The 72089-nt window shown below is 37.1% G+C and overlaps 2 protein-coding genes and 2 long non-coding RNA genes across 4 annotated transcripts; all 4 read left to right on the plus strand.

The window, feature by feature from the left end:
* The first annotated feature begins 3582 nt into the window (after positions 1–3582).
* On the plus strand, positions 3583–4501 carry LOC126380866 (uncharacterized). The gene is made up of 4 exons (XR_007568573.1): positions 3583–3949; positions 4056–4137; positions 4229–4311; positions 4404–4501. It is a non-coding gene; the product is annotated as an uncharacterized LOC126380866 (long non-coding RNA).
* A 6460-nt stretch (positions 4502–10961) lies between these two features.
* LOC126380864 (uncharacterized) lies at positions 10962–12036 on the plus strand. The gene is made up of 2 exons (XR_007568571.1): positions 10962–11383; positions 11595–12036. It is a non-coding gene; the product is annotated as an uncharacterized LOC126380864 (long non-coding RNA).
* An 18180-nt stretch (positions 12037–30216) lies between these two features.
* Positions 30217–42827, plus strand: LOC126380871 (uncharacterized). The gene is made up of 4 exons (XM_050030452.1): positions 30217–30266; positions 39731–40043; positions 40999–41365; positions 42640–42827. Exons 1-4 carry the CDS (start codon positions 30238–30240, stop codon positions 42825–42827), a joined length of 897 nt encoding a protein of 298 aa, XP_049886409.1. The 5' UTR covers positions 30217–30237.
* A 22650-nt stretch (positions 42828–65477) lies between these two features.
* Positions 65478–69623, plus strand: LOC126380872 (uncharacterized). Its single transcript, XM_050030454.1, has 2 exons — positions 65478–66042; positions 68980–69623. The coding sequence occupies exons 1-2, from the start codon at positions 65478–65480 to the stop codon at positions 69621–69623; spliced, it is 1209 nt and encodes a 402-aa protein (XP_049886411.1).
* Positions 69624–72089: the final 2466 nt, after the last annotated feature.

Here is a 72089-nt window from a genome sequence, read left to right on the forward strand (position 1 = left end):
ACATGGAATGCAATAAATAATTTAATTGAATTGAATTGAAAACATCTATCTTACGCGGTTTCGATTTTTTCATACAAATGTTTTTTTCCCGCTAACTCCCGTTTCCGTGGGAATTTTGCAATATCCTGTTGCAACTAAGGTTTAAGTTAACTAAAGTACCTGCATGCCAAATTTCAAGCGTCTAACTTAAGCGGTTTAGATTTTTCATACAAAAGGATTTTCCCGCTAATTTCCGTTCCCGTGGGAATTCCGGGAATTCCTTTCTTAGTGCACCTCTACGGTACCTAAGCTATGTCCCTTCCAAATTTCAAATGCCTACATTTAGCCGTTCAGGCTATGCGTTGATATGTCAGTCACTGAGTCAGTCAGTTTCTCCTTTTATTTAGATTTGATTTTTTCATACAAATGTTTTTTTCCCGCTAACTACCGTTCCCGTGGGAATTTTGTAATATCCTGTTGCAACTAAGCTTTAAGTTTACTAAAGTACCTGCATGCCAAATTTCAAACGTCTAACTTGAGTGGTTTAGATTTTTCATACAAAAGGATTTTCCCGCTAATTCCCGTTCCCGTGGGAATTTCGGGAATTCCTTTCTTAGTACACCTCTACGGTGTCTAAGGTACCTGCGTGCCAAATTTTAAACATCTTACTTGAATGGTTTAGATTTTTCATACAAAAGGATTTTCCCGTCAATTCCCGTTCCCGTGGGAATTTCGGGAATTCCTTTCTTAGTGCACCTCCAAGGTACCTAAGGTACCTGCATGACAAATTTCAAACGTCTAACTTGAGTGGTTTAGATTTTTCATACAAAAGGATTTTCCCGCTAATTCCCGTTCTCGTGAGAATTTCGGGAATTCCTTTCTTAGTGCACCTCCACGGTACCTAAGGTATCTGCATGCTAAATTTCAAATGTCTAACTTGAGTGGTTTAGATTTTTCATACAAAAGGTATTTCCCGCTAATTCCCGTTCCTGTGAGAATTTTGGGAATTCCTTTCTTAGTGCACCTCTACGGTACCTATGGTACCTGCATGCCAAATTTCAAACGTCTAACTTGAGTGGTTTAGATTTTTCATACAAAAGGATTTTCCCGCTAATTCCCGTTCCCGTGGGAATTTCGGGAATTCCTTTCTTAGTACACCTCTACGGTATCTAAGGTAACTGCATGACAAATTTCAAACATCTAACTTGAATGGTTTAGATTTTTCATACAAAAATATTTTTCCGCTAATTCCCGTTCCCGTGGGAATTTCGGGAATTCCTTTCTTAGTGCTCCTCTACGTTATCTAAGGTACCTGCATGTCAAATTTCAAAAGTCTAACTTGAGTGGTTTAGATTTTTCATACAAAAGGATTTTCCCGCTAATTCCCGTTCCCGTAGGAATTTCGGGAATTCCTTTCTTAGTGCACCTCTACGGTATCTAAGGTACCTGCATGCCAAATTTCAAATGTCTAACTTGAGTGGTTTAGGTTTTTCATACAAAAGGATTTCCCTTCACTACTCTGCTCCTATTGATTGTAGCGTGATGAAAAGTATACTATGACCTGTCCAGGAGTGTGAAGAATAATTGTACCAAGTTTCATTAAAATCCGTCCAGTAGTTTTTGTTTCTATAAGGAACATACAGACAGACAGACAGACAGACAGACAGACAGACAGACAAAAATTTTACTGATTGCATTTTTGGCATCAGTATCGATCACTTATCACCCTCTGATAGTTATTTTGAAAAAATATTTAATGTACAGAATTGACCTCTCTACAGATTTATTATAAGTATAGATGTACTTACAATAGATGTTGTGAATACTGCCCACTGCAAGATGATGTTTAACACAATGTAAACATGATAAAAGTGTAAGTAATCGTGATAAACAGAATTTTAACTTCGCTAAATCTTTGAATAAGAATCGAATCTGCGTTTGTAATCAAAGTGATCAAAGTAACTAATCAAAGTGATTCAATGTTAATTTGAAGTACTTAAGTATCAGAAAATTTTTATTTACGAGTTTACGAGTGTGTAAGTATTGATGTTAGGCGTAATTAAAGAAAATAAGGTAGGTAAGGCGTAATGCTTTTATTTGTTCAATCGTGTTCAATCTACATGTTTGTCAGAGTAAAATCGTGGTTCATCTTCAAAGTTTTTGTCAATTCGTGTAACTAGCTTCTGTAACAACTTCCACTCATCGCTGTCATCCGGAGTCTGCAGCTTGATTCGTAGAAGAGCCTTGCGCCAGACTTCTCTTGAATCAGTGTTGTTCACGTCGTTGGCATGGTATATCTTCAAGTCCACCACGTATTCGCCATCCAAGCTAGTTGTACGCCGCTCTGACCCGTTCGCCACCTTGTTCACGAAGTACGATACGATCCTCTTGTCGCTTCCTTCATTGCCGACCGTGCGCCCGTGAGTTAGCCCGAAGATGTCGTGTGTCTTTGCTTTCTTCCTATAATAAAAAGAAAATATATTTTAGAGTTACAAAGTAATAAAAACCAACTTGCTGTCATATTTGATAATAAATATAAATAGTTAAAACATTGGTGAATGTATGGAATGTAGGGAATGTATACTTGTTCGAGAGATAACGATAACATAAATAAAAACAAAGTGATTCTTGTGATACGTCCCCACAGGGATTCGAACCCGGGGCCTCCGGATCGTGAGCCCAACGCTCAACCACTGGACCACGGAGGCCATAAACAGCAGGAACAGCAGGAGCCTTTAAACTGAGGGATACGGACCGTTCTCGAACGTAAAGTAATGAACCGGATCGTAAATTGACTCGACAGGGAATCGAACCCGTGACTTCTGTTGAAGAAATCAAGGTATCAAGCCAATGCACCACCTGCTGAAAAAAATATTGACATGTCACATGGTTAATTATACTCACTTTGTATTCTCCTGGTCAATCGACGAAATCGACGGAGGGGCTCGCGAACACTTCATTTGGCGTGCAACAGGAGTCTTCTTTGTAGATCCCTGCTTCGGAATAACTTCAAATTCTGAATCGGACCTGAAACAAAATAAATCAAATCAAATCAATGTAATGTACTGCACTGTAACTGTAGAAATTCTTTGGGTGATGTGTACTCCCCACACTAATAGGTGAAGCAGAACTTCTAAGTTAAACCTCCAAAATTATGTGATGGAGAACTTACATAGTGCTCAGAAGTGGAACTTGTTTTAGCTTGAAGTGTTCACTTGCACAGCGCCGGGGTCGACTCAGGGCTGGTAAGCGGTGGCTGGTGTCGCTCAGGGCTCAACTCTCTTCACTGAGGAGCGGGGTTACTCAACTCTTTTCGGCGAGGAGGTTCTTGATCTGCTTCTGATAATTTTTACCAAAGACTTCGCTGTTTTATACCCCAAAACTAAAATTAAGCAAAAATGTTACATCGTAATTTAAAAAGCCTTAAAGCCTATTTAATTCGTTGACATACGTCCTTTTCGAAAATATTTCATTTGGGATACCATGTTACAGCTCACGAAAACCTGCAACGTAAATTGAATAAAGCACTGAAAACCATTTAACATGAACTCTACCTATTATAAAAACTGCACGCAAAAGCAACCTAATTCAATTACTGGTCGACCCACACGAGCGTTCGTGCTATACGTTAGAAAAACGATATGGTTCGCGGTCTGAGCGCCGCGTTTGCGTCAAATGTACGTTCGCGGAGTGCAAACGTTCACGAAACGCCCGTGTGAGGTTGACGTAATGATGAGCATTGACAAAAAATATTTAAAGTCATCTTTTTTCGATGAACAAATAGCTCACGGAATATTGCAACATCAATTCAAAAAAGCAATACCAGCATACCTACTTAATACGTAATACTTTTAATTACACGTGTCTAATACTTACTCAGAATTAGGTACCATACATATTTCGTCCGTTGAAGCCCTCGTACGTTTGAACCTCAAGATATATTTCAGAATTACTGTGATTTACCAAAAAGGTGAGTTTGAATTAAAATAAGTTTACCTAAGTACTGTAATTCAGTTATTTTTTTCATAAATCAATAATTATGAACTTATGAGCTAATAACTTTAAATTTCTTACAGCCTACTTATTAAAAATTAAGTAGAAGATCCACGATCTGCACCGATACACAGAGGAAGTTATTTCAACAACTTACAACAAAAAGTGAGTAAGAACAAAATTATACTTAAGTAAATACTTATTTAAACTATAAAAAAATGGTTAGTGAACTAATAAAATTACGAAATATTTACAGGTCAAAAAGGGAATCGCTCTCTTGCTGCGATTCATGAGTGAAAATTCAAGAAAGTACTATTAAAGTCAACGATCACTCTCGAGGTAAGAGTGCACAATATTTATTTTCATACGCACCTAATCTAGCTCAAAAAACCGGTAAACGATGAAGATATTGATTTAATTCTAACTTTCAGATACGAGGTGACTACCATTCTTTATCGACTTGAAGCTAGCCAGATGACGAGTTGATGTAGACCCTTAAATGGTAAGTCTGAATAGTGTCATAATTAAAGTTAGTTTAGGTTATCGACATTTGCCTATTTATTAATATTAATATATAAATGCATGTTTCACAGATTATACTCGGGTTGAACTTATAATCATCTTTAAGGACTGTCCACATCGACGCTACTCGCGCAGTCGAAGAGCTCCTGATTTCCTGCTTCAAATAATTGTATGTAACTACTTTTAATTTATCTCTCTCTCTGTCTGATTAAGAGAAAGCCTGTGCCCAGCAGTTTATGTTAAGTTATAATATTAATTAGTATTTAGATCGCCTTATAGTCTATAGGTTTTACTCAATTCGTCTCATAATTAAAACAATATCACAAAAGTGTCTTTATAGATTTTGGTAGGAAGGTTCTTTTTTTTTTGAACCATTTTCGATTTTATTTAAAATGGGTTACTGCTCTGTGTGTAATGTTAATGTTAATGGAAGACAGTGGACTGGACATTTCCGTAGCAGTAAGCACAAAAATAATTGTACTGCTCCGCTTTATGATAACGTAGAGATCATAACATCCGCTTTTAAAGGACGTATAGTAAGTTATCGAATTATTGCATCTAATGAAGAAGCAAAAAACTTACCTTCTTTATTTTTAAACAACATTCGTAAACAAATTAGATCTCTTGTAAATCACGCCTTACAAGTTCACACTTCTGTTAAAATTAACTTCGAATTTTTTTTTATCTTTTCTTTTGTCTAAAACTGACGTACAAGAAGTAAAGTCGTTTGCTACAAAGAACTTTACAATTCACTTAAATTTTGACTTTGATAATCTTTATAACGAAGTTGTTTCTTTTCTGTTGAATAAAGTAGGGGAATTTGAAGAAAGAGACAGTGGTTGGACATTTTTAAGCAATTCACACCTTGAAGTAAATATAAATAAATATCAGCCTTTAAGCGGTTCCAGCTTTATCTCTTTGCCTAAATATATAAGAAACAAAAAAGCATGCCTCAATATACAAAACAAGGATGACTTTTGTTTCTTATGGTGTGTAACCGCTGCTCTGTATCCTTCAAAAAAGCACCCAGAGCGGGTATCATCGTATCCCCATTTTCAACAAGTACTAAACATTAAAGACTTAAATTTTCCGATCACTTTCTCAGATATTTCTATATTTGAAAAAAATAACCCTAGTTTGAGTATTTTTGTTTATGGATTAAAAAATGGTAAAGAAATAACAGGTCCGTTATACAAATCAGAGTCGACCATAAAGAACGATAAAAGTAAAGTTGTACATCTTTTGTTCCTAGAAAACGATACATCGTCTCATTTTTGTCTAATCAAAGACTTGACTCGTCTTGTTAGAAACCAAATTACTAAACATCACGAAAAAGTTTATTACTGTGAAAACTGTTTGTTATTTTTCCACTCAGTTGAACGCATCAATAGTCATTTATGCGAAGGAACTGTTACTGTTTTACCAGAAGAGGGTTCATTTATTACATTTAAAAATTACAACAGAAAACAAGACATTCCGTTTGTTATCTATGCCGATTTCGAAACAATTCTGCGACCTATTCAAGACAATGACTGTGATACTGCTAACACAACAAAATTGCAATGTCACGTGCCCGCGGCGTTTGCGTATAATATTGTGTCTTCCATTGATCCTAATTTTAACCAATTTAGAATTTATCGTGGTAGAGATTGTGTTAATAAATTCATAAATATGCTTTTGGATGATGCTAAGGAAATTAATACTTTATTGAATACGAATCGAGGAATGAAATTTACTGAAAGTGATGCTCGTGATTTCGAAAAATCTTTATATTGCCACATTTGTAATAATTTTTTATGGGGGAAAAAAGTTAGAGATCATTGTCATATTACTGGAAAGTATCGCGGAGCAGCCCATCGTCATTGTAATTTACAATTTAAAGTTCCTAAATGTATCCCGATCTTTTTCCATAATTTATCTGGCTACGATTGCCATTTATTTATTAAGCAGTTAGGAGAGGTTCCTGGAAAAATAACAATAATACCTAAAACGAAGGAAAAGTACACCTCGTTTTCTAAATTTGTTCCTATCAACGAAAAAGAGTACATACATTTACGTTTCGTAGATTCTTTTAATTTCTTAGGAACGAGTTTAGACAAACTAACCAAAACAATGAAAACTGAGGATTTTGTTTATCTTCGGCGTCATTTTCCTGAAGAGGAAAAATTCAAATTATTGACTCGTAAGGGAGTGTATCCGTATGATTATATGTCAAGTTGGGATAATTACGAAGAAACCGCACTGCCATCGAAGTCTTGTTTTTTTAATTCATTAAATAATGATCCAATTTCCGATGATGATTACAATCACGCGATGTCTGTATGGTCGCGATTTAGTTTGACTAGTTTAGGAGAGTATACTGACTTGTATCTCAAATCGGATGTTCTTCTGTTAACTGATATATTTCAGAATTTCCGTAAGACCTGTAAGCGACATTACACTCTCGACCCTGCCTTTTACATCTCAGCGCCAAGCCTATCGTTTGACGCTATGTTATTAATAACAGGAATCAAACTTGAACTTATATCTGACATAGAAATTACCCGAATGATTCAAGACGGAATTCGAGGTGGATTATGTATGTGTTCGCATCGCTATGCTAAAGCTAACAATAAATATATTAATGAATACGATGAATCACAACCCGAGTCTTATATCGTTTATGTGGATTGTAATAATCTTTATGGTTTCAGTATGTGTCAATATTTACCATACGCGAATTTCAGGTTTTTGCTTGAAAGCGAATTAAATGATTTTAACGTTTCAAGTATACCCGACAACAATGCCTGGGGTTACATACTTGAAGTAGATCTGTTATATCCTGACCATTTACATCAATACCACAACGATCTTCCATTTTGTGCAGAAAAGTGCATTCCTCCTGGTGGTAAAACTAAAAAACTCGTTCCAAACTTATATAATAAATACAAATATGTGATTCATTACGTACACCTAAAAAAGTGTATAGAGCATGGTTTAATATTACGTAAAATCCATCGAGTTATTACCTTTAGACAGAGCGCATACTTAAAACAATATATTGATTTAAATACCGAGTTACGCAAAAAAGCAACAAGCGTATTTGAGCAGGACCTATTTAAATTATTTAATAATAGTACATTTGGAAAAACGTTAGAAAATACCGAAAATAGAGTGAATGTCCAATTAGTTAATAGTTGGAAGGATGAAAACAATATAACAAAAAAGTCTACCCAAGCGGAGCGATTGATAGCTAGTCCTTATTTTCATAGTGTTTCAGTGTTCACGGAGAACTTAGTTGCTATACAAATGAAGCCCGACCAGATTGTTTTAGATAAACCAATATACATAGGGTTTACAGTGTTAGAGTTATCAAAATCCCATATGTTTCACTTTCACTATAATGTCATCAAGCCCTTTTATAAAGATAGAGTACAATTGTGCTATATGGATACCGACTCGTTTTTGTATTTAATACATACAAAAGATTTTTATCTGGACATAAAAAGTACTTTTCATAGTTATTTCGATACAAGTAATTACGACGAGCAAAACCAATGGTGCCTTCCTATTAAAAACAAAAAAGTTCCTGGTCTTTTTAAAGATGAGATGGGAGGAAAGATTATTACTGACTTTGTCGGTTTACGCTCAAAACTTTATTGCGTGAAAAATTGTGATCAAGTTATCAAAAAGGCTAAAGGCGTAAAGTCCTCAGTAGTACGTGACTTAACCATTACAGACTATGAAAAAGTTCTCTTTGATAATGAAATAATTAAAAGAAAAAATATTTTGTTCAAGTCGATAAAACATCAAATATTCACACAAAGCGTAAATAAAGTTGCATTATCTAACAGCGATGACAAACGATCGATATGTACCGATAAAATTAGAACCCGAGCTTGGGGAAACGCTTTAACTTTTAAAAACCTAGATTATGAGTAAAACCTAAAGACCATCTCAAATAATCATAAGTAGTAATATAATAAATTATTACTTACTTAATATTAACTTAAATTTGTATAAAATTGGTTACGAATAATTGTACATTGTACTTATTTCCTAACATAGTTTAAGTTTACTAACAAAATTTACTATACTTATTTAATGTTTTATAAGTACTTTCTAATTTTTTTATACAATAAAATATTATATTCAATATAAATGTTTTTTTTATTTTATCACTAGCTTTTGCCCGCGACTTCGTCCGCGTGGCGTGTTATATAAGAGAGAGATCTTTGTGTGTGTGGGAGTGCATATCAAATTTCAAGCATCTAACTTATGCAGTTTAGATTTTTTCATACAATTTTTTTCCCAATAACTCTCATTTTTCAAAATACAGCCAAAAATAAACTTTATATTTACTAAGGTATGCATGCATGCTAGATTGAATCAATTGATTGAATTGATTTTTTTTTAATTGATTGTTCATTGAGTTTTAATTTTAATACACACTTCCTCTCTTCCCTTCAACGTTGCTGTGCCCTACAGGGTCCATGTTTTAGTTCCTATGCCTATGTAACACCCCATTGTACTACATGGAATGCAATAAATAATTTAATTGAATTGAATTGAAAACATCTATCTTACGCGGTTTCGATTTTTTCATACAAATGTTTTTTTCCCGCTAACTCCCGTTTCCGTGGGAATTTTGCAATATCCTGTTGCAACTAAGGTTTAAGTTAACTAAAGTACCTGCATGCCAAATTTCAAGCGTCTAACTTAAGCGGTTTAGATTTTTCATACAAAAGGATTTTCCCGCTAATTTCCGTTCCCGTGGGAATTCCGGGAATTCCTTTCTTAGTGCACCTCTACGGTACCTAAGCTATGTCCCTTCCAAATTTCAAATGCCTACATTTAGCCGTTCAGGCTATGCGTTGATATGTCAGTCACTGAGTCAGTCAGTTTCTCCTTTTATTTAGATTTGATTTTTTCATACAAATGTTTTTTCCCGCTAACTACCGTTCCCGTGGGAATTTTGTAATATCCTGTTGCAACTAAGCTTTAAGTTTACTAAAGTACCTGCATGCCAAATTTCAAACGTCTAACTTGAGTGGTTTAGATTTTTCATACAAAAGGATTTTCCCGCTAATTCCCGTTCCCGTGGGAATTTCGGGAATTCCTTTCTTAGTACACCTCTACGGTGTCTAAGGTACCTGCGTGCCAAATTTTAAACATCTTACTTGAATGGTTTAGATTTTTCATACAAAAGGATTTTCCCGTCAATTCCCGTTCCCGTGGGAATTTCGGGAATTCCTTTCTTAGTGCACCTCCAAGGTACCTAAGGTACCTGCATGACAAATTTCAAACGTCTAACTTGAGTGGTTTAGATTTTTCATACAAAAGGATTTTCCCGCTAATTCCCGTTCTCGTGAGAATTTCGGGAATTCCTTTCTTAGTGCACCTCCACGGTACCTAAGGTATCTGCATGCTAAATTTCAAATGTCTAACTTGAGTGGTTTAGATTTTTCATACAAAAGGTATTTCCCGCTAATTCCCGTTCCTGTGAGAATTTTGGGAATTCCTTTCTTAGTGCACCTCTACGGTACCTATGGTACCTGCATGCCAAATTTCAAACGTCTAACTTGAGTGGTTTAGATTTTTCATACAAAAGGATTTTCCCGCTAATTCCCGTTCCCGTGGGAATTTCGGGAATTCCTTTCTTAGTACACCTCTACGGTATCTAAGGTAACTGCATGACAAATTTCAAACATCTAACTTGAATGGTTTAGATTTTTCATACAAAAATATTTTTCCGCTAATTCCCGTTCCCGTGGGAATTTCGGGAATTCCTTTCTTAGTGCTCCTCTACGTTATCTAAGGTACCTGCATGTCAAATTTCAAAAGTCTAACTTGAGTGGTTTAGATTTTTCATACAAAAGGATTTTCCCGCTAATTCCCGTTCCCGTAGGAATTTCGGGAATTCCTTTCTTAGTGCACCTCTACGGTATCTAAGGTACCTGCATGCCAAATTTCAAATGTCTAACTTGAGTGGTTTAGGTTTTTCATACAAAAGGATTTCCCTTCACTACTCTGCTCCTATTGATTGTAGCGTGATGAAAAGTATACTATGACCTGTCCAGGAGTGTGAAGAATAATTGTACCAAGTTTCATTAAAATCCGTCCAGTAGTTTTTGTTTCTATAAGGAACATACAGACAGACAGACAGACAGACAGACAGACAGACAGACAAAAATTTTACTGATTGCATTTTTGGCATCAGTATCGATCACTTATCACCCTCTGATAGTTATTTTGAAAAAATATTTAATGTACAGAATTGACCTCTCTACAGATTTATTATAAGTATAGATAAGAAATTTTACCTCCTTACCTATGAAAGTTGTCTCAAGGATACGAGTAATCTCATGACTAATTTCACGAGTGACAAGCAACTAGTGTCTCTGCCTACTCTATTAGGGATTACGAGCGTGATCGTGAGTTTATGGTTGTTGATTACTTGACCTACATTGATGTCATCATTCATCAAGTCAGCGAATTTATAAGAATGTAGCAACTGCTAGCATCAGTGATGTGCCGTTCTCGGGAATGTTCCCAAAGTGGGAATGTTTCCGTTGCAAAAACTTTTTAGTAGTAAAATAATGGCTGTTTTTCTTTTTCAAATTGTTCTTTTTTGTGCTCTATAATGTTATCTGCGTAAAGGTTAGGTAATAAAGCTCTTTTTATCATAAATTTTCCGTCTTTTACTGCTGGGTACATTCCCTAAGTGGGAAAATTCTCGGGAACGACACATCACTGGTAAGCACAATACGTCATTCTAGCAAATTTTGCAAAAATCGTGCATTTTGTGTATTTTGCATTTTATTTGCAATCTACACTTTAATACCTTCAAGGTGCGTCATTCATTTTTAAAACTCGAAGAGGTTAGACACGACACGAGTGCATCTACTTGGTAAGTCAATATTATTATTTTATTTTTTATTATATTACTTGTATTTTTTATGTATTGTGACGTTAATTCTAAATTATAAGTCTGCAGACCCTGTAAAAACGGAATAACGCTAGGAAGATATACAGATAGTTCTAAATTGTGTTTATTTTAGAAAAACTTTATTTTCTTTTGTATTTATATGTCTTTCTTATCTTATGTTTTTGTTTAACAGATCAACATGACGACGTCATCTGAAGACATCACGTACATGTTCGAACAACATGCGCAAGACCCGCTGGCAAACTTTGATGAAGATTATCCAGAGTTGGCCAGACTCCACCGCGAACCAAAGAAGAGGAAGCCTGCCAAGCGAAATGTTAGCGTGCAGTGCGTCTCAAAAAAAATACGTCATAAGGACACATCATCCTTCGTGCTACAAAACCACCACACCCCGGGCACTCGACTAATTAGAGTCCAAGTTGTCGATCTAGAGAACAGTCCTCAAGTTACTCATGACAACGGGGACCCTGAAGAAAACATTTTAATGAGCGCCCAGTACGTGGTACATAAGGATTCCTATGATGAAGTGTTAACGCAGACAGAAGCACTTATCGCAAACATATCAAAAAAGTTGTGTAATTATCATTTCTAGTGCAATAAATATTTTATATTTATTCTGGTGTTTTTATTTATTTTTCTTCTAAAGCAATTTATTAAAGGTAAAAATAAAACTATTTTTTCATTCATTACACAATAAATTTATTATTTTCTATACACCATTTTTTAATACACAATACATTTTTCAAAGCACATGATTTAGAATGGTTTATACAGTTATATTTTTTTTCATTTTTCGTATATCTATACTTATAATAAATCTGTAGAGAGGTCAATTCTGTACATTAAATATTTTTTCAAAATAACTATCAGGGGGTGATAAGTGATCGATACTGATGCCAAAAATGCAATCAGTAAAATTTTTGTCTGTCTGTCTGTCTGTCTGTCTGTCTGTCTGTCTGTCTGTATGTTCCTTATAGAAACAAAAACTACTGGACGGATTTTAATGAAACTTGGTACAATTATTCTTCACACTCCTGGACAGGTCATAGTATACTATTCATCACGCTACAATCAAAAGGAGCAGAGTAGTGAAGGGAAATCCTTTTGTATGAAAAACCTAAACCACTCAAGTTAGACGTTTGAAATTTGGCATGCAGGTACCTTAGATACCGTAGAGGTGCACTAAGAAAGGAATTCCCGAAATTCCTACGGGAACGGGAATTAGCGGGAAAATCCTTTTGTATGAAAAATCTAAACCACTCAAGTTAGACTTTTGAAATTTGGCATGCAGGTACCTTAGATAACGTAGAGGAGCACTAAGAAAGGAATTCCCGAAATTCCCACGGGAACGGGAATTAGCGGAAAAATATTTTTGTATGAAAAATCTAAACCATTCAAGTTAGATGTTTGAAATTTGTCATGCAGGTACCTTAGATACCGTAGAGGTGTACTAAGAAAGGAATTCCCGAAATTCCCACGGGAACGGGAATTAGCGGGAAAATCCTTTTGTATGAAAAATCTAAACCACTCAAGTTAGACGTTTGAAATTTGGCATGCAGGTACTTTAGTAAACTTAAAGCTTAGTTGCAACAGGATATTACAAAATTCCCACGGGAACGGTAGTTAGCGGGAAAAAAACATTTGTATGAAAAAATCAAATCTAAATAAAAGGAGAAACTGACTGACTCAGTGACTGACATATCAACGCATAGCCTGAACGGCTAAATGTAGGCATTTGAAATTTGGAAGGGACATAGCTTAGGTACCGTAGAGGTGCACTAAGAAAGGAATTCCCGGAATTCCCACGGGAACGGAAATTAGCGGGAAAATCCTTTTGTATGAAAAATCTAAACCGCTTAAGTTAGACGCTTGAAATTTGGCATGCAGGTACCTTAGTTAACTTAAACCTTAGTTGCAACAGGATATTGCAAAATTCCCACGGAAACGGGAGTTAACGGGAAAAAAACATTTGTATGAAAAAATCGAAACCGCGTAAGATAGATGTTTTCAATTCAATTCAATTAAATTATTTATTGCATTCCATGTAGTACAATGGGGTGTTACATAGGCATAGGAACTAAAACATGGACCCTGTAGGGCACAGCAACGTTGAAGGGAAGAGAGGAAGTGTGTATTAAAATTAAAACTCAATGAACAATCAATTAAAAAAAAATCAATTCAATCAATTGATTCAATCTAGCATGCATGCATACCTTAGTAAATATAAAGTTTATTTTTGGCTGTATTTTGAAAAATGGGAGTTATTGGGAAAAAAATTGTATGAAAAAATCTAAACTGCATAAGTTAAATGCTTGAAATTTGATATGCACTCCCACACACACAAAGATCTCTCTCTTATATAACACGCCACGCGGACGAAGTCGCGGGCAAAAGCTAGTTTATCATATAATTTAGAAAGGTTAGGACATTCTTTTTCACTCAAATCGGTCACTTCGCAATTAGAGCCTAATTCTTTTATCCACTTTACTTTTTCTAATCCTTTAGTAAGAATGTTTTTATTTGCTAAATAAGGCTGTATAATACGTTTGAATTCTCGATGATCTATAAATCCTTCACTCCAATATATTTTACGATTTTTTTCGAGCCATGTAACTTGTTTTTTTTCTTCCTTTGTTAGAGTATTATACGAGTATGGAGGTTTAATCAAAAAAGTTTGCGTATAATCACTGGTTGCTATAGCGAGCTCCTTTATTATGAAGTTATTTCTAAGATCCTTAAAACCTTGAACATCAACGATTATTGTTTGCGAATTCATGATATTTTTTTAACCACCCCACAGAGCGGTTTATATTCAACTATGCAATCGTTCAAAATTAAGCAATATGCCGAAGTTAGATCTGGTATTTCGGTATTGGTTTCTATTTCCACTCGCACATTTACTACAGGTCCAGACTTCAAATTATCAACCTGTCTCGAACAATCTATCACAAATAACGGAGCTATTTCTTTAAATTCTTTTGCACTTAGTAATGGTTCTGTTCGGCGTCCATAATAAGACTGTTGAAACCTCGCGTATTGTTCGTATAATGAAGCTATATTATTGTTTGAAAAATTGACATTTAAATTTTCATAAGGGAAATAAGTGGAATTTAGGTATACTTTAACATCACGTAAATTGCAATGGTCGAATCGAGACATGTCTGCGTCACCATTATTTTTTCTATTAGTTTGCAAACCAATTATGACGTATCTAGGTTTTTCGATTTGTGATGAAGTTTTAATTGACCACGTATGTTTTGTAGTTTTTGGTAAAGTAGGATATTCATAAAGGTCCCAATTTCTAAAAGCTAATTGGACTGGTCTATCCCTTTCTAAATGTTTCAATAAATTAATTTTTTCTTTATCGGAAACTTTCACGTGTGGCACACGCCATACTATTTTATTTATCTGAATATCGTTAACAATCTCTCCAGTATTTAATTTTAATGCATTAAGATTAGTATTACTACGTAACAAAATAAGTTCGTGTCTGCAATTAATGATAATTTTCTTATAGTCCTCTGCAAACCCTAGTATATTACAGAGGGGAATAGAAGCAGAAAAAATACCTGAATTTATATTTTTTGTGCCATTAATATCCCACCCCCACACTTTAGACATTTTTGATTCACACTCATTCATAGATAATAAAGATTTTATAGTAGTGGTTACGCCAGCATTTTTTATTCTATCTATTTCGATACCATTCAGTTCATATCGAATATCTTGAAAAAAGTAAAGTAATGGATTGTTTGTAAACTGAACAGACGAAGCTATTTCTTTCGAATCTCTCTTGCCGACGAGCACTTTTCCTTCTAGATATAGAGTGCTGGCTGATGGTAAAACATATAAATCTTGCTGGTTGATCGGGATGCGTATTTCATCGTTCCTGTTGAAACTTGTCACATACGGTTTATAAGAATGAAATTCAATACCGTCAATGCTGTTGTCGTAAGTAGGTGTAGATGATATATCTAAAATATTCATTTTTTCAAACCAATTTGTTTGAGGAAATTTATATTTTCAGCAGATAAATTATTACACTTCTTAGATGTTCTTTTGTTGATGCCTCGAGAATAACTGGTATTTTTAATTGAAGGAGTCGTCATTTTATTATAGACTAGCTTTTGCCCGCGACTTCGTCCGCGTGGCGTGTTATATAAGAGAGAGATCTTTGTGTGTGTGGGAGTGCATATCAAATTTCAAGCATCTAACTTATGCAGTTTAGATTTTTTCATACAATTTTTTTCCCAATAACTCTCATTTTTCAAAATACAGCCAAAAATAAACTTTATATTTACTAAGGTATGCATGCATGCTAGATTGAATCAATTGATTGAATTGATTTTTTTTTAATTGATTGTTCATTGAGTTTTAATTTTAATACACACTTCCTCTCTTCCCTTCAACGTTGCTGTGCCCTACAGGGTCCATGTTTTAGTTCCTATGCCTATGTAACACCCCATTGTACTACATGGAATGCAATAAATAATTTAATTGAATTGAATTGAAAACATCTATCTTACGCGGTTTCGATTTTTTCATACAAATGTTTTTTTCCCGCTAACTCCCGTTTCCGTGGGAATTTTGCAATATCCTGTTGCAACTAAGGTTTAAGTTAACTAAGGTACCTGCATGCCAAATTTCAAGCGTCTAACTTAAGCGGTTTAGATTTTTCATACAAAAGGATTTTCCCGCTAATTTCCGTTCCCGTGGGAATTCCGGGAATTCCTTTCTTAGTGCACCTCTACGGTACCTAAGCTATGTCCCTTCCAAATTTCAAATGCCTACATTTAGCCGTTCAGGCTATGCGTTGATATGTCAGTCACTGAGTCAGTCAGTTTCTCCTTTTATTTAGATTTGATTTTTTCATACAAATGTTTTTTCCCGCTAACTACCGTTCCCGTGGGAATTTTGTAATATCCTGTTGCAACTAAGCTTTAAGTTTACTAAAGTACCTGCATGCCAAATTTCAAACGTCTAACTTGAGTGGTTTAGATTTTTCATACAAAAGGATTTTCCCGCTAATTCCCGTTCCCGTGGGAATTTCGGGAATTCCTTTCTTAGTACACCTCTACGGTGTCTAAGGTACCTGCGTGCCAAATTTTAAACATCTTACTTGAATGGTTTAGATTTTTCATACAAAAGGATTTTCCCGTCAATTCCCGTTCCCGTGGGAATTTCGGGAATTCCTTTCTTAGTGCACCTCCAAGGTACCTAAGGTACCTGCATGACAAATTTCAAACGTCTAACTTGAGTGGTTTAGATTTTTCATACAAAAGGATTTTCCCGCTAATTCCCGTTCTCGTGAGAATTTCGGGAATTCCTTTCTTAGTGCACCTCCACGGTACCTAAGGTATCTGCATGCTAAATTTCAAATGTCTAACTTGAGTGGTTTAGATTTTTCATACAAAAGGTATTTCCCGCTAATTCCCGTTCCTGTGAGAATTTTGGGAATTCCTTTCTTAGTGCACCTCTACGGTACCTATGGTACCTGCATGCCAAATTTCAAACGTCTAACTTGAGTGGTTTAGATTTTTCAAACAAAAGGATTTTCCCGCTAATTCCCGTTCCCGTGGGAATTTCGGGAATTCCTTTCTTAGTACACCTCTACGGTATCTAAGGTAACTGCATGACAAATTTCAAACATCTAACTTGAATGGTTTAGATTTTTCATACAAAAATATTTTTCCGCTAATTCCCGTTCCCGTGGGAATTTCGGGAATTCCTTTCTTAGTGCTCCTCTACGTTATCTAAGGTACCTGCATGCCAAATTTCAAAAGTCTAACTTGAGTGGTTTAGATTTTTCATACAAAAGGATTTTCCCGCTAATTCCCGTTCCCGTAGGAATTTCGGGAATTCCTTTCTTAGTGCACCTCTACGGTATCTAAGGTACCTGCATGCCAAATTTCAAACGTCTAACTTGAGTGGTTTAGGTTTTTCATACAAAAGGATTTCCCTTCACTACTCTGCTCCTTTTGATTGTAGCGTGATGAAAAGTATACTAAGACCTGTCCAGGAGTGTGAAGAATAATTGTACCAAGTTTCATTAAAATCCGTCCAGTAGTTTTTGTTTCTATAAGGAACATACAGACAGACAGACAGACAGACAGACAGACAGACAGACAAAAATTTTACTGATTGCATTTTTGGCATCAGTATCGATCACTTATCACCCTCTGATAGTTATTTTGAAAAAATATTTAATGTACAGAATTGACCTCTCTACAGATTTATTATAAGTATAGATTATCATGTTTTCTTTAGATGGAAATATAGTTGTACTTCTTCCCCACGTAAATTAATTAAATTGTTGTATGCGTCTAATAATCTTATGTGAATACAACTTATATTACTTTGATTTACTGGAAAGTAAATTATTTTTGTAGGGCTTTCTATAATTCTGTAACCAGGTGGTGCGTTAGGAGCAAATTCATAAATAATATGGCTTGGTTTTCCATTTATAAATGATCCGCTCACTATATCACATTCAACCCTCACCACAGTCGTCGGTAAAATGTTAACGGGAAGGTGAGACGTGTGTAATATATTTCCCTCTAGAACCTGATTAGAAAATCCCAATAAATGGCCTAAAGAATCATGTTTTTCAAAATTAATATCTTTAGAACAAAATAACGATGTTGTCATTGTATTATTGTTGCATGACAGATTGAATGGTACGTCAATTTTGGTTCTTATATAATCATTTATATCTTGAAGTTCATAGGTACCTTCAGGTATTTCGATGACTTTGTTTTCACCGTAGTATAATTTATTGTTTCTTTTATCAATATTTGGAATAGAATTAAATGTTGCTAAATACAATAGTGCACATTCGTACTCGCCTTCTAATTGTAAAGTTGGTGTATAATATGTAGATAGAAGAGCGGAGTTCCCAGTTATTGATAGTGTAAAAGACATGGTGCAAATGATAAAATAAAAAAATGTTTCCTTACTTTATACATAATTTATTTAAACCAAAAGTTAATTAAGAATTCTAAACACAAATGGCCACATTTAACAGAATTGAATTCTTGAAACCTTGTATAGTTATAAAATAATTCACAGTTCTGAACATAGTATAAAAATTCCAACGGGGGTTTTAAATCCCCATAACTATCAAAGTATTCGCAATAATTGTTTACTTTGACATAAGCTACCCAATGTGTTCCGTTATTTTCAGAGTTATCCAAATTTATAATACCACATTCAATAAGATTAGATTTTGTAGGTAATTGATCTTTCATATACACACCTCGAAAATAAGGTATATGTATGGCGAGTTTTAGAATATCCACATTACTAAGTGCACGATTAGGTAGCTTACTAATTAGTTTTTTGCATGATTAATGTATAATCCATTGCCTTTTTTGTACGGCCTAACAAATAAACCTTTCCCTATTTTTCTCATTTCCATTGCCCTATTGTGACGTTCCGTTTCTCGTAAACTCTGTTGGCTAGCTTTGTATTCATTAAGAGTTTTAGCAATACCCGCTGCACCCCCGGCTAAAGTGCCTAGTGCCGATAATCCAGCAAAAATTGGAACTAGTGGTAAAATTCCTCCTGTCTTCGGCAAAGGCAAAACGCGAGGCACTCTAATTTTATGATTTTTAGAGACAAGTTTCTTCGCAGCGAGATAAGCACATCTAATCATAGTCTTGTTATCTTTTGGGTTACTGTTTTTTACGTGTTTACGAATCTTGGAAACCAGAGAACCAAATTTTTTTAATCCACTTCCAGTTTTTAATTTAGCCTTCATAACTTTGCTAACCAACCATGAAGCAAGTTTTTCACCTTTGCTTGATTTTTTTGATTTCAGTTGATGTTTAGCCATGTTAAGTAATTGTAAATCTGCCTTATGTCGATTTTTCAAATCAGAATATTTTGAATATGATATGTCGTGAGCCTTACAAGCTTCGTCTAATCCATTTACTCCTTTATCACCACGCAGTAAACGTTTTTCTAACTTGGTTCCTGGACCGCAGTAATTATATCCAGGTAAATGTAACTCGAACGGTAAATTGTTTATTAAATTATTGAGAAGTCCACTGCCTTGCATTGCTTGTTTTATAATGTTATGGATTTAAATTGAAAATCATATTTATATAAAGTGATTTATTGCACAATAGCCTTATTGTTAATCCAGCTATTATAACTATCACTAAGTCCTAACCATTTTACATACAATTTATTACCTTGTTTCTTAATTACTTTTTCTATAAGATACACATCAGGGTAACATGTTTTCTGAAGTTCTTGTTGATAAAAAGCCCCAGATATTGGTATTTCTCTTTGGTCTTCAACTAAATATGTTACAGGGACAGTTTTATTCACTTTTCTTATCTTAAATATTTCAGTAGACCAATTAGGGGTGTATCCCTTATGAAAGCTACTTTTATATTTGCTTATACGTACGTAATCACCAATTTTAAATTTATTCTTAGTTAACGAAGACAGTTTATTTAGCTTAGACTGAATATTTTCTTTCACCATAGCTGCATTATTACGATTAACTTCAACTGGTTTATATTTAGTAGTACGATGCTTTGTATTGTTGTATGTTTTCACTACAACGTTTAATGATTTGTCAATCCAATTATAACTTCCATTTAAACTAAATAATTTGTAAAGATTATTTTTTAAAGTTTTAATTAATCTCTCCACAATTGATGCCTTTTTGATTGAAAATGAAGAGTAATGGTTGATATCCAAACTTTGCATTAAATTTGAAAACTTGTCATTGTAAAACTCTGTACCCATATCAGTTTGCAAATTACAAGGGGTTCTCTTACTTTTTTCCAATACTTCTTGAAAAGCGTTTGTAACATCTAATTTATTTTTAGTTTTCAGTGGCACTACCCAAGCATATTTAGAAAAACAGTCAATCACGACCAAAATAAAGCTAAACCCTTTATTATAGGGTTTTATGTTTTTAAAGTCTATCAAATCTGCTTGCCATAAGTCGTCTATTCCTTTTAGAATAACGGAGCGACGTATGAAGTTTTTTCGAGCTGTCTTATGAATTTCATTCACTATTTGTTGTTTTATCATGTTGAGTAGATTTATTTAACTTAGGTGTATCAAGGTTTTGCAACTTCTGATCTATATATGCAATAATAGTTGCTTTTAAACGATTTATTGCTAGTTGCATTTCAAATATATTTTCTTTCTTGTTTTGTTGAATATAACTTTTTATTTCTTCTTTTGTATAAAAATTACGAATTGTTTGATCCACATATTCTTTATTGACTACATCGTCTGCTTCAATAGGTATCACCACACCTCTTAATCTTTGCGAATGTAAATTAAACTCACCGCTATCTGTTCTTGTAATAGTTTTAGTTAAATCATATAATTCAGGCAGCCGCATTCTTTTATGAACGTGATGTCCGAATTTATCAATATTCATGGTTTTGAAACAGGTGTGGTTCTTTTAATTATTAAGTTACGAATGAAACTATAAATATTTTGTGAAGTATTTTATTAGTTTATAATACCACTTTCTTTGAGTTCTTCTATAATAGAAATTATTTCATTATCTAAACCTGTATTGCCGGCCTCTTGAGAAGCAATCAACAACTTTAATCTTTCAACCAATTCGTTAGGATCATTCCAATACACGTAATCTACGTTTTTATTCCACTTCTTCATTACTGACAAGCCCTTTCCTTTTGGCATTGGACTAAGGTTTGGGGTTGTATTGTTAGGTAACTTGAAAAGAGGTTGTATAATTTGTAGATACTTTCTACCTTTATTGCCGTTTATCGGTTTTTTAGGATCGTAATCGCGCCTGTGAGCATTGGAAATCAAAAGCAGTGACTTATATATTTTTTTATCGTCTTCTGTAACCGAAGACAAACCTGGATTTTTTTTATATAATAGTTCAATTAATCCTGGAGTAGTAGTATATCGGTTTCCATCTATTTTAATGGTCTTGTCTCCTATAGTGATTGGAATTGTACCAAGCATCAATTTTCCTCGTTCATTCCTCACACCATATGGAACATTTGTAAAATCTTCAGGCGTTAATGACCATGAAGACAAATTGTCTTCTGTATCATCGTTCCATTCAACTGTTTTGAACGAGTCGCTACTATTTTCTAGATCAATACTATGATTATCACTATCATTACTTCTTTCATTGTAGTCCTTATCACTGGCACTATTATTGTTTTCATAGTCATCTTCATTAACGTTTTCACAGCTTGCAGTATACGGTTGCGTGATAGTATCTTCATAATTCGGCTTTTCTGTTTTGCGAATCCCATTTTCTGTCAATTTATGGGAGCGTTTATTGGCAATTTTATTTAATGGATTTATTATAGGTCTGAATACAGATTTCAAAGCTTCTTCATTTTCGGTTTCAATGTTTCGCAACTTCTTAACCTTTTTTTTAACAGCTTCTGCTGCATTGACTATTTGGCGTTTTAAACAAGCTTCCATTATTAAAATAAGTTTGTGCTTCTGCTAAATCTTTAGGCAAAATAACGCGATTTACCAAGTAACATCGCATTATATATCAGAAAAATGATATGATCAATTAAAAAATACGAAACTGTCAAATTTATTTCTATAACATCCTTCATTTTTCTGACAATCTTTATTGATCACCAAATAACTATATGGTTCACTCCATATTTTAGAACACATTTCACGGAACTCATTCCAGGACATATCTGTGTTAACGTGTTCATCATAAACGTGTTTCATATTTATTTCATCTTGCTTAAACAAAATAATCAAATTAGCATTGTCTCGTACTAGTTGTTTTGGAACCTTACTGTAAGTTTGATTTAAATAAAACGAATCTATGTTTCGATGCCTACCCATCGCAAAATAATCTCGCATGTTATTCTGATTTTCACACGCTACGTCATCAAATATAATTATTGAATTTGGTTTAGCATCCTGGGGGCTGAGAACTTCTTCACTATCCTTATATTTTGAAAATGAGACACTGGGCACCATGTCTAGGACTTTTTCCAAAAATATGTATTTAGGTTGATCTAATGTTTTTGAATACACGTAAACATTTTTAAAATGCAACCCATCCTTATGCAAAAGAAGACCAATAACAAGATTTGTTTTCCCGCAATTAGAAGGTCCGCATACTATACACCTGATTGTATTAGGTAATAGTTTACCATGACGGATATTTTTGTTTTGCGTGTTTAAACAAAAAGTGTCAATTTGCAACGAATCCGGTTGTTTAATAAACTTCATAGTCGCAATGAATGTCACCTGATATAGCTAAAATTATAATGATTAAAAGAGTCGTATAATTTACCTTATATACACATTACGATGTTGATCTTATATTATTGGGCATTCCACCCACCTAAGTGAGCGCAGCGAACGGTCGTGAGCAGAGCGAACGATAGGTGGGGCAGAATGCCCAATAATATACTACTGTTAATACATGATTAATTCCGTTCAAGGAACAAAAATCCGCAAATTCGCGAGAAGTGAAAGAGGTACCATTATCACTCACCAGCGTGTGCGGTACACCAAATCTTGACATGTACTCATGAAGCTTATTTATCACGGCCCTAGATCCGTACGATGTACTCATACTATAACATTCCACCCATTTAGAGTAAGCATCTACTATGATAAAATGCATGTGGTCATTAAATGGCCCGAGAAAATCTACATCGAGGGTTGAAAGCCAAATGGGTTTAAGCGACATTTTGGGCGAAACTGACTTATATATATATTCGGAATCAGCGATTTTTTCCGCGTCGACTGATCTTGGTTTCAGATCAATCGAAGCTACTTTTTGGCGCTTCAACCAATTAGCACTTTGGGTACATTTTTAAAAACCCGTGTTTCAACCGACAAAAAAATGCACAAGATTCTGGGCGGGTGGCAAATCAGTCGTATTCCGGGATATGAGTCGGTCACATAAGCTGTTATGTCTTTTCATTTTCATGATTTGAAGTCTGTTAAAGCGTTTTCCCTGACAGTGTTTTGTTATAGATAAGTCGGTTAAATCATTTGTCCTTAGACGAAACGAAAATAGATTTGGCGCTTAAATCTTTTTGCTTTAATCCAGATTTTATAAATATTGTCGCTTCAACCGTTTTGCCTTCGACAGTTTAAAAGTAAAATTGGCACTTGAACTGTTTTGCCTTTACCGAAAATATTCATAGAATTTGACTTCAGCTATTTATGCTACATTTTTTTAAATTTTTTGTCGTATAAAACAACTATCATTTTCTTTTGAAAGGACTTAAAACGTTTTTCCAAAACAAAAAAGAAATAATGTCAACATTTCAGTCATCGCAATTTTGTATGAAACCTTGTGCCCGAATCACTTCAACATATCAAAATAAGTATGGGCAGGTCCTGGTTGGGCGGTTCACACAGCAAAAAATTACGATTGGGAAGACCGGGAGTGTGCGTGTCATCATGTCACCCAAGCCGTATCCGTTGATAGTGACTTCTATTTGTGTCTATCCCAAGTCGTTGTTGTGGTAGACTTTGACGTGGCTAGCGGAACCGAACTTCGAATTGAAGATCTGGTAACATGGCATACAATCAAGCTGGCCAGCCGAGTTTACCGTGTAATTGTAGGAAGGTTTCCGTTGAGTTTTCCGTATTTGGCGTCTTGGACTAAGATTTTCGAGGACTATATCACGCGCTATTCCAGGTTCAGACACACTCATCCCAACTATCAGTTGGCATGTTGAAAGCCACATGTTTGCGCTTGAGTACGTCTTTGTACCGCAGGTATTGTCCACCTTGTTTACAGTTCCTTCTAGACACCTCGAAATAGAAAACCTTTCTGTCATCCATTCGCATGACGTGACCGTACCATCGTAGGTGATGTTTTATGATGAGAGCTTCTATTCCGAATATGCCAGAACGACGTAATACTTCTGTTATTGGAAAACCATCTTGCCGCTTTATGCGAAGGATGGACCTTAGACATTTAAAGTGTTACGTATCAAGTACGCCGCTGAGACTTTGTACACTAATATTTTAAGTTTTCCAAAGGCTGCAACCGCACCTGTTATCCGGGCTGGCAACTTCGATGACTTTGGAGTCATTTCATATTTGAGAACCCAAATATTTTAATTTTGAAACTTCCTCCAGCTCAGCGCTATTTAAAGCAACATTGAAAGAAGCTACATCCCCGAAGCATCCTCTGGATGGTTATTTTAAAAGGGTTTTGCACAAAACTATAAATATTCTGGTGTATGACTTAATTGAATCGGCCATTCCTCGGCCAGTTTGGTTAACTGACGCATAGATGTGAGACGTGAGAGATCAAAAATGATCTTATTCATTTTAGCCTTAATTTCAATTAAGCTATAAATAACAATTCCACAGACTATCCCACTTATGCGTGATACAGAAGCGATATATAAAGAAAATAGACTAGGAACCATGGCTCCATGTGTTATGACATAGCCTTGTTTCGCGCCGTAGGTAACGACGAATAGCTCTGAAAAGTTCTGAAAGTTCTGTTCTGAAATCAAACTGTCGTCATCATGTCGTCATGATATTGTCGTATCAGGATAAGTCATAACTTTTCAGGACAATCTGTTTTCTTTAGAGCAATCCACAAGCCGCGTGAAGCCTCACGCAGCACATAACAAAGGCCGATGTTGTTCAAGCCTTTTGGCCTGAATCTGTTTAATAACAAAACCGTACCCCCATATCTCTGTCCGGACAAAATCATCATTGGGTTTCCGGAAGTACCATTTCTGCATCACGGGATAGAATAACGTTAAGGCTAAAATTTAATATCGATCGCCATCGACTCGCAAAGAGGAAGAAGGCTAAAATCATTCCAGCAGCTGACTCCCATATCTTCAGGATGAGTTTGTATAACCAGTTATTAATGTGTAGGCATTTATACAGTTCAGATGGTATTTTTGATGTGTTGGTATTCGTCATCCTTTTTAGCGCAGTAAGAAGTTCTTCAAAGGTCGGGGGTGCCGCTAGATCTTAAGCGAAACCCCCGACCTTGTTGTAAGAAACTCGACCGATATGTTGTAACAAACAAGTCACTATTGGGATTACTATTGGGATTTAATACATCGTTAAAATGTGTCCAAAGCGCTGCTAATAAGTCTTTCTGATCAGTGAGGCGTTGGGTCTTTTCCTTGTTGTAGATTGAAACTCTCTTCAAAGTTTGTGGCCGAAAACAGTCTTGAAGCTGTCGAAAATCTACCGGAACTGGATTGATAGGAATCAGCATAGAGCTGAATTTCACAAGCTTATTCCACCTGGCATTTGTTTTTGAGACATATGGTGACAGAAAAGCCCGCCTGTAGTTCCCCACGAGCTGATTTTCACGTTAGAACCATCGCACCAATCTTAGTTTTGCGGTCTGGTTTACCAACCAATAACTTCGGTAGAGCAGAGCACAGCTATAAAAATGCTCGGCAAAGGAACACCATCTATTTATTATTATTATCATCTATATTATCTCATCGACAGATGTGTCTGCTGCGATGTCCGACGTATCTCGGCTTTAAAAGCATGATCGAGTTCTGTTATTGTTTGTCAACTTCGAGGGTATCTTATGGCCAGCTCGAAGTGGAGGTTTTAGGCGCAAATGTAACAGAAATTTTGATCAAACAAGTCGCTGATCTATCCACCCCTGGCCGCCTCTTAATATGAGAGCAATCACTGCAGTCTGTCCTAGTACCGCGTACCATCTAGTAGGAGCCAGTGCTTGGAACTTGCATCCAGTCACGTGGTCTTAAATTTTTCATATAAAATTTTTCATACAGTAAATCTGAATCTTAAATTTTTCATACAGTAAATCGGAAACAGGTTGTGATAGTGAGATTAAACTCAGCACAGAGTATAAGCATATTAAGACTTTTTCAAAGCTATTTGTTTCTTTTATTGCCCGCATTCAGTTGGTGACAGTCATCTGTCATCCGCCATCATACGCGGTTTACCATATACTTAAAAAGTCGAATTAAGCATGTGTAACAATATTTATGGTTATATTCTAGATCCTGTTTCTTAATTAAATCGATTTACTCATTATATCCGCCGTGATTTTTCCTAATATTGTAAGGTACAAATATCTGTAAATGCCTTGCCCGACTAAAATCTCTCCCAGGAAAAACGGCTTAAGGACCGACTTTATTTCCGATCTTACTAATATTTGGATTTCATACAATTGAAATTAGTAGCGGATGGTCACTTAAGATATTTTCCTTCCCTGTCATATAACCTTTTATGGAGGTTAAGCTGATTTGCCTCTAGTCTTCTTTTTTTAAGAAGTCGTTTAACTCATTTAGCTTTAGTCAAACTAATAAGTGAGAGGTCTCTTAAAGCATTTTGCTTTTAGCCAATATTTGGCTCTAGTGGATATCAACCGTTTTTCCTTCAACTGTAATTTAGTTCAATTGAGGCATTTTGTATTAAGCGACTTCTAAAATCTTTAACTGATGTGTTTTTCGAACCAAATAAATACAGAATTGTGCAACGTTTAATCCATACTAATATTATAAATGCGAAAGTAACTCTGTCTGTCTGTCTGTCTGTCTGTCTGTCTGTCTGTCTGTCTGTCTGTTACTCTTTCACGCCTAAACGGCTCAACGGATTTTGATGAAATTTGGTATGGTGATAGATGATAACCTAGAAATGGTCATAGGCTATAAATAATCACGCCATCGTTCTTAGGGGGTAGGCAGTTGGCAGATAACTAAATTGATTTAGTGATTTGTAGTCGTTTTTGTTGGGACTTTTGCTCTTTCACGTCTAAACGGCTGAACGGATTTTAATGAAATTTAGTAAGGTAATAGTTGGTTATCTAAAAACGGTTGTACGATCAAATTGATCACGTCATCGTACTTAGGGGGTAGGAAGTAGGCAGAAAACTGAATTGAGTTAGTGATTTTTTTATGGTTTTTGCTGGGAGTTTTGTCTATCATGCCTAAACGGCTCAACGGATTTTGATGAAATTTAGTTAGCTGATAGATAGTAATCTAGAAAAGGATATGGCCTATTAATATTTATGCTATCGTACTTAAGGCGTAGGCAGTAGACAGAAAACTAGGTTAGTGATTTTTAATTGTTTGTTTTAAAAGTTTGCCTCATTCACGCCTTAACGTCTGAACGGAATTTTATAAGACTTGGTTAATTTAAAGATAGGATCTTAGGCACGGACACAGGCTACTTTTTATGGCGGGAAAATACCTCATTCCCGCGGAAATCTAGATTTCGTGATCGTGTCAAGAAGCGCATGACGCCATAGCTACTGGAATGATTTCGATGTTTTTTTTTAAACTGAGTGACCTCAAGTTAGTATTTGATCACTTTTCTAACTTAGAGGGTAGGTAGGCGCCATAATTTAGGGAATTTATGATAAAATTTTGATGCAACTGTCTTTATTAAACAGTTATATCTCATTCCTACAGGAACCTACACATAGCTATAGCTAGCTATCTATTAACATTAAAACTCTTTCTAGAATCACATTACGCCAATTAATTGATCTGATTTGTATAAGTTTTTTTATTCAACTAACTATTACATTACATACAGATAAAATCTAATTACTTACACCACATAATTAATATAGTACTACATGACTAGCTACGCTTTAAACTTGAGGAGGTAATTCGATAGACATTTATACGAACTTTAAGCCCAGTAATCAATCATAGTAATAAGGTAATACTCATTTTAGACAAAGAAACGGATAGGTAATCAGTTCGTCAACGAAATTATAACACCTACACTTAGTTTGTTTACTATTTAACGAGGGAAAATAATCCTTACTAATATTATAAATGCGAAAGTAACTCTGTCTGTCTGTCTGTCTGTTACGCTTTCCCGCTAAAACCTCTCAACCGATTTTGATTAAATTTGGCACAGACAATCTTTAGACCCTGAGAAAGAAAATAGGATACCTTTTATTGCGAAAAGAAGGGACGAAGAGATTGAAATAGGGGTTGAAAGTTTGTATGGGATATTTTAATTTTAAAATATAAATCCATGAAACTTTATATTTAAGCACTTGATAAAAAATAATTAAACATTTGTTCTAGCGTTGCTGAAATTTCGACCAGTGAGGGAGTGAAATGAGGGTTGAAAGTTTGTATGGGAGTTCGTCATTTTTGGGGATAAAACCACGAAACTTTATATTTAGGAACTTGATAAGAAATAAAAAAACAATTTGTTAAAGCGTTTTTGAAAATTCGATCTTTGAGGGGATGAAATAGGTGTTGAAATTTTTTATGAGGTTCGTCATTTTTCAAGATAAAAATATTAAATTTTGTGTTTAGGCACTAAATAACAAACAAAAAATCGTTTGTTCAAGCATTTTGAAATTTTTACCAGTATGGGGGTGAAATACGGGTTGAATGTTTGTATGGGTATTCGTCATTTTTGAAGATAAAACCATGAAACTTGGTACGTAGGTCTCTTAGGATGTGCAGAGTTTTTCAACAAACGGATTTTCCGAAATTCGAACGGAACGGAACGGATTCGGAACGGGAACTACGAAGCCAAACTTTTTGTATACAAAATATTAACCACTGAACCTAGGAACATGATATTTAGTAGTTTTGGGTGTATCAAGTTAAAAAAATTTGGCTTTTGTAGATAAAGTTCCTTTTAACGAATACTCTGCATCGCCGCCACTGCCGTCGGTCGTCGTTCGTCGTCGCGCACATTCGCCGAAGTGTGGCGGCAGTCAACGGCGCTGTCTTGTGGTGGGGGAGCGCACGTGGTGTATACGTGGCCTGCTCGCGAGTGTCGAGTCCAAACAATTTCTACATTTTAACAAATAATAACAAAATAGCAAACGTTGTGTACAAAAAAGTTTTAAATTAGGTCATTTTAAAATATTTTTGTACACAACGTGACGCTGACCCCTGTAAGTGTCTTGGACATAAGGGACCGATAAATATTCCTAGGTAATTTCTGCCACTCAATGGAATACATAGGTACTTTATAACGACTGTAAACAGATATTTTTTATTTTTTTTAAATATACCTACTTACTCTCTTTTAATCACATGCTATACCGTTCCTTTTATATAATCCTTAATATTCAAATTAAAAGTACGCAGACGAAGTCGCGGGTACCAGCTAGTTTAAAATAATTCTTAGCATTTTGAACACTTTTGATTCAGTAGTTTTTTTTATATGAATTTTTTTCGAAAAAATAAAACTTTAAATGGCTCTCCTGTAAAGTTCACAAAATGTCGCTTAAACCCATTTGCCTTTCAACCCTCGACATGTATTCTATAGAAAGCGTGCGGTGGGTACGGCCATGGAGTGAGCGGGGCGTGCGGCGGAGCGGGCCGCGACTGGGCGCATACGGTTACACGACGCCGCCAGTCGCTCCAGGGTCGCATCCACTCCGGGAAACCAAAAGCGTCGCCGGGCCTCCGCTTTCATTTTGTTTAGCCCAAAATGAGAACTATGATGTTCATCGCAGATTTGTTTCCGTAACGTCAAGGGAATAACTACCTTATGTCCACGCATAAGACACCCATTCTCATAAGCGAGCTCGAACCGACATAGAAAATAGGGTTTAATATCGACTTCGCTAACTTTGCGTGGCCACCCGTCAAGTACATAACGTCTGAAGCCCCGTCCACACGCTTGGTGTATGCCACAAATACCAAACACGACAAACAAAGTTCCAAACATCGACCACAATCATCAAACACAAACACTAGTCCACACGCTTAACGAACGTGTCAGTATTTTGTAGATCGACAAACATGGCGGACGACGAGCTTGTGGCAGCTATCACTTTCGGTTTGAATTATTTTTATTTTAAATTTAAACAAAATGAACTGAAAAGAAAAAGACGAAGGCGATGGTGGATGATAAAAATTCACAAAAATCATACAAGGTAAGTAGGTTAGAATAACTTAGTAATACAAATAGAGTACGATCATGATATATATATACAGGGTGTTAGTGACATCGTAACGAAAAAAAAAATGGAACGCCTATTTTATTGTACTAAAAATGATGGTGGGTGTTTTTCTTGTCGCAAATGTTTAATTAAGATTTTCAATTTTTACTGTGCCGCAATGTAAGTCGAACAACGCGCCACACAGACGCTAAACTTACGCGCGGCTACGTTACGCGTGCGTGATACGATGTTGATATCTAGGTAGGAGTTTTCATTCTCTTGTATTTAGATGCTTAGTGGTTCAACGTTTAAAAATGTTGTTTGTTGAAGTAGAACACCTACTGCCACGATTTTTCACGCACGGTACCTACCTACCAGTTATTAAAACGTTCCTAACTTATTAACAACTAGCTTTTGCCCGCGACTTCGTCCGCGTGGCGTGTTATATAAGAGAGAGATCTTTGTGTGTGTGGGAGTGCATATCAAATTTCAAGCATCTAACTTATGCAGTTTAGATTTTTTCATACAATTTTTTTCCCAATAACTCTCATTTTTCAAAATACAGCCAAAAATAAACTTTATATTTACTAAGGTATGCATGCATGCTAGATTGAATCAATTGATTGAATTGATTTTTTTTTAATTGATTGTTCATTGAGTTTTAATTTTAATACACACTTCCTCTCTTCCCTTCAACGTTGCTGTGCCCTACAGGGTCCATGTTTTAGTTCCTATGCCTATGTAACACCCCATTGTACTACATGGAATGCAATAAATAATTTAATTGAATTGAATTGAAAACATCTATCTTACGCGGTTTCGATTTTTTCATACAAATGTTTTTTTCCCGCTAACTCCCGTTTCCGTGGGAATTTTGCAATATCCTGTTGCAACTAAGGTTTAAGTTAACTAAAGTACCTGCATGCCAAATTTCAAGCGTCTAACTTAAGCGGTTTAGATTTTTCATACAAAAGGATTTTCCCGCTAATTTCCGTTCCCGTGGGAATTCCGGGAATTCCTTTCTTAGTGCACCTCTACGGTACCTAAGCTATGTCCCTTCCAAATTTCAAATGCCTACATTTAGCCGTTCAGGCTATGCGTTGATATGTCAGTCACTGAGTCAGTCAGTTTCTCCTTTTATTTAGATTTGATTTTTTCATACAAATGTTTTTTCCCGCTAACTACCGTTCCCGTGGGAATTTTGTAATATCCTGTTGCAACTAAGCTTTAAGTTTACTAAAGTACCTGCATGCCAAATTTCAAACGTCTAACTTGAGTGGTTTAGATTTTTCATACAAAAGGATTTTCCCGCTAATTCCCGTTCCCGTGGGAATTTCGGGAATTCCTTTCTTAGTACACCTCTACGGTGTCTAAGGTACCTGCGTGCCAAATTTTAAACATCTTACTTGAATGGTTTAGATTTTTCATACAAAAGGATTTTCCCGTCAATTCCCGTTCCCGTGGGAATTTCGGGAATTCCTTTCTTAGTGCACCTCCAAGGTACCTAAGGTACCTGCATGACAAATTTCAAACGTCTAACTTGAGTGGTTTAGATTTTTCATACAAAAGGATTTTCCCGCTAATTCCCGTTCTCGTGAGAATTTCGGGAATTCCTTTCTTAGTGCACCTCCACGGTACCTAAGGTATCTGCATGCTAAATTTCAAATGTCTAACTTGAGTGGTTTAGATTTTTCATACAAAAGGTATTTCCCGCTAATTCCCGTTCCTGTGAGAATTTTGGGAATTCCTTTCTTAGTGCACCTCTACGGTACCTATGGTACCTGCATGCCAAATTTCAAACGTCTAACTTGAGTGGTTTAGATTTTTCATACAAAAGGATTTTCCCGCTAATTCCCGTTCCCGTGGGAATTTCGGGAATTCCTTTCTTAGTACACCTCTACGGTATCTAAGGTAACTGCATGACAAATTTCAAACATCTAACTTGAATGGTTTAGATTTTTCATACAAAAATATTTTTCCGCTAATTCCCGTTCCCGTGGGAATTTCGGGAATTCCTTTCTTAGTGCTCCTCTACGTTATCTAAGGTACCTGCATGTCAAATTTCAAAAGTCTAACTTGAGTGGTTTAGATTTTTCATACAAAAGGATTTTCCCGCTAATTCCCGTTCCCGTAGGAATTTCGGGAATTCCTTTCTTAGTGCACCTCTACGGTATCTAAGGTACCTGCATGCCAAATTTCAAATGTCTAACTTGAGTGGTTTAGGTTTTTCATACAAAAGGATTTCCCTTCACTACTCTGCTCCTATTGATTGTAGCGTGATGAAAAGTATACTATGACCTGTCCAGGAGTGTGAAGAATAATTGTACCAAGTTTCATTAAAATCCGTCCAGTAGTTTTTGTTTCTATAAGGAACATACAGACAGACAGACAGACAGACAGACAGACAGACAGACAGACAAAAATTTTACTGATTGCATTTTTGGCATCAGTATCGATCACTTATCACCCTCTGATAGTTATTTTGAAAAAATATTTAATGTACAGAATTGACCTCTCTACAGATTTATTATAAGTATAGATAAAAACCCTACTCTTGCCTTACCTTAATTGTTATTCCTTCGGATGAAGTACCTAGGTAGGTACCCTAGAACATGTCACGTCACGTAGGTATGCAACATCGCGTTTCCTCCGCGGTAGGTAGGTATCACACGCACTCACAAACACAACACCTTGCTCTTTAATAAACATCAACAATCTTCCATACTTTTGCGCAGTAAATGGTCTATGATCTATCATCATAGTCGACACTACTCATTTACAGAATGAAACAAACACTCACAAACACGAAAAAAATATCCTCGAAAAACATCACGCGATTCGGGTCAAGCTTAGTATTCGACTGAGCGGAAGCGCGCGGCGGCGTTAGCGCAAAGCATCAAAGGCGCCGACTAAGGGCGCCGACGACGCACCGGCCGCGGCCGAGTCGAGCCGACGACTAGAGAGAGAGAGAGAAGTATGTTTATGGTGCAAGTGACAGAGAAAGAAATAGTATCTGTTCGTATGCCTACTTTATTGGCGAGCGTTGCCCTTGACCCGTGCGCCGGCTATTCACCTGCGCATAGCTGAAGTTGTAAATACGTTATTATTATTATTGATGACATTGATAAAATTTAATAATTAGTAATTTTTATTTGTTTATTTTAAACTAGCTTTTGCCCGCGACTTCGTCCGCGTGGCGTGTTATATAAGAGAGAGATCTTTGTGTGTGTGGGAGTGCATATCAAATTTCAAGCATCTAACTTATGCAGTTTAGATTTTTTCATACAATTTTTTTCCCAATAACTCTCATTTTTCAAAATACAGCCAAAAATAAACTTTATATTTACTAAGGTATGCATGCATGCTAGATTGAATCAATTGATTGAATTGATTTTTTTTTAATTGATTGTTCATTGAGTTTTAATTTTAATACACACTTCCTCTCTTCCCTTCAACGTTGCTGTGCCCTACAGGGTCCATGTTTTAGTTCCTATGCCTATGTAACACCCCATTGTACTACATGGAATGCAATAAATAATTTAATTGAATTGAATTGAAAACATCTATCTTACGCGGTTTCGATTTTTTCATACAAATGTTTTTTTCCCGCTAACTCCCGTTTCCGTGGGAATTTTGCAATATCCTGTTGCAACTAAGGTTTAAGTTAACTAAAGTACCTGCATGCCAAATTTCAAGCGTCTAACTTAAGCGGTTTAGATTTTTCATACAAAAGGATTTTCCCGCTAATTTCCGTTCCCGTGGGAATTCCGGGAATTCCTTTCTTAGTGCACCTCTACGGTACCTAAGCTATGTCCCTTCCAAATTTCAAATGCCTACATTTAGCCGTTCAGGCTATGCGTTGATATGTCAGTCACTGAGTCAGTCAGTTTCTCCTTTTATTTAGATTTGATTTTTTCATACAAATGTTTTTTCCCGCTAACTACCGTTCCCGTGGGAATTTTGTAATATCCTGTTGCAACTAAGCTTTAAGTTTACTAAAGTACCTGCATGCCAAATTTCAAACGTCTAACTTGAGTGGTTTAGATTTTTCATACAAAAGGATTTTCCCGCTAATTCCCGTTCCCGTGGGAATTTCGGGAATTCCTTTCTTAGTATACCTCTACGGTGTCTAAGGTACCTGCGTGCCAAATTTTAAACATCTTACTTGAATGGTTTAGATTTTTCATACAAAAGGATTTTCCCGTCAATTCCCGTTCCCGTGGGAATTTCGGGAATTCCTTTCTTAGTGCACCTCCAAGGTACCTAAGGTACCTGCATGACAAATTTCAAACGTCTAACTTGAGTGGTTTAGATTTTTCATACAAAAGGATTTTCCCGCTAATTCCCGTTCTCGTGAGAATTTCGGGAATTCCTTTCTTAGTGCACCTCCACGGTACCTAAGGTATCTGCATGCTAAATTTCAAATGTCTAACTTGAGTGGTTTAGATTTTTCATACAAAAGGTATTTCCCGCTAATTCCCGTTCCTGTGAGAATTTTGGGAATTCCTTTCTTAGTGCACCTCTACGGTACCTATGGTACCTGCATGCCAAATTTCAAACGTCTAACTTGAGTGGTTTAGATTTTTCATACAAAAGGATTTTCCCGCTAATTCCCGTTCCCGTGGGAATTTCGGGAATTCCTTTCTTAGTACACCTCTACGGTATCTAAGGTAACTGCATGACAAATTTCAAACATCTAACTTGAATGGTTTAGATTTTTCATACAAAAATATTTTTCCGCTAATTCCCGTTCCCGTGGGAATTTCGGGAATTCCTTTCTTAGTGCTCCTCTACGTTATCTAAGGTACCTGCATGCCAAATTTCAAAAGTCTAACTTGAGTGGTTTAGATTTTTCATACAAAAGGATTTTCCCGCTAATTCCCGTTCCCGTAGGAATTTCGGGAATTCCTTTCTTAGTGCACCTCTACGGTATCTAAGGTACCTGCATGCCAAATTTCAAACGTCTAACTTGAGTGGTTTAGGTTTTTCATACAAAAGGATTTCCCTTCACTACTCTGCTCCTATTGATTGTAGCGTGATGAAAAGTATACTATGACCTGTCCAGGAGTGTGAAGAATAATTGTACCAAGTTTCATTAAAATCCGTCCAGTAGTTTTTGTTTCTATAAGGAACATACAGACAGACAGACAGACAGACAGACAGACAAAAATTTTACTGATTGCATTTTTGGCATCAGTATCGATCACTTATCACCCTCTGATAGTTATTTTGAAAAAATATTTAATGTACAGAATTGACCTCTCTACAGATTTATTATAAGTATAGATATAGATTATTTTCCCTCGTTAAATAGTAAACAAACTAAGTGTAGGTGTTATAATTTCGTTGACGAACTGATTACCTATCCCTTTCTTTGTCTAAAATGAGTATTACCTTATTACTATGATTGATTACTGGGCTTAAAGTTCGTATAAATGTCTATCGAATTACCTCCTCAAGTTTAGAGCGTAGCTAGTCATGTAGTACTATATTAATTATGTGGTGTAAGTAATTAGATTTTATCTGTATGTAATGTAACAGTCAGTTGAATAAAAAACTTATACAAATCAGATCAATTAATTGGCGTAATGTGATTCTAGAAAGAGTTTTAATGTTAATAGATAGCTAGCTATAGCTATGTGTAGGTTCCTGTAGGAATGAGATATACCTGTTTAATAAAGACAGTTGCATCAAAATTTTATCATAAATTCCCTAAATTATGGCGCCTACCTACCCTCTAAGTTAGAAAAGTGATCAAATACTAACTTGAGGTCACTCAGTTTAAAAAAAAACATCGAAATCATTCCAGTAGCTATGGCGTCATGCGCTTCTTGACACGATCACGAAATCTAGATTTCCGCGGGAATGAGGTATTTTCCCGCCATAAAAAGTAGCCTGTGTCCGTGCCTAAGATCCTATCTTTAAATTAACCAAGTCTTATAAAATTCCGTTCAGACGTTAAGGCGTGAATGAGGCAAACTTTTAAAACAAACAATTAAAAATCACTAACCTAGTTTTCTGTCTACTGCCTACGCCTTAAGTACGATAGCATAAATATTAATAGGCCATATCCTTTTCTAGATTACTATCTATCAGCTAACTAAATTTCATCAAAATCCGTTGAGCCGTTTAGGCATGATAGACAAAACTCCCAGCAAAAACCATAAAAAAATCACTAACTCAATTCAGTTTTCTGCCTACTTCCTACCCCCTAAGTACGATGACGTGATCAATTTGATCGTACAACCGTTTGTAGATAACCAACTATTACCTTACTAAATTTCATTAAAATCCGTTCAGCCGTTTAGACGTGAAAGAGCAAAAGTCCCAACAAAAACGACTACAAATCACTAAATCAATTTAGTTATCTGCCAACTGCCTACCCCCTAAGAACGATGGCGTGATTATTTATAGCCTATGACCATTTCTAGGTTATCATCTATCACCATACCAAATTTCATCAAAATCCGTTGAGCCGTTTAGGCGTGAAAGAGTAACAGACAGACAGACAGACAGACAGACAGACAGACAGAGTTACTTTCGCATTTATAATATTAGTATGGATGTGCGTTCTATGCAGCTTAAAACACAATATGGGACTGAAAAAAATCTAATTTTTTTATGAATTTGGCGACAGGAAACTTCACTTGATACCTATCAACTCAAAGAAATACCTAGTATCTGTTCGTAATGCCTACTTTATTGGCGCGCGTTGCCCTTGATCCGTGAGGCTATTCACGTCCAAGTATCCATCAAGACAGATCAAACAAGCCCTAACTCGGAGGTCTTGCGTCCCAGGATCCTTTAATTATGTCTTAGAACCTTCTTGGCCTATGTGGTCCAGTGGTTGAGCGATGGGATGCGGAGGGTCCGGGTTCGTATTCCGGTGGGGACATATCACAAAAATCTGTTTATAAGGCCTTTGGTTGGGACGTTACAGGCTGATCACCTGATTGTCCGAAAGTAAAATGATCCGTGCTTCGGAAGGTACGTTAAGTCGTTGCTCCCGTCTACTAGGTACTTATGTAAGCACGTAGCCGTTACATGAATATTGTACACAGAACAGGATAGGTTTAATTAGTTCTTTACTGATGATTTAACAATGAGATTTAAAACCACGAATAACTTAGTACTTAGTACCTCGGTACCAACATGTAACAAGAAAAATAAGATCACTCCTCTCGGACAATTTTTTTCTTTGAACATGCCGACATTGCCTACGCGGCGGAGTTGCCGAACTATCGATAGGTAGATTATCAATTGTTGAACTTGAAAATTGTCTAAACTATCGAAAGTAGTGATAGTACATTTAGATCGATACTAGCGATAGTACCGATAGGTCTTGCTTTGTAATAATAATGGGTATTTATCTAAAAGATCTATCGATAGGTACCTACTATTGGTTTTTTTTAACTAGGTATCGATAGAATATGGATAGGCAACACTCTCGCGGAGTGTCCGCCCAATTCTAGACGCGATCTCGCTCGATTTTTGTGTAGCGAGGTTTTGCGTAGGTACTTACATACTAAGTTGGTGGATGGTTGACATAGTAGGTAACTAATTACCTAATCTGTGGTGGTTGTGTTAGTTGGTTGTTAGTTATTCTAATGACAACAAAGAATACAATTATTTACTGTTTCAACTGTTTTAGGTAGATAATGGCCCCGATTCCTATGAGTAAATGAATGAATAACCCGGTCGAATCAAAAAGGTATCTCGCTGGTATGCAAACCGTTTGACGTGTGCTGTCAACTTAATTCTGTCGGTTGTTTTAGATTTCTGCTTAAAATTGACGTGTATTCCATAAATTTTATGCCTGTTGATTATCCGTCCATTTAAGAATAAGAATAAAATAAATTTATAAATTTACGATAGACAGAGAAAGAAATAGGATCGGTTCGTAGTGCCTACTTTGTAGGCCGCGCCGCCGCCGCGCCGCCGCCGGCGTGCGGAGCGGGGCGCGCGGAGCGGGGCGTGCGGAGCGGGGCGCGCGGCGCGGTGCGTGTGGCCGTTGACCCGTTCGAGCAGCTGTTGTCTCCATTACATCGAAAATTTTCGATAATTTGTCATTATTGTTTTTTTTATTGAAATTTGGGTTCTATGCAGCTAAAAACACAATATGGAATTGAAAATAATTAAAAACAAAACTCAAAATTTCATGAATTTTGCGACGGAAAATTCCACTAGATATTAACTCAGAATCATGGTCTGAATCATCCCTCTCAGTATTCGTTACGATGTCACTAACACCCGGTATATCGTGGCCATATCATAGAATTGATCATTTCATGAAATAGAACAACATTCGTTGGCCACATCATGATGTGGTTTGGCCAGATCAATGAACACAAAACGTTTAACGATATGACCAACTAAATGCATGATTACTTCATGATATGGCCAAACGTTAGCGATCATATCGTAAAATAGTAACATTATCCACCGGTAGTGGCGCTGGTGTCGCTTTGTTTATGTTTTGCATAATGGCGGCGGACAATAATTATTCTTGTGTGAACGCGAATAATACGAATAATAATGAGCAAATACAAGATAAAAGTGCATTGAAGCAATGTTTTGACACTAAGGTGAAAAGAAAAACTCGTATTAACAGTAGACAGCAACTTTATTTTTATTTTTAGGTTATATGGCAAATAATGAAGGTCGAGTGACCACGCTACGTAAATCAATGGACTATTATTGGATTTCAAAATATGATATAATTAAAACTGCGAATGAAGAGATATTAATTTTAAAAAAGAAAAATATAGACGATCCTTTCTTTTTTTGACGTGACTTATTGTAGATATGCCGCAGATGCCATTAACTACTTGAAACAGGATTCTATTAAAACGCATAAATGTTTTTGTCAAAATTTAAATTATCATAATCCTTTTTTTTATAATTTTTACAAGGCATAACAGTAGGTTAGGGTGTATGTTTATCTTACACACGAAAAGTATACTGAATGATGACCAATGGCATGAAATTGTGTCAAAAAATATGACGACGACTTCAAAGCGAGATGCAGTTACGGCGTATATGTCAACTACATCAACACTCCGTTAATCGAAAATGACTTTTTAATTTTTAATTGACTTTTAAACATTTTTGTACTTTGTACTAGAGTAATACGTACATTATTTCCTACCTTATTTCGCGTTTTTATTACACCACTTATCATGGACACCCTACATTAATGATATGGCCAAACGTGGATGGAAATATCATTAAACGTTGACGTTTAAACGATATGGTCAGTTGAAGTTGGCCATTTCATGAAATGGTCAATTCTATGATCTGGCCACGACAATATTATATTAACCTCTCATATGCCGAGATACCAGACACAATAGATTTTACATTGTGTCTGGTCGAGATCCGCGTTCCGGCGTTCGAAAGATTAATTATTCAATGTAGGTATTAATTGATTCAAATTCACGTTTGTTTTTTTGTTTTAGAGAATTTATAGAAGAAAAAATTAATGAGCTGCTTTATGAACCATCAGGACAGTTTCACAACTTTTGTCGTATGAGTTTTGCAGATTTTGAATATTTGCCAAACAAAATATCACCTCTAATTTCGAAGCAAGATACTGACTTCAGAGACGCCATACCAGCTAAATATCGTCTAGCAATAACATTAAGATTCATTGCATCTGGTGACAGTTATAAAAGTTTACACTATTTATTCAAAGTATCCTCCCAAATCATCTCAAAAATCATACCTGAAGTCTGCAAAGCTATTAACCAAGTTCTGAGGGATGAAATAAAGGTAAGGCTTTTTTTGTTTCAGTTTATTAAAATACCGTCAATTTTTATAATAATATATTTATTTCTATTTTTACATAATATGCGATAACTGTTACCGTAAAAAATAATAATATAGTATTATTCATTTATTATAGTTATCAAAGTCTTCGTACGCTTTAAGTTATGCTCCATTAATAATATTTGTTCGTGTTTGTGGTGCAATTAATTCGTCTGATATAATTTTAATGGGGGGAGTAGTATAATTTGTTAAGTCCGGTTGGGAGATATAATGGGATTGAATGCTTTGAAGACTTGATGGTTCGTTTTCTGCTGGCGATTTAACTGCTGTTTCATAATATGACATTCGGGAAGTGGATGATTGGCGTGAAGTCGGTGGTTCAGAGTACGAGGTTGGGGAAGGCGATGGACGGTTGAGATATGGGGATGTATTTGGAACAGTTTCGGAATAGGGTGTCTGGGGGGTGGGCGGCCGGTTTGGCATTGATGAAGTAACGCGCAATTGGTATGGGACTGAATGATAGGAAGATATGGTTTGATACCTCTGTTTCTCCTTAATTCTATTAACAAATAAAGTGTCTATGTCATACATCATCAGTTTTCTGTCATCAGGAGGCAGTTCTCGCAACTTTTGGGTTAACAATTTCCCATATAGTTCGCAGTCATCTTGTTCCGTTACTGGTGGTTGATTTTCTTTTTGCCTTTTGGCTAACATATTAGTTAACTGCCCAAAAGCCGAAGACATCTGCCGTTCCACTATATCGTTAGCAGGACGACGACGGGACTTTGGTGGTTTTGGTGTTGATAAGTGCCCTAAATCACTGCCACCTACGTTTTCTCCTTCTTCCGCTGAAGCTGCACTTTCATCTGGCATGTTTTCTTGTGATGACCCCTCCTAAAAAAAATAAAAGTTTTGTTTATTATCGTTGTATTTCACTTTGTTTAATTTTTTATTTCAGATGCCATCAACGAAAGATGCTTGGATGAATATTGAAAAAGGATATAGAAGCAAATTTCCGCACTGTCTGGGTTCCATAGATGGCAAACATATTCTTATAGAAAATCCACCTCATAGCGGAACGGAGTATTTTAACTATAAGAAAACATTTAGCATCGTTCTTTTGGCGTTAGTTGATGTCAATTACAAATTTATATTTGCAGATATAGGATGCCAAGGGAGAATAAGTGATGGTGGCGTTTTTAATAATTCGTTACTATGGCAAAAGATCTCTAGAAACGAAATAGATTTTCCTACACCATGCCCACTTCCTGGATCGAACATAGATGTGCCGTATGTTTTCATAGGCGACGGCGCTTTTGCATTAAGTGAGCATGTTATGAAACCTTACCCAGGCCAGCATAACGTCGGTTCACCAAAAAGAATATTTAATCAAAACTTATCGAAAGCTCGGGTGGTAGTAGAAAACACATTTGGAGTTTTAACATCAGTATTTCGAATTTTTCGTCGCCCAATTGATTTAGATCCGAGTACTGTATCACAAATTACAATGACCTGTGTGCTAATACACAACTTCCTAAGGAAAAATTCCCCAGAAAGATATACCCCTGCAGGAACTTTTGACGTAATTGATGGAAATGGCCAACTAATTACACCTGGATCTTGGCGAAACTACCAAAGTTGTTACAATGCAATTCAGGATGTTCCAAACATACCCCGTAGGTCAGCCGTGCACGCCAAACAGATAAGAGAGGAATTCACTTCATATTTTTGTAGGTTGACATAGTGTTTTTCTACTACTACCTACATCAATGCTATAGGTCCTTCCATTATGATTTGTAGTAATAGCTGGAGTACTCACATTAAAGTGCATATTACTAAGTTCATAATATTAGTTAGCAAAGAAAGTTGGTAGTGTATATCTATTTTGATACAATATACAGCTATTTGTTTAAATAAACCACTAAGAAAAATATTTATAGTTTTACTTACCTCTGTATTTATATTATTCGTGCTTGTATACACTGGCCCCAAAAATGATTCCATTAGATCATAAGCAAACCATATGGGTTTGTAGATATCGTCTGCTCCTAAAATTTATACAAGACAAGTAGTGTTTGAAAAGTACGAAAAGGATTCCATGTAATAATAAACAGTCAAACAAAACTAACCTGCACCAGAACGAATCGAGTCTTGTTTCTTTTTGAAGTGTCTCCTGAATGTAGCCATTAATATTTCTTTTTTAATTTTTAATTCTTTCACATTTTTATTCAATATTACACCGATGCGGGTCCACGCATCGTTGACCTTCTGCCTTTTGAATTCCAAATGCATGGCTCATTTTGATATGCTTCTAAGAAACAAAGAGTTATATCTTGTGACCAATCGGACATGTTAACGCGCCAAAAACAGTTCTGCTGACAATTTGGTATCGAAGCGACACATCCACCCTCCGTAAGTTCGCGCGCGACACTGAACGTTTACCAAGCGTATGGAAACACCGCGAACTGTTTGCCAAACAGCCTTTGATCTGTGAAGAAAAACCGACACCGACCCCGAACAGCGGCAAACACAAATAGGAATAGACAAACACATACAAACAGCCATCCACATGTTGGTGTTTGCCGTTTGTTGTTTGCAGTTTGCCATTGTTTGCCAAGCGTGTGGACGGGGCTTGACACGCTGCAGAATGCGATCGTTCGTTGTCTCGTGACGCATCTTTTCCGCTGTGACCGGCAGGCTCCCCTCCAATACAAAATTGACGTAAGCGGCGCGCTCCTCGCAGGCTTCGCTCTCTCCCCGCGACTCCTCATCCCCCGCGCCTATTGATGCTCGGGAAAGATAATCAGCTGTGTTATTGGCACTTTTTACGTACTCTATTACGTAATTATACGCAGATAAAAACATTGCATACCGTTGTAGCCGGTTTGCTGATACTTCGGGAATGCCGCGGTGTGGGCCGAAAATGCTGATTAAAGATTTATGATCCGTTCTCAACACGAAAGGGTCCGCCCTGCCATATATAAGTATTGGTGGAACCGTTTCATACCAAAAATTATAGCAGTGGCTTCCTTTTGTATCTGAGAATATTTTTTCTCAGCCGCGATTAAAGTTCTCGAAGCAAACGAGATAGGTCGTTCGACATTGTTGCTATCGCACTGTGACAATACTGCACCTAACCCGGTTGGTGACGCGTCAACCGTTAGAATTATTTTCGCATCGGGATTGAAGTGCGTGAGCACCTGATCAGACGCTAGCTTATGTTTAATGGTATCGAAGGCACTCTGGTGTTCCGAACTCCACTCCCACTTAGTGTTCTTATTTAATAACGCATACAATGGGCTCAATATAGAAGATGCATCCGGGACAAAACTGCGATAATAATTAACCCACCCTAGAAATGATTGTAATTGTGCTAATTTTTTTGGATTAGGAACTTCAATGACAGCTTTAATTTTTTATTTTTTTCCGGTGACTTTCTGATGCCATCCTTATTTATTATGTGGTCTAAGTAATGAATTTCCTCCTTGAAAAAATCACATTTATTTTTTTGTAAAATGAACCCGGCTTCCTCTAAACGTTTTAAAACGGCTAATAATCTTTCTCTATGCTGTTTTGTTGCTGCCTGTTACCAATATGTCATCTAAAAAAACCATAGTCCCGTCTAAGCCTGCTAACACGCATTCCATCGCGCGCTGAAAAATTGCCGGAGCGCTCGACAGTCCGAAAACCATCCTAGTGTACTGAAACAACCCACGGTGTGTGTTTATATACGTCAGACTTTGTGAGGACTCATTTGAAGGGAACTGTAAATAAGCCATAGATAAATCAAGTTTTGTGAATTGTTCACCTCCGTGTAGTCTCGAGAACAATTCCTGCACAGTTGGTAATGGATACGTGTCTATAATTAACTGTTTATTTATGGTAACCGAATAATCCGCACAAATTCTGACTGTACCATCCTTCTTTAACACCGGTACTATCGGTCAAGCATAGTCGGCATGCTCAACGGGTTTCAACACTCCTAACTTTACCAAACGATCAATTTCGTTATCAATTTTCCCTTTAATGCGAAAGGCACGGGTCTAGGCTTAAAGAACACAGGATTAGATTCCGGCTTTAACTTCAAATTTACTTGGTACTTGTTAAAACAGCCTAATTTATCAGAGAATAAATTGGGAGATGTACCCTCCAGATCATCAGTGAATTTATCATCCAAATATGCACAGTAAAAATTAGAGGCCGGTGCGAGTTCTAATTTGAAAACGCGTATGAAGTCTCGCCCGAGGAGGGGAGGGCCCCCGCCGCGCACCACGAACAGGTCGAGCTCGCGCGACTCACCGCCGTATGATACAGGTACCCGCGCACTGCCTATTGTTTCGATCGCACTACCCGTATAACTTAATATTTTTTTACTGGTTGGTGATAATGGTACTTCTTTGAAATATGCATTGTATGTATTTTCCGAGATAACGCTAACTGCCGAGCCACTATCTATTTCGAACTCTAACCACAGACCATTCGCCAAAACTCGTTCGGTCATAGGTTTGCCTTTATGGCAACGAATGTTATATAAAGACTCACACCGTCATCTCCATCATCCACTTTAACCTGTTCTACATAATGCACTTTATTTTTTTCACCGCACATTCTACGCAAATGACCTTTTTGCCAGCCTTATGGCTCACGTAGCCGCACACACTGCACTTTTCCCCACTAGATATGCTGAATACGGGCGCTCCGCTCCCGCCTGTTACGACCCCGGCGGCCGGACCGCGCGACGCCGCGGCTGCCGCCTCCCGGGCTCAGCGCACGCTCGCGGCCATCTCCACCGCCTTACATAGTGTTAACCCTTGCAGGTCTTGAGCAAATAACTTATCCTTTTCGTGTCCTGCTGCCATACCCATAACAATTTTTTCTAGCACGGCCTCTTCTAAATCCTTGAAACCGCAATGTGAAGCGAGCCCTCTTATCCTGACCGCCCATTGTGCGTGACTTTCACCCACTTGTTGCGTTGCCGAATAAAAATGAAATCTTTCGGCAAACCCGCACTTTTTCGGTGTGAAATGTTTGTCCAGCAACTTGATGATGACGTCGAACTCCAGCTCTTCCAGCTTATTAGGTAAAGCTAAATTACTAGCTAGTTTATATGTCGCCTCGGACAAAGCACTGAGTAAAATTGCCCTCCGCTTGACCTTGGCCTTGTCTTTAACATCGTCGATATCATTTGCGATGAACCAGTTTTGAAAGCGTTTGAAATAAGTACACCACTCCTGCGACAAGTGATCGAAACTGGATATGATACCGAAAGATAGACCGGAAGCCATCTTTTCGCATGGATACGTTCCGTCACCACGTATTCGGTTTGAGGGAGGGCAACTAGGAGCGACAGAGTCGACTAACAAACACGGCGGTGCGTTAACAACTGCTTTATTCATCAAACATGATAGGTATGTGGACGCAGCCACTGACACGTATATATGTCGTAACAGTGGGTCGTAACATCATCATCAGAATGGAGGGTGGGCGTTAGAAGAGTGGGCGTTAGAAGACAATAATGGCCGTCATTAGTATCACAATCATTTTATTTACTTCCACATAGTTTTTGTATCACGATTAGATAAAGTCACAGCATAAGGTTCACACTCACGGCAACTTTACGGTATTCGTAACGGTTACACAGTTTCTCGAAATCTAGCGCGCCTAAGGAAGCGCGAAGGGGCCCTCCACCACCCATGGTTCCTATATTCGGACCGAATCATCGGGACATGTGAACGTACTTGCTAGGTGCTCTTTTCCGATCACACTTTCTTGACGTCCCTACAAGTTATAGGTGAGCGACTATAGCACTCCTTGTAATTATTCGACACGTCCGCTCATGACGATGGTTCGCGGTAGACTGCCCGACTAGAACAGCAGTACACGTCCGCTCGACACGACGACTCTGTAGTGACTCCCCGACTTCACGCAGCTCTGGCCGTAGGCCACCTGACGTCGGAGCGATGCAACTTCATGACGGAAGTGATGTAACTTCATTTTATTTTCCGATTTGATCAATTTCTCTTCTTAATTCATAACTAACTCCGACACGGCCATCCTGTGTGACACACGTCCTCGTGTGTTAATCTGAAACAATATATCACAGCACAGTATCCAAGTTTGCTCGGTCATTCCTGACCTAACATGAGACTCTATATAGGACTCTGCATGAGCTCTACATGAGCTCTACTTACGACTCTACACGAGCCCTACTTGTGACTCTACACGAGCTCTACTTGTGACTCTACACGAGCTCTACTTGTGACTCTACACGAGCTCTACTTGTGACTCTACACGAGCTCTACTTGTGACTCTACACGAGTTCACATTACATCATGATAAATCAACTACTCCGACACGGTACACGGACCATTGACCAGTATTCACACACTATAAACAACCAAACTTGAAAATCCAATTACTCTTTACACGTCTGTCGTTACTATCACCTAAACGAGCGATAGTAACTCATGCCACTCTACTGAGTGACGATATCTCACAACCAGGCGTCACTACCACCTAAATCGAGCGGTAGCAACTCATGCCACTCTACTGAGTGACGATATCTCAACACAGTCGTTACTGCCACCTAAATCGAGCGACAGCAACTCATGCCACTTACACCAAGTGACGATATCTCAACATAGTCGTTACTGCCACCTAAATCGAGCGACAGTAACTCATGCCACTTACACCAAGTGACGATATCTCAACACAGTCGCTGCTGCCACCTAAATCGAGCGACAGCAATTCATGCCACTTACACCAAGTGACGATATCTCAACATAGTCGTTACTGCCACCTAAATCGAGCGACAGCAACTCATGCCACTTACACCAAGTGACGATGTCTCAACACAGCTAGCACACAAACTTTACATTTTAGTTGGTAGAATAGTGGTCCATGGGTTACAAATTTCTTCTACATCACTAATTTCTAATTCGTGTGGTTTGACTAATTCTACCGGAGTTCAACATGACTTAGATTCAGGTACAATGTCATGACCAAATACAAAGTCAACATGAAATCCGGGCCTCGACCGCATACCTGTAGTTTCTAAGACGAGCAGCACAAAAGTTTTTTTTTTTTTTCTCCGCGGATACCGTCCGGTACGGTCGTGTGCACTGTTGCTCCGCGAATTCTTAATTTAACGCCACCGCTAACTACCTACCACGATGAAGTGTTTCGCTTGCGATGGTTCCATACAGCAAGGACAGAGAATTTGCTGCTCGAACTGCAAAAGGCTGTATCATTACACATGCCTTAATATTACATCAGCTACATACCGTGAGCATAAGAAACACCTGGAAGAAACAATGAGGTGTCCGGTCTGCGTGAGTAAGGTACCGCGCGAGAACAAGGACAACACTCCGGTAAAGTTTACACCAGCGGTCGAAGCGGCAGGCACAGTACAGGATGAGATAGAAGAAATGCAGAGTAGAAATGTCAATACTCAGCGCGGCAGCCGTATGAAAACTAAGAAACAACAACAAGAAACAAGAAACATTTATTGAGAAGCTCCGCCGGAAGTACTGACAGAAAGCGAAGATTTGCTAGTGGAGTTCAAAAAGTTCCGTCTTGATGTAATTACTCGCCTCGACGCTCAATCTAAAGCCATCATACAGATTGAAGAAGTTTGTAGTTATATGAAGGACGGTTTGAAGAACTTGAAGGCTGAGATGAAGGTATTAGTGAATAACTTAGGAGGAGATACAGTGCTTGAGATTCAGCAAAAAGTGCTAAATGATACCACACAGCAATTGACGGGCTCTATCCAATCACTAAAGGATGCAGTAAAGACAACGGCACAAGTTACCGAAACATTTGCTGAGAAAGTACGCAAAACTCCGCGACCAAACAAAATCTCAAAGTCGGTAGTTGAAGACTCAAGTAGGGCCACTAAACCAGCGGGAATAGCGGACTCTAGCCTATTGTCTCAAAGTAACCCAGTCAAGGGGCAATCACGGTTACCGAATACTGATGAGCCAGGAAATAGTGGAATCGAAGCTGATACTGAAGGTTGGAAAACGGTCGTGAATAATAATAAGAGAAATAGGAAATTTCGATCCGCTGAAGTGAAGGTAGGAGTGAACGCCGGCGTGACGGAATTACAGGCTATGGAAAGAAAAAAGCGCCTCCATGTCTGGCGTTTACACCCTGAAACTACGGTAGAAAAAATAAAATCCCATTTGAAAGCCGTCTGTGGTCATGAAGCTGCAATAGATGTGGAAAAACTTAAACCTAAAACAGAGAGAGACTACTCGTCATTTGTAATCTCAGTATCCGAAACATTGTATGCGAAGATTAATCAACCAGAGATATGGCCAGTAAACGCAGAATTCAGCGAGTTTATTTGGTTTCGAAAAGCAAACTTTAAGAAACAAAGGAAATAGAAGTATTGGTATATATTACCAAAATGTTGCAGGTCTGCGGACAAAACTAAGCCTGTTTTATAATAACATAGTTTCCTGCAGGGCAGATTTAATTGCAGTGACAGAAAGCGGGTGCAATGACTCTATACAAGATGCAGAAATTATACCGCCCGGCTATCAAATTATACGCTGCGACAGAGTGGATGGGCGAAAGCAAGGTGGCGCGTTTCTCGTGGCCACACAGCGTCTTGAACTACGGCCGGTTGCAATACCGAGTGACGTAAACATTGATGAACACAACTTCGAACTGGTTTGTGCTACTGTGCATTCTCGAGATAGATGTTTTTTCTTATGTTGTGTTGTTTACATTCCGCCTAAAAGTAGTGATGCGGAGTACATGACACTGTTTAATGTATTAGAACAATTGTGTGTGTCTTATAGTAATATTATTAAAACAAACCTGGAAGACTGTTAGAGAGATTACCAACACTACTATAAGCAAAAATCCGGCCGTGGAACTGCTAAAAACCCAGCCTAATGATCCTCAAACATCAATAAATTTAATCAATAGCTACTTTTCTGAAATTGGCCAAAAACTCGCTTCTCGGATAAACACCAATAGTAGTAATAATACATCTATACCAATTATACCAAGTGAAACAGGTCGCATTTCTTATCCTGACTCCTTTGTACTCTTACCAACGGATGATCTAGAAATTGAAAACTTGATAAACAATTTAAAAAATGACTCTTCAACTGGTTGGGACGGAATCCCATCCATTTTTCTTAAACAAATAAACAAAAAAATATCTCCTATATTAACACATGTATTTAATTCATGTTTTGGCGAAGGCACTTTCCCTCGATGTTTCAAACGATCTGTGATTCATCCAATTCATAAGAGTGGTGGTAGATCCAGTGTCGAGAACTATCGCCCCATAGCAGTCCTAACAGCATTGTCGAAGATCCTAGAAAAATTAATAAACAAACGTCTTATGAATTATCTAGTCAATAAACAAATTATCTCCACCTCGCAATTTGGTTTTCAGCCAAACAAATCCACAGAAAGTGCAGTTATAGAACTTGTCAACACTGTGGCTAAGTCACTGGACAACAAAGAAAAGACTATCGGTGTTTTTCTCGATCTGGCGAAGGCTTTCGACACTGTTTCCGCCACCATCCTACCCCGAAAACTTGAATCTATCGGAATTCGAGGTGTCCCGTTAAAACTATTTCAAAGCTTTCTAACGAACCGAAGCCAAGTCGTGAAAATTGGCAACCTTTGCAGCTCAGAGCTCCCAATAACCTGTGGTGTACCGCAGGGTAGTGTGCTTGGGCCAAGCCTTATTTACATAAACGATCTGTGTAATTATAAACCCCCCAATGGTAGTATCTTTTCCTATGCAGACGACACAGCTCTTGTATTTAAAGGAAAAACTTGGGGTGAAGTGAAAAAACGTGCAGAAGAAGGCTTGGCCCACGTTGCTTCTTGGCTAAAAACAAATCTTTTAACTCTTAATGTCCTTAAATCGAAATAAAGAAAGAAAAGAAAGAAAGAAAGAAACATTTATTACTTCCGGACACCACAGACACAGACAGACAAGTACATTACATTTAACACAGGACAGAAACCACACGGAAATCAATAAGTACACAGACAAAAAAAAAAAAAAAAAATATATAAAATAAAAAAATACCAAAACAAAAAGAAAAACAAACCAAATTCAAATACATAACCTTTAGTCTAAAAAATGATCTTTTACCAAATTCTGAATTCAACTTAAAACTCCATACATCTTACTCATGCATAGACTCGTATACATGTAGCTGCCTGAGCCTAGATAAAGTCACCCACCTTAGATACCTAGATGTTGAAATTGATCAGAACCTCTCATGGAAGGAACAAGTTGCACTATTATCATCCCGCACACGAAAGTTAACGTGGATTTTTAAAATGCTCCGGAATGTACTTAAGCCAAAACTTATTAAGTCTATTTATCTAGCACTGGCACAATCAATAATTAGCTACTGCATCCCTGCTTGGGGCGGTACATACAAAACAACTTTAATCAAATTAGAACGTGTACAAAGATCGGTTCTTAAAGTCATGTCAAAGAAACCATTCCGATACCGAACTGAAAAACTATACCAGGAATGTGAAGTTCTTAGCATTAGACAACTTTTCATCCTAAATACTATACTGCACAAACATGCTACACTTAAATACGACCCCTCCCTCCAACTTTCCCAACGTAAATTAAGTAAAATCTGCAAAACTGTAACCCACCACACAACGTTCTTTCGAAGGCAATACGAATTTCTTACATCCCACTTGTACAATAAATTAAATATACATTTAAACATATATAATAAAACAAGATACCAGTGTAAATCCATAGTTCGTAATTGGCTGTTCAAAAAGAATTATGACGATACAGAGGCCTTATTGGAAGTCCTACAATAATCTTTTTCTTTCACAAACACACACACACGCACGCGCGCACACACACAAACACACACACACACTCATACACAGACATATAGACATATACATGCACACACAGACCTGATATCAATTCTTTTGCACCTATTTTAGGTAAGCGATTCGCGGGTGGGGACCTGGAGTCCTGAAATACAGGGTCGCCCTAGCTTAGGCTCCAGATCACACACTCGAGGCAATCATACAAAGCTATTCCAAACTTTTGTAAACTTATTACTTGTGTGTGATGAATAAATAATTTTTAATTTTTTTAATTTTAATTGTAATAGGTGATTTTAATCTTTATTCGAGTAGCGAAAATGTTAATAATTATTTTAGTTACTTTATGTCCTTTTGCGAATTGCCTCAGAACAGTGAGGTGGTTAATTGTAATCTGCGCAAATTAGATCTAGTGTTGAGTTCGTTGAAAGTGGGCGAGGTCAGTGTGTGTATCGCGGATGAGGTGATAGTGCCGGTGGACCCGCAACATCCTCCGTTGGCGGTAACAGTGCCGGTAAGTAGGTGTGCGACGACAGATACTGCCCCCCCTTTTGATCCGTTAGAGCGAAACAGCAATAAGCGCCCGAAGTGGAATTTTAATAAGGCGGATTTTGAGTGTCTGTATACAATGCTAGCGGATTTCGATTGGAGTGTAATGTATAACTTGCAAAATCCAGAGGAAGTGCTTAGTTATTTCTATGAAGCGTTGTATGGTATTTTGGATTATTGTGTTCCTAGAAAGAAGCAGAATAAAAAAATGTCTAGGTATGTATATCCGGTGTGGTACACGAGTGAAATCATTAGGGATCTGAAGTTAAAGGCTAACCTTCATAAACAATATAAAACGACTAAATCGAGAATTGATTATGAAGAGTTTGCGCGATGCCGAGCGATGGTTAAGCAAGAAATAAACTTTGTGCACGAGGAGTATCGTAAAATATTACAGACTAGGTTTTCTAAAGATCCAAAGTCATTTTGGGAATATATTAGGTCTAAGGGTATATTAGGGTATGGTAGGATACACCAAGCTGGAGACGCGGCGGGAGGCAGCCCTGGCAGAGTATATATTTAAGTTGTTACGAGGAAAGATGCACAATCCGGAGGTGTTGCGGCTGACAGGGCTAAACGTGCCCGATCGGTACGTGTGGCGGCGGCGGCGGCCGAGCCTGTTGGCGGTGCCGCGCTCACGCACTAACCTGCTCGGGCAGGCGCCGTTCACACGCGCATTGCGCAATCTTAACACTGTAGCAGAGACAATTGACTTATTCTGCTGCTCTCTGAGTGAATTCGCAAAAGCCATCATGTTTGTGATATGTTATCAATGATATTATGTAATTGTGTTGTTGTAATAATGTTTAGTGTTTAAGATTGCTTCACTGTCGTATTGGGTGTATACCTGTAATGAGAGTTGTAAGATAAATAAATAAATAAAATTTAAAAGTGGCTGCAGCCCCGAACACTACAAGTGCGCAGCTTCCTATCAGAGTTGCTCCGAAACAGGTCAATCATAGCTTTCATTGCTCAATTAAATCAACCAACATTACACATCTACTGCAAAGCACAACAGGCTGTAATATTCCTCCCCAAACTGCGGTTACGCTACAAAACCGTCATGAGTCACAACATCCCCTCCCGGGATGGCCACCATGGTCCACGACCACAAAACGACAGAGCACCCTGGCTCTCTCACACACACACAAGTCATAAAGTCACGATGTAGCGACCAACACCTCGAAGAAATATTACCGCATTTACACAATTACCAATTCGGTATGATCATCATTTAGAATGTTTTGCTTCAATTTTCTCACTAATGATTTACTCTGTTTCGGGCATTTTCCTAGCCTATTTTTCATTTATTCATAATCCAAATCATTTTACTTCGCAATGTTTACTTCACTTCATTACGATTTCCAATTTAACTAAATTTAACAAAAGACAATTTTCTTTTCAATTTTCTAAGTCCTAATTTTGTATGGGACCCTTTTTGCAACATCCCGACCACTATATTCATTTGTATCCTATTAAAACTTCCCATATTTCAAATCAGGTAAAACAGATACGACTCACCAGGACTTATAAGAATTTCCAATAAAAGATCAACCACTGGTCTTGTGACATGGTTTAGGTCTTCAACAACACCAGCGCAGCAAGTCCGGCTGGTATATAACGCGTTGCTGTGATGAAGTCACTTTACATGGCTACAGCTCAGTCCGCGCCACTTGCATCGCCGCTTGCAATCCACCAGTTGCCGAACCACGTGCAAAGTTATGACATGAAACAAAATAATTCACTGTATTATTGTATTCACATGACTTTCTTTCAATCGGTTTAAAAAGATTTGATGAATGACGGTAGATTACAAAACACGTTACTAACTAACCTCCACCCGCTTGGAGTGAGAAAATACAACTTTAACCACGCAGGTTAAGCGTGTATATGTCGTGGCCAGATCATAGAATTGACCATTTCATGAAATGATCGACCATTTCATGAAATGGTCGTATTTCATGAAATGGCCAACTTCAACTGACCATATCGACGGGGAAGAAGCAAATACTCCTATCTTACATTTTTAGGCAAATCGACTTTTTGATGTAGTTCGTTGCGAAATTTAATTTTACGTTGGCTGGCAAGATCTCCGTTGTATATTTCCTACTTTTAGGGTGATTTTCGATGAATAGAAATAGCTCTTAAAATAAAGATTTTATACGTTGCAATATTTTTTATAAAAATATCTCCTTTCTACAGAAATAAATAACTCCTATCTCATGTTTTAATCGATAATAGCTCCTATCTTCAGACTCAAGCATGAGTCTTTTTATTTAATGGAAGATGATGGAGGTTGATGGATGATGATGGGCAATGGGCATGGCACGAATGTGTCTTTGTTTCAAAAATAAGAGATGATGGACCCAAGATCTACTTTTTGGGGTGATTCGATCACTGACACTTTTCAATATTAAATTATTTTTTTTTCTAAGCGTGTAGCTCGAAAACGGGCGAAATATCAAAAAAATATTATATTAACAAATTTGTAGACAATTTAATGTTCTTTAAATTAATATAAAAGTTATTTTCTCTAGGACGCATCGTTTTTGAGATATCAGCGAAAAACTCAAAATTGGTATCTCTGACCTACACCCATTCCGCAACACAAAACATTTTTTTAAAGACAGTTATTAATAAAAATAGTTTGACAAGTTAATTATTTGATATTGGATAACTGGGTTATTTATAATTATCCTTTTGTCAAAAAAAAACCCAGTTTTAATTTTGGAGAGAAATTTAGAATAAAAAGTGAGAAGTAAATCGAACGACCAATACCATACAAAAATATCGATATTTTATATTTTGGTATGGTTTGGTAAACATTAAGTTACGGAAATGACACCATGTAAACGTGGGAATTTTTAATATGTTAACTCCATAAATAAGGACACATACAGGAATGTGTTCCGGAACACATTCCTGAAGAAAAATCATAGGATTCCTCCCACATACTCTACAACCCCTTTATTGACCGGGCTATTGATAATGATTTTAATAAGTACCTACTTGTTGATCTCAGTTGATTATTGACTTAATAAATATATAATTCGTACTATATTGATATTTTTTTTAAATGCCAATTTAAAAACGAAGGTGCCTACTTTATCATGATCAATAAATAATTTGTTAAACCTTGTTTAAGATCAAAGTTTATTTTCATTAAAAATGCTAAGCGTAGCACTTTCTTTAAAAAAGCTGTCGTTTCAGTATTTTTTTAAAACATACGATTATTTGTTATTATACTGCATGCTTTATAATAGTTTACAGTTAAATATTTACTAGTTAAATGTTGCGGCATTGCTTTATAATATCTCCTAACTTGAACATAATTTGAAATTCATTCAAAGCAATACATCCTATCTTACAAAATCATGTTTAATTTACGTTAGTTTTATAGTTATTGTTTTTTTTAATTATTAATAGGTTTTTGAAACGACAGTGAATAATAGTTTACAAAGAGAAATAAGTCCAACAATAGGAATTTGAAGGATTAATTGCAACTGGAAAAACCGTCTAACGTCAAAACTTTCGACCCAACACAGAAACCAATAGGCTCTAACTTACATTAACTTTAATTCCTCTATATATACAAAATTAATATTAGTTTAAAAAAATGTCTCTTGAAATAACAAAACTACCTTCAGAACATGACGTCGCGCTGTAATTATTAACAAAAAAGTTATTCAGTTTTTTCCTCCTCCTGTAAAGTTAGGTCTGTGTAAGATAGGAGTATTTGCTTCTTCCCCGTCGATATCGTTTAAACGTCAGCGTTTAATGATATTTTCATCCACGTTTGGCCATATCATAAATGTAGGGTGTCCATGATAAGTGGTGTAATAAAAACGCGAAATAAGTGTTAGGCTGAATTGTTCGTCGACAGTTATAAGACATTTTTCTATAAATGGCAACACAAGAATGGGGTTGTCAAATCGGACGGATTGATACACGCTCTCTTGCGTTGGGGACCTTGTCGACATCGGACGTGTTTACCAAGTTAAGTGTTATTTGATACCAGAATAAATAAGTGTGATTACTGTTCTTCCGTATTTTTACTACAATATCAGAAGTGGTAAGTACCTACGTTTTTGGAATGTTTTGTTGCCACGCGTGACCATTTTTCAAGCTGGATAGTTTGTAAGTTTAACTGTGGAAAAGTGTTGTTTGAATTATAATTATTCTTTAATTATTAGTGAGACTCTAATTGTTTCAATTACGCATAGTCAACTTTTATTTCAAATAGTAGGTACCTATAGTTATTTAACCTGTCTTTATTTCGAAGAGTTACCCACATTCTAAACATTACGTACGGATTACAGAAAATAAACAAAAATGAATGTATTACTATTGATATGTTCAACTTCAATGAATTACCTAATTAATCCAATGCTACGTACATACCTACATTTAAAAAAAATAAAATAATAAAATATACTAAAGGAAATAATAGTGAAGTTTTGTTGTAAAGGGTTATTATGTTTGGTAAAGATTAATTCTAATGAATACAGCGGTAACAAAAATTTCGTTGTTATTGCGACCAGACATATAAGTAGTTTACTTTATGTGTTGTTTTTACATTTTTTTTCTTATAGGCCACATAATATGGTGGTTTGGTATGTATGGTATCTTAGGATTTCGTATCATCAGTGGCTGCAAGCTGTCTTTGATTACTTGTGGCTCTGCCCACCTCATTAGAGATTACAGGCGTGAGTATATGTATGTATGTACATATTATTATGTAATATGGTCCGGTAAATCTGGTTTCAGTAATTGAATCTTTATTTAGATACTAAATTATAAAATGTAATTATTTTGTTTGGCCTAATATCATTAAGAGTCATTGTAATTATTATCATAAATTAGTAGAACTTGCTGGTATTGAGGGTTATAAGGGATTACTGAAAATGTCGTTTGTAAGGTTACATGCATAGTTACGAGATTTTTACACAAATATTTTTAACTTCTACGTTTTTGTGAATAAAATGTTATCATAGCCTTATTATCCATCCCCTAGCAGGTTTTGGGTGTTCTTTAGTAACAGTAATAGATCCTATATGAACAGCACATGTGATGATACCAGGTTGAGGTTACGGAGGTTGATGAAAGGGGTCAAACATATTGTCTATTTTCTCTAGATGCACCTAGGGCATGCTGTCCGGATATCCGGACGACCGAACACTCCGGATTGTTCTTCGGATTTATTATCTGGATGGTAGAATCTGGCGGATAATTATGTGCCCCGGACGCACCATTTTCGAGTTATCATCAAAAACAGTAAAATTTGATTCTTTAAAATTCAAATGTTGGTTAGTCATTAATGGTTACAATTTTATTCTACGAGTTCTAGGAAATGGACGGAGGAGACGGAGTCCGTAGTCTGGAGACTTCTAGGATGAGCCGTTCACGTGCCAGACGCAGCCGCAGCCGCGGTGAAAGCCGCAGCCGCAGTCGCTGCTTGCTTGATCGCGAGCTGGCTTTGAGAAGAGAGCAGGAGAAGGTTGTCAAACTAATTAAAACTATAAAGATGCTCTCCCATCGCAGCCGTTAAATCAAAGCGCACCATCAGTAAATAAAAATTTGGATTACAAAAATATTCTTCCGGAATTTAATTCGTCTCTGAAAAGCCAACGCATAGACATGTGACTAAAAAAGGTAAATCAGTGCGCGGAGGTTTACGGCTGGGATGAGAGGACAGTAGTGCATTTCGCAATGCAGAAATTGGGCATTGAAAGTTGGCGGCGAAAGTATACGGAACTTGTCTAGTCCACGTGGCGTTGAATAGTTTATTTTTACCGTTGGAGCGGTAATTGTTTACCAAGATATGCAACAGCGTGATGAATCTGAAGCTCAGAGGCGACGGAGCCTTACAACTCTCGAGATCCAGACATCCGAGCAGTCACGTGAAAGGCGCACCGACCGTGATGTGCATACCGAGGGTGGACTTCACTCTAATTGCAATGACTCAAGTAAGATACGTAGTACAAGTCGTAGACGTAGTCCAAGCCGTTCGCGTCGTCACCGCAGCAAAACGCGAACCAGAAGCCGTAGACGTGTATTCCAAGCTATTGTCATCGTCACCGCAGTAAGACGCGAAGTAGAAGTCATAGACGTAAATCGAGCTGTTCTCATCGTCACAGTAAGACGCGAAGCAGAAGTAGAAGACGTAGTCCTAGCTCCACTCTCTACCACCGTAATCGGAGTGTAAGTCGCCAACAAAGTAGAACTAGGAATAGTTCGAGTATACAGGAGCGAGAACAATTGTAAGCGCGAGAGCGAGCACGGCTGCAGTTCCTTTAAGATCAACTTCAACGTGACCGTGCGCGTAGTAGACTACCAAACAGAAATGACGTCAATCATGGGATGAAACGTCCGCATAAAGATGCACATGACGAAGGAATTAATACCGCGCATCGGTCTAGACGGATAGATAGTCCTACATTCACGTCCAAGGATGTTATAGACATACTAAACTCAATAAAGCCCCAGCCGACGCCGGCAGGCGCACCCAGTCACTCTAATAACCCCAATCCTAAGAATATACTTCCAGATTTTGACCCGTCATCGAAAGAACAGCGAGTAGATGTTTGGTTAAAAAAAAAGGTGAATGGGTGCGCCACCGTCTACGGTTGGGACGAAAGAACTACAATTCATTTCGCGTTGCCAGAAACGGCAGGGACTGGCTAAATCGTGGTATGATAGTCTAGAAACCATAATGTATACTTGGGTAGAATGGCAACAAAAGTTGTGTAGTGCATTCCCATTTGAGCAAAACTATGGCCAGTCCTTGGAGTACATGCTAAAGCGCAAAAGTATGTTCCAGGAACCAATCGTAGTGTACTTTTACGAGAAATTGGCAATGTTGAACCAGTGCAATATCGGCAAACGCGCGGTAGGTTGTCTGATACACGGGTTGAGTGACAAAACTACAAAGTCGAATGCTTTGGCGTTACGGTGCACAGAACCTGAACAGTTATTAGAATTCCTAATGAGTAATAAGGAGACAAATATCCCAGAACGTTTCAATTTTAGGAATAGGCCAAACGTACCTAGGGTTCAATACAACTAGCGGCAGCAATGGTAATAGAGCTAGTGGTTTCAAGATAAAATCAGTACCGAATAACACCGGTATATTTTGTTTTAATTGTAAGGGATCAGGTCACCCATTTCGAATGTGCCCGAAACCACTTATTCAATGTACTCGGTGCAACAAAGTATGCCATAAAATAGACAGTTGTTTTGTGAAACCCGACGAGTAGCGTGATAGTAAGGCTACCAATTCTCAAAAGACGATGTGCATATCCACGTCTACTCTGAACTTGAAGTTCTATAAAGAAGTTTTTATTAACTGGGTTTCAGTGAAAGCTTTTGTAGATTTCGGCAGTGAGGTTTCTCTTTTGGCAAATTCAGAATTAACACATTTGGGCCTTCAACACAACAACGTAACGACAGCTTTAAGGGGATTTGGCAACGAAGTTATTTATTCCAGTTAGGTGATAGTGAATTATGCCGGATTCGAGAGATACTTTCATCTGACTTAAATGCTAATGGATTAAAAGAAATAAAGGAAAAATATGTTATCAAGGATAACAAGTTATACAGGTGTGTTCATTGTAATAGATCTGATTTGCGTTGGGTGGTGCCGAAGGGGGCAAGGTGGCAGCTATGTCGTATGAACCACGACGACATAGGCCACTTTGGCCTAGAGAACACTGGATCGGTTGAAGAGGACATATTGGTTTTCTTAAGATGTCAAGATTCGTGAAAAAAAATAATATGTGGATGCTTGCATCGAATGTGCATATTCTGGGAGTGTGCGCGTATTCTAGGAATATGCGCATTTCGTAGAGATTACATCTACAAATTTTAAAAATGATGGAAAAAGTAAAAAGTTACTACCTCAATTATTCGGGTCCATATCGTGTTATTGCAGTACTCGGTAATGACCGGTATAAAATCGCGGCGACACCAGGTTTAAGTACTTAATAGTAGACATACTTATCGTTATGTTGCCCTGGGTTCATGTAGCAGCCTTAAGCATAAATGAAAGTGACACGGATCTTGAAAATATTGACAGTGAATATGATTTTTAACAGCGTTTATTGTTGTTGATCATGACTTAGAGTTAGGAATCAAATTTAAATCAACGATATTACATCTTTTGTATTTAGTATAAATATCAATATGTGTAAAATGTGTATGAAGGTATCACGATACGATAAGATTAAAGGTATTATGACAATAGTTTGTTAAGGTAGCGACCATGTGATTGGCTCGTTAAATTTAAAGTATAAAGTACCATGTGATTGGTTAGGTAATATTTGAGAAACAGAGGACCATGTGATTGGTTCGTTAAATTTAAGGTATAAAGAACCATGTGATTGGTTCGTTAAATTTAAGGTATGAAGAACCATGTGATTGGTTAACTATTAGAGAAACAGACGACCATGTGATTGGCTCGTTGGTATTGAAATAAAAAGGACCATGTGATTGGTTCGTTAGAACTGAGATAGAATGGACCATGTGATTGGTTCATTAGTATGTAATATAGATTAATTTAATTGTAAACAAAATCTATTACCTTATATCTAAAATATCTTGAATTGTTATTCTGTGCAGCTAATTGAAATTACCTTTGTACCACCATAAATCGGTAGCTATTACCCACGGCTAGAAAGCATTTTTGTGGGTTCATATAAATCTATACCTATTACCGGGTCATTCTATATTACCAACATTCTTAATTTGAATATAAATATTTTCTTTTACATTAATGGTCGTAAAACCCAATGTTGAGTTAAATCGAATCTCTATCATTTAATTATTGCGTCTAGAAAACCGGGTCTTACGATTAAAATCTTTGTATAGTGAATTTCAAAATGAACAACCTCATGTCTATTCAAAAACTTAACTGCTCTATGAAACTGTGTGAAAAGATTGAAATGAAATGAACTGAAATGAAATGAAATGAAATGAAATGAAATGAAATGAAATGAAATGAAATGAAATGAAATGAAATGAAATGAAATGAAATGAAATGAAATGAAATGAAATGAAATGAAATGAAATGAAATGAAATGAAATGAAATGAAATGAAATGAAATGAAATGAAATGAAATGAAATGAAATGAAATGAAATGAAATGAAATGAAATGAAATGAAATGAAATGAAATGAAATGAAATGAAATGAAATGAAATGAAATGAAATGAAATGAAATGAAATGAAATGAAATGAAATGAAATGAAATGAAATGAAATGAAATGAAATGAAATGAAATGAAATGAAATGAAATGAAATGAAATGAAATGAAATGAAATGAAATGAAATGAAATGAAATGAAATGAAATTTATTCTGTGCATTTATTGTGTGATTAACTTAAATATACTTTGTTAATTAGGTACATTAAGCTGGAAGCGTGCATCAATCAGCCGAGTGTTAGGCTCATCTGTCGACGTGTATGGGGACATACACGCGGTCAGGATGGACGAGTGTTAGGCTGAATTGTTCGTCGACAGTTATAAGACATTTTTCTATAAATGGCAACACAAGAATGGGGTTGTCAAATCGGACGGATTGATACACGCTCTCTTGCGTTGGGGACCTTGTCGACATCGAACGTGTTTACCAAGTTAAGTGTTATTTGATACCAGAATAAATAAGTGTGATTACTGTTCTTCCACAAGAACAAGAGCAAGAGGGAAACCACTGCCCTATTTTTCCCTAAAAAAGTAGCATGGAGAGTATTTTACAGAAATGCTGCACCGACAAGAGCGTGGCTCTTAAATTGATGATGATGACTGTTCTTCCGTATTTTTACTACATAAGGTAGGAAATAATGTATTACTCTAGTACAAAGTACAAAAATGTTTAAAAGTCAAATAAAAATTAAAAAGTCATTTTCGATTAACGGAGTGTTGATGTAGTTGACATATACGCCGTAACTGTATCTCGCTTTGAAGTCGTCGTCATATTTTTTGACACTATTTCATGCCATTGGTCATCATTCAGTATACTTTTCGTGTGTAAGATAAACATACTGGCGGCGTAGGGGTGGCCCAAGGGCCACCCCCGCCGCACCCTAACCTACCGTTATGCCTTGTAAAAATTATAAAAAAAAGGATTATGATAATTTAAATTATGACAAAAACATTTATGCGTTTTAATAGAATCCCGTTTCAAGTAGTTAATGCCATCTGCGGCAAATCTACAATAAGTCACGTCAAAAAAATAAACTTTACGGACAGTAGGATCGTCTATATTTTTCTTTTTTAAAATTAATATCTCTTCATTCGCAGTTTTAATTATATCACATTTTGAAATCCAATAATAGTCCATTGATTTACGTAGCGTGGTCACTCGACCTTCATTATTTACCATATAACCTAAAAATAAAAATAAAGTTGCTGTCTACTGTTAATACGAGTTTTTCTTTTCACCTTAGTGTCAAAACATTGCTTCACTGCACTTTTTTCTTGTATTTGCTCATTATTATTCGTATTATTCGCGTTCACACAAGAATAATTATTGTCCGCCGCCATTATGCAAAACATAAACAAAGCGACACCAGCGCCACTACCGGTGGATAATGTTACTATTTTACGATATGATCGCTAACGTTTGGCCATATCATGAATTAATCATGCATTTAGTTGGTCATATCGTTAAACGTTTTGTGTTCATTGATCTGGCCAAACCACATCATGATGTGGCCAACGAATGTTGTTCTATTTCATGAAATACGACCATTTCATGAAATGGTCGATCATTTCATGAAATGATCAATTCTATGATATGGCCACGATATATACACCAATTCGAAATATTTTTAGACCAAAATACAAAGATTTGACGATGATGAAAACAGATTGGAAAACGCGGTGTGATTGACATGGATTGACACAATATGTCTTGTCAATTTTATTTTTAAACAAAGGGAAATAGTAATTTCCAAGTTAATTTTAAATTAATTTCCTCATTATTAGAAACGAAAATTCACATAGCAATGAAGTCAATAACAATAAGGTTCCAGTATGAAAACGACTCACCGTAATAACAGTTTTCAAGTTCAGGTACCATCTCCGAATCAGGCATGGATGTAGACTACATCTTCATCACGTGGTCACACGAATGTGATAATCATCATAATCTTCTTCTGATTGTGATAATCGAAACTTGCATTGTCTTGTTGTGAACGTCGCATCACATTGTCTTCATCCAAGTTCACTAATCCCACTTCTGATGTCGTAACAGTGGGTCGTAACTGTAACATATCAATAAATAATGTCGCGTGAATGCACCCCGCTGCACCGGTCGAGGTGGGGGCACTTGCGGGCCGTGCGTCGAGCGGTGCGGCGGCGTTCAGGAGTCTGCGCTTGTGATTAATTCTGTTGTATTATTTTCTGCGTTACGGCAGTACCCTTGTCAACATCCACACGAAATACACACGTGGATATCCAAATACTGAACCCCACAAGTGGCGACGAGCTTAAAGGTAAATGCAAAATCATAATTATTGGTTATTCTCAAAAAAAGAAAAATAAGAGGAAAAGCAAAAGAGAAATAAATAATTAACTTCACGGCTACCTTAACATGTACCCAATAAAGGTCAAAACGTTAGATTGTACTTTAAAACAAGAAAATATCTGTTACTAACTACTTATTTAGCATAACAAAAGAATTGAGTTCCACAGACCTTTATTTACCAAGTACCTGCCCACATTTTATTGGTTCTTGTGAGTGTTGCATTTTGTCATTATGTATATGGTTACTTATGATTATGATTACGTTTTATGATCATGGATTATGATGGCGATTATTTATGAATGTTTATAGTTAATGATTACGATGGTATAATTTGTTAATTAGCATACTTATTATAATTATTTTGTATTCGGAAATAGTTTACCGGTGTGTTTTGAAAAGGCGAAATTAATAAACCGGAAAGTAGGGTGGATTCGACCAAACCTGAATATATTCCAGAGTACTAAGAATTTGTCTATTTTATCACCTTATTCTCGAGTTAACCTAAATGTTTAAATTTTCGAATAATAAGACAAGGAAAATATTTGTTATTGTTTTGAATTCTGTATATACCTACCCACTTGAAATTATTTCAACAGAATTCCACGAAACCAACACTCACAAACATGGGTATGCAATGAGGGTAGGCTTGGGATAAAGGTTGACGAATAAGTAAGCAAAAGCTGGTACTTTTAAACATAAACACGGTAAATAAGTAGTAAATCGGTGAAAATCGATTGGTATTAAAAAGTAGTAATCCATAGCGGGTGGTACTAAGCGAGAAGTAGACCGTTACCCGGTTGGTACTAATTAAGTAGTGACCCATAGTGGGTGGAACAAAACCAGTAGTAGACCGTTATCCGGTCGGTACTAAATAAGTAGTAAATCAATTATATTGATTAGTACTAAACTAGTAGTAGACCGACAGTATCGGTTGGTACTAACTAAAAGAAAATTGTATCCTTTTTCGTAGGTCGCCCCGTTATGTCCCACTCGAGCTTACCACCGATTGAGACATTCGACTGCGACGGTGATCCTTCTTCCGTCGGAATGCGATGGGAGAAGTGGAAAAGGGGCCTGGAAATATTCTTAATTGCGTCGAACATTGTCGACGCGGAAAAGAAAAGGGCTATGCTTTTACACATGGGCGGATTATCGTTCCAAGAAATATATTACAATCTTCCTGGTGCTGCGGCTAGCGATAGCGAAGGAGGTGTCGATGTGTATAAAATCGCAATAACGAAATTGGATGAATATTTCATTCCGAAGCAATGCAGAGTTTATGAGAGACACTTGTTTAGGATGCTAAAGCAGGAGCCCGGCGAAAAATTTGAAAAGTTCCTCGTTCGGTTGCGCCATCAAAGTAGTAAATGTAAATTTGCAAGCGAGGAAGAGAACCTAGTAGATCAAATTGTTGAAAAGTGTAGCTCCAGCGAGCTTAGGAAGAAAATTCTGACCCTAGGTGACTCTGCGACTCTGCAAACAATCATAAATGAAGCGAACATTTTAGAAAGTGTAGGAAGGCAATTGACCGAATATAACAGACTACAACCACCGCAAATCGTCAACAATGTTGACGCTAAACAAACACATTTTAACAAAACTCCGTGTACACGTTGTGGTAGTACTCGTCATATCGGAGAGGACGAAAAATGCCCTGCAAAATATAAACAGTGCCTAAAGTGTGGTTTTACCGGACACTTTAGAAAACAATGTAAAACCAGAGCAAACAAACGTGTGAACTCTTCAAACAATAACAACTACAATTCAAAGAGATCCAGATTTGCCAATAAAGAATCAGTGACTCAAAAAAACAGTGAGCCTGAAAAGGACAAAAGACCGAACTTTACGCAAAAAACTAATATTGACTACATATTTCACCTTGACGAAGACACGCTACTGAGCTGCAATCTAGGGGGTGTAGGAGTAGACATGATCATCGATTCGGGCAGTAAATGTAATATTGTAAGCGATAAAACATGGAACCATTTGAAGCAAAATAACGTTATGGTATCCAATCAGATAGCAAATCCCGATAAGACATTTGTTGCATATGGTAGTACGACTCCACTGACAGTAATTGGATCATTCGAAGCGGAAATCCGCGTAACTGGTCAGGTAGAAACTGCCACTTTCTACGTGGTAAAAGATGGTACGCGAGACCTATTAGGAAAGGATACCGCAGTATCTCTTCAAGTCCTTAAAATAGGACTTGCAGTTGACTCGGTGAGTTCTAATGTTTTCCCTAAAATTAGAGGTATCAAACTTGATATCTCCATCGATAAATCTGTAAAGCCTGTCGCGCAGCCTTATCGTAGGGTTCCTATTCCTTTAGAGGCTAAAATAAACAATAAAATTGATGAACTATTAACAGCCGATATTATTGAACCTGTTGACAAACCCTCAGGCTGGGTGTCTCCGATAGTGCCTGTATTAAAAAGTAATGGAGATGTCAGAGTTTGTGTAGATATGCGATGTGCTAATAAGGCTATAATTAGAGAGAATCACCCACTGCCCACAATGGACCAACTTGTACCCAAATTCAAGAAAGCAGGGATGTTTTCTAAACTGGATATTAAAGACGCCTTCCACCAGATAGAGTTAAAAGAAGAGTCTAGGAATATTACAACCTTCATCACTAGTCGAGGTCTTTACCGGTATAAACGACTCATGTTCGGTATATCCTGTGCGCCGGAACACTTCCAGAAGACTCTGGAAAGAATACTGTTGCCTTGTGATGGCGTCGTTAACTTCATAGACGATATTATAGTCTATGGAGTAAATGATGTTGAACACAATACTAGGCTCAAAAAAGTTCTTGATGTCCTTACTCAAAACGATATTCTCTTGAATAGAAACAAGTGTGTTTTTAATGTCAAGACCATACAATTCTTAGGGCATGAACTCTCTGCAAGCGGTATAAAACCCCTTGATAAGTATGTTAAAGTTGTCGAGGATTTCAGGGAACCAACTACTATTGAAGAAGTTCAGAGCTTTTTGGGACTCATCAACTACGTGAACAAATGGATTCCTGACATGTCTACCAAATCAGAACCGATAAGAAGATTGCTAACGTTAAAATTAGGTAAAAATGCAAATATTGGTGATTATTGGGGACCTGAACAAACAGACGCATTCCTGGAATTGAAAAGGTGTCTAAGTAACATTAAAACCTTAGGATTTTATGATCCGGAGGATAAAACAGCTGTTATGGCAGACGCAAGCCCAGTAGGGTTAGGTGCCGTATTAATTCAGTATGACAGTGGTGGCCCACGGATTATAGCTTACGGAAACAAAAGCTTAACAGACGTAGAGAGACGCTACTGTCAAACAGAAAAAGAGGCTCTGGCTCTTGTTTGGGCTGTCGAGCACTTCCGAATATATCTATACGGTAAAGAAACTTTCGATTTGGTCACAGACCACAAACCGCTCGAAGTTATTTTTGGGAAACAATCCAAGCCTTGTGCAAGGATCGAACGCTGGGTCTTAAGGCTTCAAGCTTATAATTTTATTTATTTATTTATTTTATTTTTCTTTATTAAGGAAACAAACAGCTTACACAATAGATACTTAAAGATATAAACTTATAATTAAACACATTAAGCCAAAGCAGTTTCCACCGATGTATCTAACATATATTATATTTCGTTGCAAATTGCGGTGAACTAGTCTATAAATTATATTAAGTTATACTGTTAGGCCCAAGAATTAAATTAATAGGTACAAAAAGAAACCTCTGTAAACAATCCCTCTATATCTAAGCATTCATTATATATCTATCTATTACATGTTTTAATCATTTCAGCTACATTGTTTTACAGCATTGATAAAGGCATTTACCTTACTAGAAAATATATCTATATCACCATAAAATCCATCATAGTTTAAACATGCTCGTACAATAAATCTATTTCTGGCGTAATTGGTGGCTGCATTGGGAATAGAAAAAATTCTATTTGAACGCAATCTTGCAACTGGGCACCTAAACGCAATCTGACTAACCAGGTATGGGGAATCTATTAAATTATTAATAATTTTGTATAAATAAATTTGATCTCTATGTTCCCTTCGCTTTGCCAGAGATACAATATTTTCAAATTTATGGTTCTTAAATTTAAATTTTAACCATCTAATAAATTTATTTTGAATTCTCTCTACAGCGTCAATATACTTGGCGTATTGTGGACTCCAAACGGTTGATGCATATTCTAGCTGCGATCGAACAAGTGAATTATACAATAAAATCAGCGTCTTGGCCTTTTTGAAATTTTTGCCTTGACGAAACATAAAACCCAACATTCTGTAGGCTTTAGAAGTAATTTTGTTAACGTGTGAATCAAACAACAGCTGGCTATCCAAATTTACACCCAAATCTCTCATCTCGGACACTCTACTCAGAGCTTTACCATCAAAATTGTAGGTAAAGGAAACTGGTTTTTTCTTTCTTGTATATGTTATTATGTGACATTTATCTTGATTTAGATGTAGTTTATTATTTGAGCAGTATATGTATAATCTATCGAGATCTGCTTGCAAATTGTAACAGTCTTTCTCCGATTTTATAATAGAAAATATTTTTGTATCATCTGCATATAAAAGTATATTGGCGTGATTAAAACACTCAGCAATATCGTTTATGAAAATATTAAATAGTAGGGGTCCAAGGTGAGAGCCCTGTGGCACACCAGAAGTAATCGGGATAAAGCTAGATATAAATCCTTTAACAGCTACAGCCTGAGTACGATCTCTAAGATAGGACTCCAGCCACCGCAGCAGATCGCCATGAATACCGATATAACTAAGTTTTTGTATTAGTAACGTGTGGGATATTTTATCAAATGCCTTTGAGTAATCGGTATACACAGCATCCACCTGGCAACCTTTATCCATAGCCTCGAGTACCATATCAGTAAACTCTATTAGATTGGACTCTGCAGAACGCATGTTAACAAAGCCGTGCTGTTGATTCAAAAGATACTGTCTTACCGAAGGAAACATAGTATCATATACTATACGCTCAAAAAGTTTAGGGATAACTGATAATTTTGAAATTCCACGGTAGTTTCTAACATCATGTTTGTTACCACTTTTAAATATAGGTACAACTAGTGACCGTTTCCATTCAGTTGGCATCACTCCTAGATGTAAAGATAAATTAAAGAGTTTACTAACCGGCACGGACAGTTCCTTACTGCACTGCTTAAGAAACATAGGATGTATCCCGTCAGGCCCACTACCTTTAGTCACATCGAGACGTGATAAATATTTTTTCACAATTGGAACTGTTAATGAAATTGAGCTCAACAATAAGTCACTAGAAAGTTTAAAGTAATATATCGACCCGGTAAGACTAATATTGCCGACTGTCTCTCCCGATTGTGTTCAAATACTAACCCTCAACCATTTGATGACGAAAACCACGTAAATGAGATAGTTCATTACGCCAGACCCTGCGCTGTTGGAATAAATTCGATCATTGAAGCTTCCAACCATGACAGTGAGATTCAATTAGTCAAGGAGGCATTATCTACCGATGTTTGGGACCCAATGATAAACAATTATAAAATATTTCAAACAGAACTATGGATGTATAATGATTTACTATTGAGAGGAATCAAGATTATTATTCCAGTTTGCCTGCGCCAACAAATACTAAAAGCAGCACACGAAGGGCATCCTGATATATGTGCTATGAAACAAAGGCTACGAACTAAAGTGTGGTGGCCGAAAATCGATAGTGATGCAGAAAAGATGGTTAAAAGTTGTAAAGGTTGTACCTTGGTCTCTGCACCCAATCACCCGATGCCTTTAAAACGCCGTGAACTGCCATCCCAGGCATGGACAGATGTAGCCGTAGACTTTCTTGGACCCCTACCTAGCGGACATTACCTATTTGTCATAGTTGACTATTACAGCAGGTATAAAGAGATTAAGGCAATGAAGTCGATTACATCAACAGACACAGTTCTGGTTCTTCAAGAAATTTTTTCAAGATTAGGAACTCCCATGGTTATAATTGCAGATAACGGCAAACAATTCGTTAGCACCGAATTTAAATCCTTCTGTGACGAGATGGGAATCAAAATCTACAATACTACACCCTATTCACCCCAACAAAACGGAGAGGTTGAAAGGCAGAATAGGGATATCTTGAAAAGAATTAAGATAAGCCAATCTGAGAAATCGGACTGGTACAAAGACCTGTTGCTGTATCTCACTATGTACAGCACACCACATTCAACCACAGGAAAAACACCATCGGAGCTCTTCTTTGGAAGACTGTTCAGGGATAAGATACCATGTATAGCTGGAATTGAAAATCAGTTTGATTTAGAAGTGAGAGACCATGATAAGATAATGAAAGAAAAGGGAAAGATAATTGCGGACAGGAAAAGGAAAGCAGAAGTTACAGATATAGGAATAGGAGAAAAATTATACGTGAAGAACATGGTAAAAGAAAACAAATTAACTACCGAATTCAACCCCGTGCCACATACGGTTCTGAGCTCAAAGAGGAACGAATGTAACGTAAGGAATGACGAGACAGGACGGGAATTCAGAAGGAACGTTATACATCTTAAGCGAGTGGAAGGAAACTGGAAGGTTTGTGAAAGTAAAGATGATACATTGAGTACAGATAACGAAGAGTTGATGATCCCAGAATAAATAATAGTGTACCTACTAATGTCGATTGTTAAGAACAATATAATAAGTGTTAGAGATTAAAATTAGGTTAAATGAATATTGATAGAGTATTTGTTTTGCCATCTTGAGTTCGTTTTATGTTTTCAAAAATTGTTAAAAGGAAAGAGATGTAACATATCAATAAATAATGTCGCGTGAATGCACCCCGCTGCACCGGTCGAGGTGGGGGCACTTGCGGGCCGTGCGTCGAGCGGTGCGGCGGCGTTCAGGAGTCTGCGCTTGTGATTAATTCTGTTGTATTATTTTCTGCGTTACGGCAGTACCCTTGTCAACATCCACACGAAATACACACGTGGATATCCAAATACTGAACCCCACAGTAACATCATCATCAGAATGGAGGGTGGGCGTTAGAAGAGTGGGCGTTAGAAGACAATAATGGCCGTCATTAGTATCACAACCATTTTATTTACTTCCACATAGTTTTTGTATCACGATTAGATAAAGTCACAGCATAAGGTTCACACTCACGGCAACTTTACGGTATTCGTAACGGTTACACAGTTTCTCGAAATCTAGCGCGCCTAAGGAAGCGCGAAGGGGCCCTCCACCACCCATGGTTCCTATATTCGGACCGAATCATCGGGACATGTGAACGTACTTGCTAGGTGCTCTTTTCCGATCACACTTTCTTGACGTCCCTACAAGTTATAGGTGAGCGACTATAGCACTCCTTGTAATTATTCGACACGTCCGCTCATGACGATGGTTCGCGGTAGACTGCCCGACTAGAACAGCAGTACACGTCCGCTCGACACGACGACTCTGTTGTGACTCCCCGACTTCACGCAGCTCTGGCCGTAGGCCACCTGACGTCGGAGCGATGCAACTTCATGACGGAAGTGATGTAACTTCATTTTATCTTCCGATTTGATCAATTTTTCTTCTTAATTCATAACTAACTCCGACATATATATATATCGGTATAAAACTACCCACATACCTAACAAACTTGTAACCCCAACTGGCCTGAAATAAAAAATTCAACATTATCAGGTCGATCAAAAGACCCCCTTACATGTGCTCGAGTTTTCAACTTAAAACTCGGAGAGTTATTAAAAGATTTAAAATCGGGTAAATGGTTCGGAAAAATTGTTTATATAATGCATGTTATAGAGTTCCAAAAAAGAGGACTACTACATGCGCATATTGCTTTCAAAGTAGAAGGTGGTAGACCCGTAGAAAGTTCGGATATTGATAAATTTGTTCGTGCTACCATACCCGATCCTGCACAAACTTTATTATACAAAGTTGTCATGGATCACATGATACACGGTCCATGCGGCCCTCCTTACCGAACTAATTTGCCGTGTTGGAATAGTGAAAATAAAAACTGCTTAAAATATTTCCCAAAAAAAGAAACACCAGTCACCTTCAGTGACGATAGAGGTTTTATACATTTACGTCGCAATAGTAAAAATCAGGCGATTATTAAATATCGCGGCAGAGACGTAATAGTTAATGATTTATGGGTCGTTCCTTATAATCCTGCTCTTCTCCTAAAATATGATGCTCACATAAATTTAGAAGTGTCCACACAGCGTGCCATAATTAAGTATTTATTCAAATACATGACAAAAGGATCTGATGAAGCCCGTATTGCCGTTGTTGATGAAGAACATCGTGAGGATGAAATCGAACAATATGTCACTAAGCGATATATTAGTTCTAGCGAAGCAGCGTGGCGAGTTCTCGAATTTGATATTGTATCTAGGAACCCTACGGTATAACTGTTAACAGTACATTTGCCCGATCAAAATTCAGTATCTTTTAGACTATTTCAGTAGGCCTTTAACTGAGGAGTTTGATCGGGTATCCTACTTAGACTTTTTCGAAACTTACAACATTCATGCGAAAGATCCATGTTTAAAGACAGTTCAGGCGATGCAAATGCAGAACGGCAAATTTCTTACGCGGAGAAAGCGGGGTGAGCTCGTCACGCGTCTATTTTGGGTCGCGCCGAACAGAGGTGAACAGTTCTTTTTAAGACTTCTTTTAAGTGTTTACCCTTGTCGTAGTTTCGCGGATTTACTTCAAATTGGAGGTCCAAATTGCAAAACTTTTCAAGAAGCTGCCAAATTCGTAGGACTTGCGGACGACGCAGTCGAATATGAACGGGCTATGGAAGAAGCTTTCACTTTTTTAACCGGACCACGACTTCGTAGCTTTTTTGTAACGCTGGCTGTTAATGGTGCCTCGGTGGCGTCACTGTGGAACACGTATAAACGTTAATTGGCCGAAGATTTCCTTTATAGGGTACCAGATGACGAAGAAAACGCGTTTAACATGTGCCTCATTCAAATAGATAGAATGCTACGCAGACACGGAACTTCTTTAGTAGAACAAGGTTTTCCAGAAGTAATTTACAGGTCAACGGAATTGGATAGGGAACGCACTGAATATGATTTAGATAGTTTGAAATCATAC

The sequence above is a fragment of the Pectinophora gossypiella genome, unplaced genomic scaffold, assembly GCF_024362695.1.
Source record: "Pectinophora gossypiella unplaced genomic scaffold, ilPecGoss1.1 Pgos_30, whole genome shotgun sequence".
Classification (NCBI taxonomy): Eukaryota; Metazoa; Arthropoda; class Insecta; order Lepidoptera; family Gelechiidae; genus Pectinophora; species Pectinophora gossypiella.

Bases quoted from the DNA above. Each gene is read 5' to 3' on its own strand.
- LOC126380871 (XM_050030452.1), top strand. From the start codon at position 30,238: ATGATAAAAATTCACAAAAATCATACAAG. The intron at 30,267-39,730 runs GTAAGTAGGTTA...TTTTTGTTTTAG, and splicing joins ATTCACAAAAATCATACAAG to AGAATTTATAGAAGAAAAAA. The intron at 40,044-40,998 runs GTAAGGCTTTTT...TTTTTATTTCAG, and splicing joins TTCTGAGGGATGAAATAAAG to ATGCCATCAACGAAAGATGC.
- LOC126380872 (XM_050030454.1), top strand. From the start codon at position 65,478: ATGGACCAACTTGTACCCAAATTCAAGAAAGCAGGGATGTTTTCTAAA. The intron at 66,043-68,979 runs GTAAAAATGCAA...TTATAATTGCAG, and splicing joins ATTGCTAACGTTAAAATTAG to ATAACGGCAAACAATTCGTT.